The 59434-nt window shown below is 31.2% G+C and overlaps 2 protein-coding genes and 1 non-coding gene across 4 annotated transcripts; 2 read left to right on the forward strand and 1 right to left on the reverse strand.

Moving 5' to 3' along the window:
• The first annotated feature begins 1313 nt into the window (after window positions 1-1313).
• Window positions 1314-43088, forward strand: LOC134687415 (DIS3-like exonuclease 1). Of its 2 annotated transcripts, none has more exons than XM_063547701.1 (23): window positions 1314-1408; window positions 6021-6224; window positions 7028-7161; window positions 8188-8339; window positions 9147-9228; window positions 9860-10004; window positions 10483-10612; window positions 11442-11599; window positions 12204-12331; window positions 12605-12862; window positions 13182-13330; window positions 13698-13889; window positions 16548-16650; window positions 17011-17105; window positions 24113-24269; window positions 25168-25263; window positions 25622-25774; window positions 26364-26513; window positions 27104-27208; window positions 30156-30298; window positions 35433-35604; window positions 41912-42043; window positions 42907-43088. In XM_063547701.1, the coding sequence occupies exons 1-23, from the start codon at window positions 1378-1380 to the stop codon at window positions 43066-43068; spliced, it is 3231 nt and encodes a 1076-aa protein (XP_063403771.1). In that variant the 5' UTR covers window positions 1314-1377; the 3' UTR covers window positions 43069-43088. The 2 variants fall into 2 exon arrangements, with proteins under 2 accessions (XP_063403771.1, XP_063403781.1); XM_063547711.1 differs by lacking the exon at window positions 1314-1408 and adding an exon at window positions 3186-3283.
• Window positions 23476-23610, forward strand: LOC134702926 (U8 small nucleolar RNA). Its single transcript, XR_010104610.1, has one exon. It is a non-coding gene; the product is annotated as a U8 small nucleolar RNA (small nucleolar RNA).
• Window positions 43089-48425: 5337 nt separating the features above from the next.
• Window positions 48426-57699, reverse strand: LOC134687429 (transmembrane protein 59-like). The gene is made up of 6 exons (XM_063547723.1): window positions 57510-57699; window positions 52116-52221; window positions 51162-51259; window positions 50639-50840; window positions 49257-49549; window positions 48426-48969 (listed from the first exon to the last, which is right to left on the reverse strand). The coding sequence occupies exons 1-6, from the start codon at window positions 57657-57659 to the stop codon at window positions 48838-48840; spliced, it is 981 nt and encodes a 326-aa protein (XP_063403793.1). The 5' UTR covers window positions 57660-57699; the 3' UTR covers window positions 48426-48837.
• Window positions 57700-59434: the final 1735 nt, after the last annotated feature.

The raw sequence follows: 59434 nt of genomic DNA on the forward strand, positions 1-59434 counted from the left end.
TTAAATCAAGTGTGGGATTGTGGCTATCACATTACAAACAGGTATGTGGACTCTATTTCACATATATTTCATAACGGGCCAGTTGTAATTTTGCTTCGGTTTTCATTTATGTGTGTATTTGTAAAGCAGTCTGTGTATTTTCTAAAGCTTAAAGTCGTGTCTGTCTTTTTCTTAAACATTGTTTTCAAACTTATATATTTAGTGGTATGAGTAAGAGCATTTACATGCAAAGATGATATACTATAAACACAATAATAAGCGATTTGTTTGTATATATTTAATAGTAACATTTCTAAATGAAACAATTTATAAATGACAAAAAATTAAAATAAAAAAGTCTCTTTAAAAACTTAATGAACACATATTGGCTTAGAACGAGGTTACACTTGAAACAGAACGAGCTTACGACAGACACTATAAGATATTGTTCCTTTTCAAATATCGCATGCTGTCTTGTGTGGCTCACATGTTTTGTACACATACCATGCGTACACATACACACACTGTTGTAATAAATGCTTATTGTCTATAGGGTAGTTTTCCATTTACCGACCATAACGATTCCCGTTCATTTCTTTTAGTATGGCTTGAAGAATTAAAGATCCATGTGGTAGTTTGCCTCGGTCTATTTTACCCAGTGAAGTCTGCACATCTGTATGAACATTTCTTTTCTCTGTATAAAAGATTTTACGATGTTCAACGTTCTCTAGAAATGTATTATGCTCGATATTCAGTAAATTATTTTCTGCGATAATGTTTGCTTCACTGTAAACACACGCCATTATTCTTTTTCGTTCGCTCAAAGATCAAGTTATTCGCCAATTTAAACAAATGCCGCAGTACTGTACTTTCAATTATTCTCTACAGTTTTGGAATGTGATCCTTCTTGATGAGGTCTCAACAGTTTTGAAATGGTGCTCTTTAGTAAAGTCTCTACAGTTTTGGAATATGATCCTTCTTGATTATGTCTCAACAGTTTTGAAATGGTGCTCTTTAGTGAATTAAGTCTCAACACTTATGAAACGGTCTTCCTTGATGAAGTCCCAACAGTTTTGAAATGGTACAGTTTAGTGAGGTCTCAATAGTTTATAGAATGTGTTCCTTGGTGATCTAACTTTCTAATGTAGTAGACACTTGTTAGGTGTTTCGTATTTATACATAGAGATCGGAATGTAAACAATTATGGTGGGATAAACAAAATAAGGTTATTGACGCATTTATATTAATTATGACTTCTGTTTTAACGTATATATAAACTTTATTGACCTCACACTGTCGAGTCAATAATTTGTAGTTCAAATAAGATTTAGAGTTTTTGTGATCTTTGGTATTAATAAAACTTTAATTTACTACAAGATAAACATTGAACGAGTAGGTATGAGGAGCATTACATCAAGTACTGGGTTTGGTATGTTTAAATTTCAACTTTACAGTGTATGCGTGTTTAATTGAAAACAATGTTTGAACATCTTATACAAGTGGGAATAAAACTGACGATTGTAGTTTGTTGATTAATGAAATGCATTTAGATTAAATCATTATAGATAACTGTTCAAAGAATATTGTGTTTCATGATTGCAGTCTAATTAATTTTTACCCTACATTTCTGTTTATGTCACGATGTCACGGATGTTTTCTGTAAAGTTAACATGTCGAGCATTCACATTATGCGGCGAGCATTATAATCATTTTCACAACAGCGTGGACAACCGCAATACAAATGTAAACTTGCTATAATTCCCTTTCTATTATTTCTCTCTTACTAATTTATATGTTTACTGATAAGTGCCAGCCTACTGATTGTCCTTGGAGATTTTGTATTCATGCATTACTTACATTTTGTATTTGCCTTAAGGTGGTATGGGAGTCTAAAATAAAAATGATAGAATTTGTTCATACTTTGCCACAACGTAGTATCTAATGATATATGTTCAAAAATATAATAAAAATGATATGTCACACCACATTTTCTCAAGTTACAGGCTGTGACAAAATGACATATTTTGTATGGATTATGTAGGAAAAAAACACCATTTTGTGATTAGAAACTAAACAAAATGATAATATTATCAAATAAATTGGGAAAAGATAGCTTTCAGGCAATGCTTTAATAATATCAACAGAAAAGATATGGTCACCGTACTTTTTTCCGGCTAAAATACAAAATAGGAAAATTCCTAGTAGATTCAAACAGAACATGCACTGTTTTAGAGTTACCTCCCCTTAAAATGTCAATTTAAAAACATTTTAAAACAACCAAAATTAATCTACACCTTTCAAAATATTAATATTTATAAGTTATATTCTTATAAATGATTTCTTTTAAATGAAAATTCACATTAAATATCTGCATTCCTGCATCAAATTTTGCTAACTTGATGGAAAATCGGGACCTTAGTTTCTCTGTTTTTTACAATCCAAGATGGCGGAAGACACCCATACCACCTAAATTCATTTAGCATTATTGTATAATTGAAATAATTACATGCATACTTAATAAACTGTGGTTAGTTTTCCCAAACCTGTCTTTGTTTAAATATATAACCAACACTGCCTTATGTTCTATTTGGCCGCTGAATCCTTCCGTTGTATCCTAACTTGATTTGGGACGTTATACATGATAAGTCATACCATATCAAGCGTTGGCAGAGAGGCTGAGAAGAGGCAGTGTTTAGCACCATTGGCAAAGAGGGGACGGGTGGGTCCCTGTTTTCATAACATAGATTAATGTGGATACAAGGCTAAACGTATTTATATATAAACAGAAAGCAAAGCAGGCACAACATAAATACTGTTATCACAGTAAATAATAAATGAATCAAAGCATATTAAAGCAAACATGAAATGGAAACTGGTAATGTTGGCATATTTAAAGACCCGGCTTATCCAGCCACAGACACTGACTTAGTCTGTGTATCGGCAAGCTGATAATTTTCTGCTATAAAGTTTCAATTTATCTATTATATATTTATATCTATCACAGTTTTCAAGATAATAGACAAAAATTGGAAAACTCGTTTTAAAGGGCAATAATTAAAATAAGAAATTGACAAGCAATATGGGGCATGTTGACTTATCTGCAGATTTAGTCTGACTGATCATCTCGATTAGAGTGCTCCCGCGAAGGAGTTAACACCGCAGCAGCAAATCTTGTATTTACGAAACAAAAGTGACATGTCTCTCCCCTAAGCCAAAAATGTACCCAGTAGTGTAAAAAAGAATAAACCGCCAGTTTAGTGATACATTGTAGTAATAACAAGACATAGGGGTGAAAACAACTGAGGTGAACTAATTGATTGAATTATAATACTTCTTTGGTTTCAGGTTCATGGCACTAAAACCACAGGCTCTTGTTTCATGTGATGTTAAAGACCCTCTTTCCTTTTAGGCCTGAAACAACTATCCACCAGAGTCCAAATGAAATGTAAACTACTTTTATATGTATGCAACTCCATATCACCATACAACCACCAATTTTGAGAAATACTCTTAGCATAGTATCATAGATGAGGTTAAACAAATGCTCAAGAAGACAGACAAGATAACAATAAAAAAAAAAACAGATGCATCAGGGCTGAGAAGTCTCACACAATTTCATACTTACAATGTATTTGGCAGCATTTTCCTTTGATCTATTGTTTTTACTCTTTGATATTTACAGTTTTGTCCTAATCTCACAGATTTACTTAAACTCTGACAATAGATAGTTTCCATTATAAAACTTATGTACATATGTACATAATACATGTACATGTATGTATTTATTTCATTCACTAACACTATGTTCACAGTTTTAATCGTGTTTTGACAATTTTTTCTTCATAAAATATTCAAATTTTCAAATTTTCAGAATTATCTAGCATGTCTAGGTGAAATTCTCAAAATTCTGCTCTTTCACCCCAAATCGTAATTTTTTAACCTAAAACATCAAAATTTTGAAAATTTTTATGAGGCTGTACAAATTCCTCTCACTGATCCATGTCCATTCCAAGTGTTTTGTACAAAAAACGACATTTTATTTCTAAAAGGATACTAGTTTGGCTTCAATTCTTCCATATTCTTCCAAAAAAAATGTTCCTCTTAAATTTCGTAAATTTCCTCTGATTTTGACACAGTTTCAACAAACGGAAGCGCCATGTTTACACTTTCATCGGGGTTATTCATCAAAGAAAGATAACTCATGTTTGCACTGATTGAGCAGGAAATGTAAAAGAGGTATTCCGATCCCGGTAAAACGGGACTCATTGTCAGCTGTCCGAAGCGTGAATCCCGGTAAACCAGGACTAATCGGCGAAAGGGTTAAAATAAACTTTTATCTGATTGTACATGTTGAACACATGCTCAATATCAATGCTCTTTTGTTGATTGTTGACAAACTGGTGACAATCGTTAAACTTAGGCTTCAAAACAGAAACTTTATTTACCTGCCTATTTTCACAACAACACTGACCAATTGAAGAAGAAAAAATAACGATTATGCAATTATCTGAAAAATTTATGCGAAAAAAATGATAAATCTTGCACAGAAGACTATGTTTATGATGTTTGTAAGCATTGGTTCAAGAATTGGGATAACATTATTTTTCACCAGTCACTCGTTTCTTATGACTTTAATTGGCAGAACTGATACATGATAACCGACAGCAACCAACCAGAACCAGTGAATTACAGGCTTTATGATTAATTAATACAATGTTCATACATTTTTATCTCACCTGGCCCAAACTTGGCCACAATCATCATTGGGGTATCTAGTTAAAAAAGTTGTGTATGGTGACCCGGTCAACAATTCAAGATGGCCGCCATGGCTAAAAATAGAACATAGGGGTAAAATGCAGTTTTTGGCTTAAAACTCAAAAACCAAAGCATTTAGAGCAAATCTGACATGGGGTTAGATTGTTTATCAGGTCAAGATCTATCTGCCCTGCAAATTTCAGATGAATCGAACAACCTGTTGTTGGGTTGCTGCCCCTGATTGGTAATTTGAAGGAAATTTTGCTGTTTTTTGTTATTTTCTTGAATAATGTTATAGATAAAGATAAACTGTAAACAGCATTAATGTTCAGCAAAATAAGATCTACAAATAAGTCAACAGGACCGAAATGGTCAGTTGACCCTTTTAGGAGTTATTGCCCTTTATAGTAAATTTTTAACCATTTTTCGTAAATCTTAGTAATCTTTTACAATTTTTTTTCTCTGAAACTACTGGGCCAAATTAAACCATACGTGGCCACAATCATCATTGGGGTATCTAGTTTACAAACTGTGTCCGGTTACTTGGTCAACTATTCAAGATGGTCGCCATGGCTAAAAATAGGACATTTGGGTAAAATGCAGGTTTTGGCTTAAAACTTAAAAATCAAAGAATTTAGAGCAAATCTGACAGGGAGTTAAATTGTTTATCAGGTCAAGATCTATCTGCCCCATCATTTTCTGATGAATTGGACACCCCGTTGTTGGGTTGCTGCCCCTGAATTTGTAATTTTAAGGAAATTTTGCTGTTTTTGATTATTGTCTTGAATAATATTATAGAAAGAGATAAACGGTAAACAGCAATAATGTTCAGCAAAGTAAGATTAACAAATAATTCAACACGACAAAAATGGTCAGTTGACCCCTTTAGGAGTTATTGCCCTTTATAGTCAATTTTCAACATTTTTCATAAATTTTAGTAGATTTTTCAAAAATATTTTCCACTGTAATTACTGAGCCAAGTTCATTATATATAGAGATAATTGTAGCATCAAGAATTTTCAGTAAAGATAAAGATCTACAAACACATTATCATCATCAAAACACAATTTTGTTATGAATTTATCTGTGTCCATTGTTTAATATGCACATAGACTAAGGTGAGCGACACAGGCTCTTGAGAGCCTCTAGTTATTTGTAATTAGCATACTATTAAATAAGGGATAATCTCAGCTATAATGCATATTCTGAGCAAATGCATTTCATGTCAACAAGAAAGAAACTATCAAAGGTTGTCCATATTTAAAAAATAACTTTTTATTCTTCAGGATATACATGTAGTAAATTTGATAATGTAGACAGCCTAAAGATGGTCATAGAAAATAAAGCAGAGTCTCTAGATAAAGACAATCGTTATTTGAGATTGAAGAACAGCCAAGGAAAGAGTGTCAGTATTGTAAGAGAAGTCTATAGGAGAGAAAATATACCATGTCAGAGTAGTTTATGTCTTGGAGTTTGCAATGTGGGAATAGGTGAGATTTTAAATAAATGTTAAAAAAATGTTGAAGGTATTATTGAAGGAGATAAAAATATCTTACCTCTCTGTAACTCTTGGCATAGACCTTTTTAGCTGAATTGTGACTATAAAACTATTAAAATGAGATTCTGCTTTTCAGAGGCGGATTTAAAGGGAGAATTTGGGGTCCCCCCTTTTGTGGGAAAAATTTGGTTGATTATATACTACATGTATATGGAATTAATTATTGAATCATGACTGGAACTTGCCCCTTCTTATGCAGTCAGTCACTTATGAACATTTCTGTATCCGCCATTGTTTTTGTTTGTTACTTCTTGAGTTGCCAGATTATATTTAGCAATACCACTATCATGACTATTGGGTCCTCCAGCTTGAGTGAAGGGTTGTTTTTTGTCTCTGCTATTTTAATTGAATTGATAATCTTGGATAAAGTTTTGCATGGTACATTACCAAAAATTGATTGATACCTTTGCTATTTCATATTATATTATCTTAAAAGAATATTACTTACTCCATATATAGTTGGTTTACATGGGACATATATATTTATGTTTTAAACACTTTAAAAAATCTCTATACATGAACATATAGATGTTATTTTATTTGGAAATGGCAATGTAGCCTGGTATGGTCTTCCAACAGATTTAAGTTCATGTACCACAAACACTAATAAACACACATAGATATTATATAAATATCAATATTGAGCAGAGATTCCATACTTGATTCATAGCCTATTATCATATTTAGTTTAATATTAATGTTTATATAACCATGATAACTGGGAACTCTTTGCAGATGACTCTGATTTGCTACCTTCCAATGTGACACACTATATAATCCCAGATTGTCAAGTTGCCAGAGAATACCTTGAAGTTTTTGAAGCACCAGAAATTCATGGAATAATTTTTACACAGACAGCTGAACACTGTGTAAGTTTAGAAAATATTTTTTCAGAAGAAATTGAAGTTTGATAATTCCATAATATTTTATGAAACAATGCTCTATGTATAAAAAAAAGCTGTTTAGAAAATATTTTATTGTATACTATTCATATACTATTTTTGTAGTTTTATTGTTTGAATGCATTAGCATATTTTATATACTTGTATTTATTAATTTCATTTTACACTGAAAGATAGTTATAGCATTATTCCAATACATTTACGTTTTCATGATAAATGGTTTAAACCCGGTGCTAACTTGTAGATGATCAGGTTTTTTTCCCCGGTAGAATTCAATGAGTTATTACAAAATGTACTTGTAAACCAACAAATATTTAAAAAAGACAAAACATGTGAATGGTTGTTATGGCATTAAACTACAAAATACATATTTTGATACAATAATAATGGAAAGTTTTAGATATCATATTATTTACATGATAACAAATGTTCAAAACATGAGGATCATAACCAATTTCTTTGGGGTTTTTTCAGTAGAATTTTATGAATTATTACAACATGAACACGTAAATCTAAAAACATTCAAAATGACAAAACCTGTCAAATATTGTAATGGCAGGCATTACCCTGCAAAAGATATATTTTTATATAATTAAAATGGAAATTTTCACAGTTATGAATAGATATCATACCATATTTAGTAAAATGAAATTATGTTGATGGAATTTTATTTATATTATCTAAAGAATTTTTTACAGATTTTAACATCATACATTCTGTGCATTTATGGATCTATTCCACATAATTTAAATGTATTATACTTTGATTGTATCTCTAAAAAAATTTAAAAAAAATCTTCAAATATTTAGATGCAGCGGAAAGACTTCTTAAATGTATATAAAGTTTCATAGATATCAGAAAGACCACCTTTTTAAGTGTACAAAATTTTAGGTGATTACAAATATCTTAAAGTGTCTCTTACTGTTTCACAGACTGATTTGTTTATTGTATCAAAACATCAGTAAATTGCAATAGAATAATTTTATTTTTCAGATACAGTATGAAGGAAGCAAGAATCATCACAATAGATTTAAAAGATTGGTAAAGGATAAGACAAAAGGTGCTGTTATATTTCATAATGAATTCCAGAAGTATGCATACTGTGAACGGGAATCTGGAGAATCAAACTCAGCTTGGCAGTCCAGGTATAAACAAAATGGTGATTTTATTGGGAAAAGATTGCATGAAATGTATCAAAACCCTATGTTACTGACTTGAAGCTTATCTTAAGTTTCCAAGGCTTGTCACTACATTTTTTGATACACAATATATAGTGCATTGATCATAACATTTTATATATCCTATCCATGAACATTTCCAGAAATTTATAAATTAACAAGTGCTCAGATATTCAAGTCACAAAATGATGTTACACCTGTCAAGAAAAATTCTTAACTTTTGCAAGGTGCAAGAATCTAATATCTGGTTTTAAAATATAAATGATGTCTGACATTGTTTAAGTCATCTTTTAAAATTGGATTTATCTCCCGTTGTCCAGAATTGTAGTTGAATGAACTACAACCAATGCTTTATTGACAATGTAATATTTAAATTTTACGTCCTACTGACACTGATAAATTAAGGCAATCTCCACCTATCACTGCTTACAAGCCCTTTGATAATAACCCCTTCTCCAGAAGCGGAGGCTTTATTACAATCACTTATCTTTCTGTTCATCCAATTGACCAAAAAATATTTTTGTCATACTTCTCTCTCAGAAAAAAATAGAATGACTTCATATTTTGCCTGCAGCTTGAAAGAGATCAGTTGTAATGTGTGAGCATATCTCAAATTTGTCTGATATCTGCCCTGCTTCCTGTTGGCTGATACTTTCAATTATAATGATTAAGATATGCTTAGCAAAACATACCATGTTATGCTTTTATGTTTGTAATATTTTTTATCCAGTATGCTATTTAAGTGTTTCTCATTATATTTGAAATATATTGCAGAAGTACATTCAAGGCTGCAGAATGGTTCTTCAATCATCTAGCTGGTCAGTTACCAGTAGTCATGGTGACAAATGATGATAAGGTAAATAGATTTAACAATGAAAGAGCTACTTGGGGAAAAAGTAAAATCTTCAAAAGAAGTTCCGTCTGTTGATGAGACTGATAGTTGAGAAATGGATATAAATAATCAAAAGACCAATAAAATTGAGAATGGAAATGGGGAATGTGTCAAAGAGACAACAACCAACAAGCATAACTATTTTTAGAATATCTGTTAAAATTCTTTATCTTATATTGAATAGTGGTCTCTGGAAATTTGTTAATGTTTACAAGCATGACTAAATGTGAATAGTGATTTTGATTGCTTAAATTTTTGTCCTTTTGGCACATTGGTTTGGTACATTTATTTAGCACTTGACCAATGGTCGTAACAGATACATATTCAAACCAAGTCCATAGTGTAATTCAGACCAATGATTTTAATATGTCTAAGGGTTTATACCTATTAGACTTCCAAAAAATGTTAAACTGAATTATAGGGACCCTAGAAGAAGTGACTGCCAGTGGTAAAATCTAAAAGCAAAAAAAAGGAAGAATTTGTCCAAATCCAAAAAATAGAACCTGGAGAAAAGTGAAAATATCTTTTTACTAAAATTAAAGATATTTACAGATCTGCCTATTGTCATGAATCATGATGGTATTTTTCCTTTCAGATAATAGAAGAGTATGGAAGCAAGATAATCAATGTACATGTGATGAAACTAGGAGAATATTTACAAACTTTCTGGAAGCAGGCTAACACATCTTTAATGGATTTATTTGAATCTCTGACTGCATCTGTCCAGAGTAAAACTAAAAGTAAGCAAAAGTTAAAAGTCAATAAATTATGAAATTAGGTCAACTACATATGTACCTTGTAAATGGCTAAAAAAATGTTTATCTGTTTTTGGTAACATGTTATACCTTTGTCATAAGAATCGTCAGAAGATAGTTGGGTTAACATTATCATGATTATGTGTAATAATCTGCAATTTTCACCTAAGTTGGAAATTTTATTTTTACTAATTTGACCATTAAGATCACATTGAGAAAATAGTATCTCCCTTTCTTCAATAGGAATTATTGCTCATTTGAAACTGTGAATATAAAAACTTCGGAACAGGTTTTGCAATTCAAATTACAAAACATCTTTCAAAAAAAAAGTGTGATCAAGACACTTTTTCATGTTGGTTAGACTTTTGAGAAAAAAACTAAAGATAAATCTTTAAAAGCTCAGATTGTTAGTCATGAAAAAATGTTTTGTTTATTTCATATCTAAATTTGTTATTTTACAAAGAAAAGGGATATAGTGGATACCTTCCCACAGATGTACTTGAAGCAGGACTTAAAACTGGAAGATATATTCAAGGTCATATGAATGTCAACAAAAGTAATGCCTCAGAAGAGGCCTTTGTTAGAAGGAAAAGGTATTCTTATTTTGAAATGGATATTATTGAGTCTATTATGGGGTATAATCTGGTGTATGGTATTGTTATGTTAGGAGGGTGGATGGGAAAAGCAGATACCTATTTGGTTAATAAACTCATCCTACAGTTATAGTCAAGATCCCATAAACTTTACAGAAAGATTGCACATGAGGTTTTGCACCTGAACTTGCACATTTCTTTGGATTTTTTTTCAATTGGGATTTAAGTTTATACTTTACTGAAATATAACCATACACATAGTCATAGTAAAGACGGTAACTTTTTGTGTAAGCTACTACTGATACAAATTTAAATCTTTTCCTTTAAACTTGTTGGATAAGTGCAAACATTTTGTGAAATTGTTTTAAGAAATTTTCCCCATTTTTCCTGACTTGGGGAATTCAGCAATTTTACACATTTGTCACCCTTTTTTTCAGTAAATGTACAAATTGATGTCTACTGAAAAATATATCCTGTGAACCAATACAAATTTTAAATAGTTTAAAAAAAAATGTTCATAACAATGACAAATAATTTTTTTAAAACAAATACCTGCAGACAGGGTTTAAATGTTCAATTAAGAATGAAAAATGTATCTTCTGCATTCTATACACTTTGACATTTTCTTCACACATTGTAAATTTGTTTTTTTCTCTAGCTTTATCAATTTCTCAGAAATCAAATACAGTTCAAGGAGTTCCAAATGTTAAAATCTTTATGAAAATCAGATATACCTCCAAATTTTGTATAATTCATTATTTCTCAAAACAGTTATGTTTAACCATGTTTACAGACAATGTGGTTTTAGTGATTATTTTTATACTTTCAGAGAAGAATCAAAAGAGGATTCAGGATCTGACATTTTAATCCATGGTATGTCCAGCAGAAACAGAGCTGTACATGGGGATGTTGTTGTTGTAGAATTGTTACCAAGGTCAGAATGGAAAGGAAGGTCAAACGTCATCAAAGAAACCACAGAATCAACAAGTAATTTAAAAACTGAGATTACATTACTTTTAAATTAACCAAACTGTTTACAATGCTGCTTTAAAAATGGTAAAAGAAGGAGTAAGTTCACAAAGCTTTCAAATTTGCCCAAAATTTAGAATTTTTCATAATCATGTTATATCCCACACATTTCACATAGAAATAAAAAAGAAATAATGCATGTGTTTCAGCTAACATGCTGAAAAAAAAATTGTAGGTAGGTAGGCAATATCATTTTACTCTACAACATTTTTTTTGTATATTACTACTAGGGAATCAGTCTAACTTTAACTGTGCTTGTTCAATGAAGTTTTACTAGTCCAGCTTTCTCCATTAATATATACTGATTACCACAAAAGCGTTCAATTGTGCTGAAAGTGGTGTTAATCATCAATCAATCAATCAATCCATTGATTACATATAAACAACAGCTGTATAAAATCTCCCTTATGCTGCATTTATATTTTGCAAATTAGTGATTGAATTGAAAAATTATCTAAACATTTGACAAATAATATCTTTACTTTGTATTTATCAATTTCATATCTGAGGTTAGTAAGATTAGAGTATGAAAAATCTGTATTCTATAATTGTTTGTGTTTAGGTGAATCTAAGACGTCAAAAGATGATGAAGAATCAGAAGACAATGGTGATATCATGCCCACTGGTTATGTTGTGGGTATAACACAGAGGAACTGGAGAGAATATGTGGCTGCCTTTGCTCAAGATGAGGTATATTTCAACATCAACTGCAAAAAAGGAAAGACATTTTTGTCTCCCACCATTAGGTAGTAAATTCTGGATTTTGTGGTAATAATAATTTCTGGATTGAAGTCTATATGCTATCTTTATTTTGTTGAACTCAAACAATTACTCACTTTTACCTGAAAAATCTGAGGTATGCATGGCCCCCAATGAATAGTGAAGAATCATAAGTAACTTGATGCAATAGGAATTTTAAAAAGTAAAATGTTTTATGAATTAATTGTGTTATTCTCCTTACAGAAAACAGGGCAGAAAGGAGGAAAAGTGCTTGTTATCCCATGGGATTATAGAATCCCTAAGATAAGAATAAGCACAAGACAGGTTGAGAAGTTAAAGGATGACAGAATCATTGTAAGAATTGACTCATGGGATATAGACTCACAATATCCAAATGGACATTTTATAAGAAGTCTTGGTAAAATTGGAGAACTGGAAACAGAGATATCTGCCATTCTGATAGAAAATAACATTAGTGTCCCACCATTCTCAGATGCTCAGGTAAAGTATGATTACATACAATCTTAGTTCAAAGAAGAAGATATTTTGATTAACCTTGTGTGTGTCTGTTTGTTGACATTTCTGTCATGATTTCAACAGCATCTTTAAGTCATATTTTTTTTTTATATAAGGCACCACTGTTTCCTAATTATTATTGAAATAAGAAATATGTAAACTGCATAACATTTTTTAAAGATTAACACATTTTGTAAGAGTGACAAAAGTCATAAATTAACTTCTTTTCATTTGCTTTGTTCTAAAAGTTTTTAACATCTTAAAAAAAACATTTAATCAAATGAAATTTAATTTCCCTAAACAGATGAAAGAATTACCTGTAGACACACCTGAAAACCCTTGGAAGATAGAAGATGTAGAACTAAAGAAGAGAAGAGATCTCCGTGATAGCCATTTGATTTTCAGTATAGATCCCAAAGGCTGTGAAGATGTCGATGATACATTGTCAGTTCGGTAAATGGCATATTTTTTACCCAAATAAGCCCAGTATTCTTTGGCGACAATAATTATTATTTATAAGGTCAATTATAAATTAGCTGTTTACAAAACTTTTTTTTTCAAAATAAAAGGATTTTCAACAGCATGTATAGACTTAGCTGTATTTGGCAAAACCCTTTAGAATTAAGGTCCTCAATGCTCTACAACTTTAATTAGACTTTTCAACTATTTTTTATTTGAGACTTACTGATGAGCTTTTTAAAAACTTAATTTAACATATGTCTGGCTTACAAAATTTCAATCCTGCTATCTATGATGAGTTTATTATACAATAAAAGAATGCTAACATATGTTCTTTAAAGGAATTTCTTCACTTTTTCAGTCATTTAGAAAACGGTAATATTGAGTTAGGAGTCCACATTGCTGATGTTACCCACTTTGTAAAGCCAGGATCTCTGACTGATCAGGAGGCTAAGAAAAGATCAACAACTGTTTACCTAGCAGATAGAAGATATGATATGTTACCTGGGATACTTAGTGCTAACCTGTGCTCACTAATTAGTGGGGTAGACAGGTAAGTTACCTAAAAAGTGGTATAGTCATTGTGTTTCATTGTTTACCTATTGCATCACTTGGTTTTATAATACATGTACTAGGGATTCATTTATTTTTGTCGGTACCATTTTTCATGGATTGAGGAACAATTGCATCTTCTTGGATATTTAATGTCAAGGTTTTCTCAAAGTCTGTGTACAATTCAATAGCAAATGCATACTTCTTTGAACATTTACATTTGTGTTTCACCTGTATCAACAAAATCCATGAAAATTGGTATCCAAGAAATAATAATGAATCCATAGTAATAAAATATGTTTATTAGACAGGAATGCTCAGTATATACACAGTACTTATTTAAATATTGCAATATAAAGTAATTGTCTTTCATAAGCTCATCCTTCTTCACAGCTGGAAAGATTCTGATGAAACTTTACCAGCACACTACCTAGGAATATTATCTCTTTATGACATGATAAAGAGGAGATAATAAAGATTTATTACTTTTAAAGTATTGCAATTTGTGGACCACAGTGGTATTAGTCTCTTATAAGCTCATCTCCTCAGACAGATATTGATAGACTTTTAAATGTTGTAATTTGCTACCTGAGCAAGGAATATTATCCTTTTACTAAGTGGTAAAGAGGATTCTTTCTTCTAGAAAACTGTAAAATTGTGTTTACTCCATTACCTTTTTGGTAAAGTTATATAGTCTTAGTTATTAAAATTTGAAATATCTTCTAGTATTGCATAGTAGGGGTATTCTTTTGTGAGTTCACTCACAGCACTAGGTTTTATTTTATTTGTTGAATTGACAAGCGATCAGAAGATATCCACTTTTCTCAGTAAATTTCAAATAGGTTCTCTGTAAATTATACCAATATCAGTGTCATAAGTACAGGAACTCCTTGATAAACTACTTATTTATTGTAATAAATGGAATATAGAAGTGAATATTAACAAAACGAAAGTTGTTGTATTCAAAAATGGCTGGCAACCCGTAACTGCAAAATTTTTCTATAACAACGAAGAACTAGAAATTGTCGATTCGTATATATATCTTGGTATGCTGATACAATGTAATGGAAAATTTTTAAAAACACAGAAGAGATTAGCCTTACAAGGTTCACGATCTTTGGCAGCTCTGAATAATTCTACAAATGGTTTATACTTGACGAAGAAAAAGAAATGTGATTTGTTCGATAGTATGGTTGCGTCTGTGATAAATTATGCCTCGGAAATTTGGGGTTTCCATCGTGGAAATGATGTTGAAATTATTCATAACCGTTTTTGTCGATCTATTTTGAAACTGGGTAAAAGTACGCCAAATGTATTTTTATATGGCGAACTAGGGCGTTTGCCAATGTATGTAATAAGAAAACAAAAAGTTTTAAAATACTGGTTAAAAATTGTAATTTATAAACCACTTATTGTGTATGATATCTATATATTGTTACTCAGAGATGCAAATACTGGTAAAACTAATTGGGTTTCTAATGTTCGTGACCTATTGTTTAGTATTGGTTTAAACTTTGTATGGTACCAGCAGTCTGGTATGAATATATCATTAGATGTAATAAAAACTAGATTAAAAGATCAATATATTCAAAGCTGGTCTGCATCTATGCAGGACTGTGAGAAACTTACTATGTACAGAATTTTAAAATTAGATTTTTGTTTTGAAGATTACGTAGATTATAACTATAATTCACATTTTTTCACAAAGCTACGTAGTGGTACTATGAAGTTAAATGTTGAGATAGGCCGTTATACAAATATACTAAGAGAAAACAGATTATGTACTTGCTGTAATATGAAAAGTGTTGAAGATGAGTACCATTTTACTCTAGTGTGTCCTGCGTATAGGCATGAACGACTGCAGTTTTTACCAAATTATTACTGTTCATGGCCAAATGTGACAAAACTTATGTATTTGTATCAAACCAAATCTAGATCTTTAGTTGGAAAATTATGTAATTATTTGAAATCTGCCTGGCAGATTAGATCACATTTAATAAGTTGATCATTTTTCTATTGTACTATCTTATGAAATTGTTCTCTGTTGTTTATTGTGTGTCACAATGTAAATATGTTTGTGTTGCTATAGCATGTAACTACTGCTTTGCAAATAAAGAATTCATTCATTCATTCAAGTAACTATGTAGATGTTCCAATTACAAACCATTACAATGTAACAATACAATTACAATGTAACAATTACAATGTAAGAAAGACAATGTAACAAAGTCAATGTAATAATTACAATGTAATAATTCAGCATAACTTAGTCTTAGTGGAATTTTAAGGGAAAGATAGCATATAAAATGTTGGAATTATGGCATAGTTTACATTTTCTTTTCTTGATAACTTACAAGATGTATGAAAGTGACATGATTGAATTTGTTGAAAAATACTGTGGATTCAGTTTTATACCAATTTTGTGGCTCTTGTTGATACTGGTGATCCACGAGTTCAAATGTTTAACAAATTACAAATTTTCTAAAGGCTTTGTATTATGCAAAGATTGGAGAAACCACAAATCAAATATCCATTAAATTGCAAGTTTCCCTCAATCCATGAAAAGTGATACAGATGAAAATAAATGAATCCACAGTATAGTGAATCAAATCAACATGTTTATGAATGTCCATTTAGAAGTTCACTTTCTTTGTTTTAGGTATGCAGTGAGTGTTATCTGGGAGTTAGATTCAAAATATGAAGTAGTGGATGTATGGTATGGGAAAACAATTATAAGATCACAATATAAACTATTTTATGAGGTAAGTTTAGATATTAAAGTTGTCTTTTTTTACTATCCAGTAAAGGAAGCTTTTGTGCAGTTGGACATTAAAAGCTGATAAAAAATTCACCCTCAGTAAATGATTTAAACTAAATTTTGCATAAAGAACTCTTTTAAAATTGGACCATCTTCTTCTAAGCTGACTTGTCCAAAAAAAAATCAAATTGTCAAAAAAACAGCATAAATTTGCCTTTTACTGACTAGTGGGATTTCATTTCATGCTGGAGAAAGATTTAATGCGATATTAATTTAAAAGTCTTTAAGCTATCAATGTTTTAATAGTCAAACACATGTAAAACACATTTTAGCGTTATAATCTATAATATCTATTTTTATTTAGCTTGCTCAGTTAGTGCATGATGGAGCCTCCAAAGCTGAGATTGTAGACAATGTACCAGAACTTCAGGATTTATCAGGAGAACAGTTAGCAACAAAGTATGTATTGACAGATTTATGAGGACATGATATAATATGTAAATCTCTTATTGAAGCAGGGTGTTCTTGTGTTCTTTTCTAATGCTAGTTTAACTAGGCAGTCTCCTAAAATGATGTTGATATTGATATGAGCATTTTCTGTCTCTGAATTTGATTGGACTTTTGGTAAAAGGATATGACACTCTACCTGAATAGTTTCTGGGTCGTTTTTAACACAAGGAGTAACATTTTGGAAGACTGTCTATGATAGTAGTGGGCATTATTTTTCTGATCTGTGTGTCTGTTCATTTTTCCATCTATCTATCTGTTAGTCTATACTGTATCAGCTTAAAATGTTTGGCTAATTTAGTTTACCATGAAGGTTGGATAATATTAACTTGAAACTAAGTACAACTGTTTATTTGTTTATTATGTGAACTTCATAAATTAATGTTTTGACTCTGATTACATAGTTTACTAAGCATAGAAATGAAATAGTAAGAATTAATACATTCTCATATTGAAATGTATGGTAAAAGTAGTTTACCATAGAGTATTCATAAAATAATTTTGAAATTTAAAATTTGAGTATGGAAATGGGGAATATGTTCAAGAGACAACAACTTGTCCAAAGAACAGACAACAGCTGAAGGCCACCAATAGGTCTTCAATGCAAAAATCACGCACCTGGAGGTGGTCCTCAGTTGTGGCCTAAATAATTACACACAAGACTAATAAAGGCCAGAGGCTCCTGACTTGGGACAGGCGCAAAAATGCAATGGGGTTAAACATGTTTTGTGATATCTCAACCCTCCTCCTATACCTCTAGCAAATGTAGAAAAAAACCACATAGCAATACACACAGTTAATATCAGTTTAAAAAAGGTCAGAGTCGAATGTCAGAAAAGGTAACAAAAGAAACTAAGCAAAATGACGATGATACATATATGAACAAAGGACCACTAGCAGTCACTTACATGCCAGCTCCAGACCTCAATTAAAATGATTGAATGATTAAGTATATGAAAATCAAGTACAATCCCTCCCGCTAGGAGTTCAGTATCTTACCATAAAAAAATATATAAGAAGAACATAACCAGTATCATGCAAAAAACTAGCCTGTATATTGTAAGATGAACTTTTAAAACTATGAGATAAATTACAATTTTGTTCCTGATTTTACTGTACACTGAACAAGGATGTAAAAAAGTGTGAGTGGGACATTAATAATAAGTCCTATGGATGCTTATTGTTCACAAATGAATCTTATTGTTCACAAATGAAGCAATTGTATTTAAGCTGAGCTTTTTTGCAAGTTTCATATCATGGACATGTCAAAATTTTTGAATTGAGCAGCAAACACTAAAAATAATGGCTGGCATTAAGTAATGACATAAGCTAATCTGTTACTTAAAACAAGATAATTTAAAAAGAGTAGATACAAGATGGAGAAAAATCAAATTCTTGATGGAATAGAATTTTAGAATGGAAGGCAAGATGAAAATTTGGAAGATTTGCATGTAGGGATTTAGAGGGAAAAAATACATAGTAAAGATGAAGTTGAAATATTGAAAAAAGTTGTTTTCAAAATATATAAACTTTATCAACCATTGTATGGTCATGTCATGCTTCGGTGATTCTCTATATAATCAACCAAAGGAGTAGGTTCAGTAAGACCCCTTTTTGGCCCAAAATATAGCAGTTTTACAAAATTGTGATAATGTTATCATGAATCTATTTATTTGAAAATAGAATGATTCTGCTACATAAATATGGGCTGTTTTTTATAATACAATGCACATATATCGGGTACTAGCATCATAAAGTCATGCTAAATTACTGAAATCTTCACAAAATTAGCATTTTAGTTAAATTTTAGACGCATTCGTGTTCATTCATAATATTGAAATGCAAGTTGTATTTGACGATAATACATAATATATATAAAGGTTGAGGATGAACACGGATGGGGCCACATTCATTTTTGACAAAAACCATCTGAAAAGTGACGATTTTTGGCAAATTTGATAGATTCTTTTTGAATCTGCTGATGGGAACACTTTGAAAGCATCAACGCCAGACATAGTTGAAGTTTGTATTAATATTTTTAATTGCTGAAAACAATAATGATTAATACAAGTATAAAATGTTCTGTTTGTGGGTAACAATTGCATGAAATGCAACTAAAACCATAATGGTACTGACTTTATATCTAAATCTTCAATGGTTTACTACTACCTTTCTTACATCAAACAAAATTGTGTAGTGAAATGATCATCCTGTATATGTTATCCAATTAAGTTATTATAAATGATAAGTTATATTTAGTTATTTACGTTACAATATGATGTGTATTTGAATTACCAAACTTATCAAGAAGAATATTTTTTTTATTAAAATTTACATGGCATATGAATCTGTTAAAAATAGTTTCAACTATAAGGAGTTATTATATGACCATTGATTTTCTACTTTTAGTCTTTGTTAAATTGGCACTTTTCAAGAAATAAAAAATCATGGTGCTTGTCTGCAAAAATATGCAGAGATAATTACCTAAAACTGTCAAAATCAACACGTTTTTCATATGAAACTGGGTGTGAGGTATTATGACTTGATGGTTTTACCTAAAAATGTACAATCCCAAACAAAGGAAGATAACTCTAACTCATATTTCTAATTTGCCTACCTATATACAAATTTATTTAAAAAAAATGCAATATAAAGTCAATCTTTATCCTTCAGTGATCACAAGCACTTTGATTATTAGTTTAATCTCGCCCTTGTTATTTTATTTTACCTGCCTTGTTCTTATTCTTATTTGTATTTAAATCAGAGTCATTAACTTCGTTAAAGTAGAGTACATACCAAAATGAGAAGGATCAAAATCTGAAAAAACTTTTTAAAGCAGACTTCTGAATAATGTATCTGTCCCAATTCAGGAACCGTGTAATTGGTTGGCCGATGTGATATCTCAAGGTTTCTTCTACTGTGGATTCATTTATTTTCGTGGGTACCAATTTTCATGGTTTGAGGAAAACTTACATATTAGTGGATATCTAATTTCGTGGTTTTGGCAAAATCTATTCTCATTCCTTTAGAAAATTTGTAATTCGTTGAACATTTGAATTTATGGTTCTCCTTTTCCCACGAAATCCATGAAAATTGGTATCCAACGAATATTAATGAATCCACAGTATATGGAGACTTTGGTGTTGATGACTGATCTTTCAATCATTTTTTTCTTGACTCTACCAAGTAGTGGAGTCAAGACTAAGTTTGCTGTTGCAATCAGTGGAAACAAATTGTTAAAGTTAGTGATTAAGTTAGTTTAAGGGGAACTACTAATAATTTTTCAATTTTTGCTATGCTTTTGTATCATCATTGGTACATCTTATTTCCATGAAGGTAATTCTAATCTGCCCCCTGTGTAATTGTCTATTGACTTGAACTATTGCTTACTGATAGTTTAAATATTATATTTTGTGATAAGGTCAGTTTAAGGGGAACATTACTGGTAAGTCAATATTATTTGCTTTGCAGTTAAAAATCAGCATAAGCACATCTTACATCCATGAAGATCATTTTGATCTGCCCTGTCTGTTATGATCTATTGACTTTTGCATAGTATACACAATAAGGTCTTTAATTAGGTCAGTTGTGGATGAACAACTAATGGTCAGTCTAAGATATTTGGTATGAAGTTGTGTAAGCATTTGCACTCATTTCAAAGGAGACAATATGGCCCTGACTGGTTACAATAAAGGTTCATTGATTTGATAACTTTTGCATAGTTTTCATGTTGAAAGTTTGTGGTAATGTCAGATTAACAATGTTTAAGGGGTAGGTCAGATATAAAAAATGTTTGAGGGGAACCACTGATGATAAGCCCATAATATTTGGTGTGCAGTTATATCAGTATTACCATATCTCATATACTAAAAGTTTAAACTATTTAAGTCAAATGCATTTTATATCCAGCTGTATTAACATTTGCACATCTTATTTCCATGGAGATAATTGGGCCTGTTCCTTTAGTCATGGCAGTTTGGCTATGAATGTTTCAATATTTTGCATTTTACTATTATTATATATCATACAGACAAGACAGGGTTCTGTGTCGACATTTCATTTTTCAATTTAGTCATATCCAGAAATCGCCACTTTGCTTATTTGAATATTATACCAAAGAAATCGGATACGGGTCACGGAAATTACATTAAAATGATAGGGAATTTTGAAAAAATGTCTGTTTTAATTTTGATTTAAGTGATTGACAGGTTGCCGGGGCAGAAAATTAATATACACAACAATATACACCATTTAAACGAAACATCATGACTGTTGTTGCAAAAAAACAGGTTCCTGAGCTATTTTAAAAATCGAAGCGAGAGGCTTTTAACATTGTAGTGTAAAATACAGGCTAAAATGGCTGAAACATCAAATTTGCCAACTTCGTGTTGAAAATTGGCTTACAAAGTTATTACAAAAACAGGTTGCTTGGTGAAATTTGAAACTTTAATTTCCAAAGAATAAGTAAGTCCAAACCTTGTATGTGTAGTCGTTGAACTCTAGGTTCCCACGTAAAATTAAAATGTCATTATTTCAAGAAGAATAAACTCACGAAAGCAAGAAAAATTCACTAAATTCGCGTTCATTGTTTTGATTTTGACCGCCTGACAACTTTACGGAAATATCTAAGTGATTGTAAATCAAGACTCTGTAACAGGCAACTTATAATATCCGTGTTTTAAAGATTTTAATGATATCAAGCCTATCAAGCCAGTCCAGTTCAAACTACTATCATTGGTACATTATTCTCATTTACATATTATGAATATTAATTAGCAAAACCACTACTAATTTCTGGCTATGTTACAATTTAGTATACCCAAAAAGATTAAGACTATAAGCTTGACATATTGCATAGACAGCTTTTTTGTTTAAGAAATAATTTCCTTCATGTCATGCTCTATGCTCATTTTAACATGGGTAGGCATTATATTTGTCGATATTTTACACTGAGCGTTAGCGTTGGTCAAATATAATGCCTACTCATGTTAAAATGAGCATAGAGCATGACATGAAGGAATTATTTTGATTCTAATAGGACAAATACATCATTTTTATAGGTAGAAGCGTACGAAAATATCGTAAAAATGTTTGGCTTTTCCCGTTTCCTCCCTAAGGAGTATGTGCATTATATTTGATATTTGATGAGTTTCAAAACTACGAGCAGGGTAAATATATGTTGTTTTATAAAAATATATGATTAAAGTTTATTTTAGCTGCTTAAATGTATATTTTAAAAGGATAACGATGAGAATAACGTTAATATACACAGTAAGTTCATGCGCATGTGTCAAACATATTTTGTGCTCAAAGCGTAATAAGGACGTGATATTAGAATAAAGAACAAATGTTGGCCTATGTAGATGTCTTTTGGTTATTTGGGATGTTGCATGGTTTGTTTCCCATAAATCTCCTTTTATTCCATACATATGATTTATTCAATATTGTATTAGCAATTGCAGAGATAGAATGATGTCTATGGTCTTGAAGAGACAGCTCATTCTCAAACCATGCCTCTTTTGGGGAGATTTTCAGGAAGACTCAAAGTAACGGGAGGGGAAGTACAGAATTTTAGTATCAGTTTATTACTCTAAACCCTTTAAAAGTTTCAAGCATATAAATGTTAAAAAAATATGCTGCACAACCCTGTGTTTGAAACAATTGTAAAAAGTAAAAGAGGTACAGTTTTAGACATAAAAGGATGTCAAATGGTAAATGCAAGTAAGAACTCATCTTCGCTAGCCAAGGGTTACGAAGATGGTAAGAACTGAATTAATATTCTAATATCACGTCCTTAAAATTTTTTTACAAGTAAAAATTGAAATTTAAAATTAATTAAGTAGACTCTATTTAAATTTAATTCAATTGGTTACAAAAAAATTACTATTTATTTTTTATTATCACTTATGTCTTAACTATGCTTGTGATCATTTTTTTTTATTTTTTTTTTTTATCTTTTTGTGCATTGCATAGCACACATTTCTAGCCAGAGTTTCAATGTTTTCATAAACAGTTGCAATCAAATAGCAGTACAATAAACATGTCGAATCCAATGTAAAATTCGTTTTCATTACAAAATTGGATTATTTCCCTTGTATTAGCTTCTATCAAACTATCATCTTTATTTCATTTCTTTTTCAACATATTGTAATAATTTATTTAACAAACTGTACTTAGTAGCAAATTTAATTTAGAAAATAATAAAGATTAACAATTGACAATTACGATGGTGTTTTATTTACAATTCTCAAATCCATATAGGACCAATGTACAGAGAAAGTCTTTAGAAATTCATATACTTAATTTGACCTCATTGCAATTGTCATCAGGTAGAGTTAATTCTTACCTGCGGGGCTTCGGCCCTTCAGACACATGATGATTTTGGGCGATGAGTTACCTGTGACTTACAACCCACAGACCCACTGGGACTTGCAACGCTCAGTGGGCCTAGTCTGATCATCTACCTGGTGACATTTCTATTTTAAAAAACATTAATAAACGTTACTAAAAGCTGTTCTTGCACTAATCATCAAGTCAATCAGTAGTATTAATTTGTGGAAGCCTATGAATGTTTAAATTGGACACTTTTCTTTATTGATATATTCATAAACACTGTCTGTTATTTAGTTTCATGCAACATTTATAAAAACAACAAAAATATTGAAGAAAATTTTTTTAAGACATCACAAATTGATAAATCTGTCTTACTATTAATTGTATGAACCTGCACAAAAAATTTCATTTTGATTCTCTAGTAAAATCATTTGGTACTTAAAGCAACATTAAACATCTTTGATGACATGTAAAAAATTACATGCCTATTAAAATGCAACTAATTTAAAGACAAATTTAACAGGGAACTAATTTATTATATCACAGAAAATAATTATTTCCAAAGCGTCTGTCTGTCTGTCTGTCTGATTTAATTACCATGTCATTGTTGTTTATTGTTGTTTTAGAATAGATGAGTTGGTATTAGCTGTTAATCAATTGATGACCATAGCAAGGCAACTGAAGAGAAAGAGGGTCAGAGGAGGGGCATTAGAACTAGAAAGTGTTGAAGTTCAAGTTCAGTTGTCTGAGACAAAAAGTGTGGAGGATCTTACCCCAAAAGATGTTAGTCATGTTTTATCGAAAAAATCTCTAGAAGTTTATCAATGATATGTGTTATGAACATGAAATCAATTATAAGTTTTTTATACACATTTTTGGTACTTGAATCACTTTGTATACACATTATTGGTATTTGAATAAGTTTTTATACACATATTTGGTATTTGAAGAAGTTTTTATACACATTATTGGTATTTGAATAAGTTTGTATACACATTATTGGTATTTGGATGCCATTGCAGTACATTCCAATATTCCAATAAAACTTTGACTTCATTAAAGATGATGTCTAGCAACACAATGCAACAGCGATTGTTAAAGGTGTCAAAAGATAAGTTCAAAAAGAAAGACAAAAATGATAAGATATGATCTATATTTTCATAAAAAAGTCCTTTACATTTTTTACTTATTGTTTGCTTTACTCTATAAAAGATATGGTTAATGTTTCTAACTGGGATAGTCAATATTACTGGTAGATTTTAATGTTCTTTTCCCTATCTGATTACATGATCCCTTTCAAAATCACTGCCTTATGAAACATTTACTGACAATATATATAACAGTATCGGGTTAAAGGCAGAAAAATATAAACTTTAAAATGAGTAACTGGAGGGAATGTTTTTTTTCAACCCTTTAATTATTTTGTGCCAAATAAAAAAAAATAGCAAATATCATTTGTATACTGATTGTATAATTTTTTAAAAAGGGGGACAAGCTTAGGAACCAAATGTTATTATATTTGTGATATAGCACTGCATGTCTTTCTAAAACTAAGTTAGACATCTTATTTCGAAATAGCCAGTGATAGATTATAAAGTGACATCTCTATAGCACAAAAAAATATTAGCATTTTCCATTACTATAACCTAACAATGATGTACATTTATATTTTTTTCTACAGCATATGGAGATACATGATACTATAGCTGAATGTATGATATTTGCCAACCATTGGGTCGCTAAGAAGATAGCAGAATCATTTTCTCAGTGTGCATTAGTAGGTGGAGAAATCAAATATTTTGTATTCAAAGAAATAAAAAAATAAATTAAAAAATGTTACTTGTTAAGATGTACCACGTTTTGAATATGAATTTATTTAAGTAAACATAATCAACATGCAAATCTTTGAAAGAAGTAAGCAATACTTTATTGCATATTTTAGAAATTGAAATTCACAAATATTTCACAAATATTTTACAAATTGAAAGTAAAGTTATACACAAACTAATGATGCAACCATTGCCATTGACAATGACATGTAAATTTAAAAGAAAAGAAAATGTTAATATTTTTTTTTTAGTACATGTACTGTCTTTTCGTATGTCTTAGGTATTTAAGTGTAAATTTTACTTCAGCTTAGACATCACCCTTTACCAAGAGACAACCAATTTGGAAATTTGAAGAGCTGTGCTGAAGTGAAAGGATTTGCAGTTGACATCAATTCTAATAAAACATTGGCAGAATCATTAGATAAATGTGTAGACCCTGCAGATAGTATTGTTAATAAGGTACAATATCAATTCCAAAATTTCCTCTAAAACCCATGTAGTTTACATGTTCTTATACTAGTTGTAAACTTCAGCAAAGTACAATCTATTATTCATGTGTTTACAAATCAATTTTAATTTCAATGTTATTTGTACAGATTGATTGGAAAATTACGAAAAAATCTATTTTGACCAGGTTGACAATACAAGACAAAGTACAACCTTGAAACAGAAACACATGATGTAACCAGCAATGACAAGTATGACGAGTCCCCTGTCTAATTCAATCAATTCTAAAAAATGTGCCAAACTACTTTATCAGTTAGAATTCTGCACTCATACTGTTTATTGACTTTGATCTTTAAGAATTATTCACCTATTTTCTCGTATTATTTATTCATTCAAAAGCATTCTTTTCACTTCTGTTTGAAGACATTACAATCTGAACCAATTCTGAACTTCCTGACACCTTGCTTCATTAGATGCTGTTTTTATGACAACAAACAAATGTAATGGATCAAAATGAAAAGATCTTCATGTTTTTCATTTTGGACAACTTAAAAGATTATATTAATTAATTTAAATTTGGACAAAAATGTCTATTTTACAGTTATTGAGAACACTGGCGACACAGGCCATGTCCAATGCAGCATATTTCTCAACAGGATCTTTGCCTAATGACCAGTTCTTCCATTATGGTCTTGCTTTAGACCTCTATACTCATTTTACATCACCAATCAGAAGATATGCAGATGTTGTTGTGAGTATAACCTTTGTACTGCTTCATTTTAAAGAAGTTCCCTATTCTTTCCAATAAGTAAGTCAACATTTGCTATTGGCACAGCATTATGATCATATAAAAATATTCACTGTCCCTATCAATGGTTTATGTTTGCTAAGCTTTACTTTTTGATGTGTTATTTTATTTTAAAAGTAAGAAGATGTGGTATGCTTGCCACTGGCATGACTATCTATATACCAAAGGTCTAAAATATTATGGGTAAATTCATTTGTTTACTAGTATTTATATGATACACTCAGTTTTTTAGTGCATATGAATGAAAAAAGATGTTTGATAAACATTACTGAGAAAGCAGTGCAACAAAAGTCTGGTTAAAATTAACTTCTAGAGGTCAACAAACAGTTTTGCATTATGTTTTTTGAAACAACATGACATTTTTTTATAACTTTATTATATGTGTACTTTTGCAGATAAAATGAATTGATAAATAATTAGAAAACTGCTATGATTGATTATGACTTGAAATCTGTGTATGACACTTATATGAGATTTTGTTTGTTCTTTGCATACTTTATTGGAAGAGACTAAAAAAGCATCTGTATTTTCAGGTTCACAGACAATTGATGGCTGCAGTTGAAGCAGCAGATAAGCTAGAGATACCAGGAAACAAAGAGTTGAGTGAATTGAGTGATCATATCAATCAAAAACACAGGGTAAATAAAATAATTTCAGCTTTGATTATTTTCACTTTTGTTATTGTTTAGGAGAGAGATTTTGTTTAACATATTTCAAGCAGTGGTCACCATCATATATGAAATAACCATACACTGTCTTAGAATAAAATAAGAATATTTGTATGAGGCTAATGAACAGGTAAAAGTAGATCCTGGCAATTCATTTGTATCCTGTTTTGTCCCCAACTACAATTCAGTGATGTTAACATTCTGTTTACCTGTAATCCTATCTAGATATAAATTTTCTACACGAACATTTTGATCACATCACAAACAAGGCTTTGTATAGTTAGTGACTGTATATCACAAAATGTGTGTACAGTTTTGAATACAATTTTACTGTACAAAAAGCAGAGTTACAATAACTATATACTGAATGATAAGTTGATGTATTAAAAATTGCAGGCCTAACAGTATGCCCAGAGAGATTCACAAGAACTGTTCCAATGTCTCTATTTTATATTGTAGGCCTCACAGTATGCCCAGAGAGATTCACAAGAACTGTTCCAATGTCTCTATTTTATATTGTAGGCCTCACAGTATGCCAAGAGAGATTCACAAGAACTGTTCCAATGTCTCTATTTTATATTGTAGGCCTCACAGTATGCCCAGAGAGATTCACAAGACCTGTTCCAATGTCTCTATTTTATATTGTAGGCCTCACAGTATGCACAGAGAGATTCACAAGAACTGTTCCAATGTCTCTATTTTATGTTGTAGGCCTCACAGTATGCCCAGAGAGATTCACAAGAACTGTTCCAATGTCTCTATTTTATATTGTAGGCCTCACAGTATGCCCAGAGAGATTCACAAGAACTGTTCCAATGTCTCTATTTCATTCTGTAGGCTCCACATTATGCCCAGAGAGATTCACAAGAACTGTTCCAATGTCTCTATTTTATATTGTAGGCCTCACAGTATGCCCAGAGAGATTCACAAGAACTGTTCCAATGTCTCTATTTTATATTGTAGGCCTCACAGTATGCCCAGAGAGATTCACAAGAACTGTTCCAATGTCTCTATTTTATATTGTAGGCCTCACAGTATGCCCAGAGAGATTCACAAGAACTGTTCCAATGTCTCTATTTTATATTGTAGGCCTCACAGTATGCCCTGAGAGATTCACAAGAACTGTTCCAATGTCTCTATTTTATATTGTAGGCCTCACAGTATGCCCAGAGAGATTCACAAGAACTGTTCCAATGTCTCTATTTTATATTGTAGGCTTCACATTATGCCCAGAGAGATTCACAAGAACTGTTCCAATGTCTCTATTTTATATTGTAGGACTCACATTATGCCCAGAAAGATTCACAAGAACTGTTCCAATGTCTCTATTTTATATTGTAGGCCTCACATTATGCCCAGAGAGATTCACAAGAACTGTTCCAATGTCTCTATTTTATATTGTAGGCCTCACATTATGCCCAGAGAGATTCACAAGAACTGTTCCAATGTCTCTATTTTATATTGTAGGCCTCACAGTATGCCCAGAGAGATTCACAAGAACTGTTCCAATGTCTCTATTTTATATTGTAGGCCTCACAGTATGCCCAGAGAGATTCACAAGAACTGTTCCAATGTCTCTATTTTATATTGTAGGCCTCACAGTATGCCAAGAGAGATTCACAAGAACTGTTCCAATGTCTCTATTTTATATTGTAGGCCTCACAGTATGCCCAGAGAGATTCACAAGAACTGTTCCAATGTCTCTATTTTATATTGTAGGCCTCACAGTATGCCCAGAGAGATTCACAAGAACTGTTCCAATGTCTCTATTTTATATTGTAGGCCTCACAGTATGCCCAGAGAGATTCACAAGAACTATTCCAATGTCTCTTATTTTATATTGTAGGCCTCACAGTATGCCCAGAGAGATTCACAAGAACTGTTCCAATGTCTCTATTTTATATTGTAGGCCTCACAGTATGCCAAGAGAGATTCACAAGAACTGTTCCAATGTCTCTATTTTATATTGTAGGCCTCACAGTATGCCCAGAGAGATTCACAAGAACTGTTCCAATGTCTCTATTTTATATTGTAGGCCTCACAGTATGCCAAGAGAGATTCACAAGAACTGTTCCAATGTCTCTATTTTATATTGTAGACCTCACAGTATGCCCAGAGAGATTCACAAGAACTGTTCCAATGTCTCTATTTTATATTGTAGGCCTCACAGTATGCCCAGAGAGATTCACAAGAACTGTTCCAATGTCTCTATTTTATATTGTAGGCCTCACAGTATGCCCAGAGAGATTAACAAGAACTATTCCAATGTCTCTATTTTAAATTGTAGGCCTCACAGTATGCCCAGAGAGATTCACAAGAACTGTTCCAATGTCTCTATTTTATATTGTAGGCCTCACAGTATGCCCAGAGAGATTCACAAGAACTGTTCCAATGTCTCTATTTTATATTGTAGGCTTCACAGTATGCCCAGAGAGATTCACAAGAACTGTTCCAATGTCTCTATTTTATATTGTAGGCCTCACAGTATGCCCAGAGAGATTCACAAGAACTGTTCCAATGTCTCTATTTTATATTGTAGGCCTCACAGTATGCCCAGAGAGATTCACAAGAACTGTTCCAATGTCTCTATTTTATATTGTAGGCCTCACAGTATGCCCAGAGATATTCACAAGAACTGTTCCAATGTCTCTATTTTACATTGTAGGCCTCATAGTATGCCCAGAGAGATTCACAAGAACTATTCCAATGTCTCTATTTTATATTGTAGGCCTCACAGTATGCCCAGAGAGATTCACAAGAACTGTTCCAATGTCTCTATTTTATATTGTAGGCCTCACAGTATGCCCAGAGAGATTAACAAGAACTGTCCTAATGTCTCTATTTTATATTGTAGGCCTCACAGTATGCCCAGAGAGATTCACAAGAACTGTTCCAATGTCTCTATTTTATATTGTAGGCCTCACAGTATGCCCAGAGAGATTCACAAGAACTATTCCAATGTCTCTATTTTAAAGGCAGAGATTCCAATGATAAATGTTGCATTGTGGATGCAGTCATCTTTCAACTGAGGAATAACGGTGTTTATGTATTTATTCCAAGGTAACATTGATATATGTAAGGTTTAATTCACCAAAGTTCTGGCCACCGTTTCACAAAGCCTTCGTAAGTTTACATGTCATCGTAAGCCCATCGTAAATAAATCGTAGGATTTACAGCCGTTTCACAAAGCCATCGTAAGTTAAGATGATAGTAAATAATGCATAAATCCTATGCGTAACTTACTACAGCTATACCCAGTCGTAACTCCATCGTAGCTTTTCTACGAAAATGAATTAATCCATTTAACATGGCTGCAGCGTTCTTTATTCTTGGTCAAGATGCCTCAAATGTTAGAAGACGAAGAAGAATCGTCAATATTATAGAACTACACTTAATTAAAGTATATTTTCGTTTGATTATTTGTATATACAAGCAACTTACATAATGCAATTTCCAAATCCTAGGTATTTATAATCACTTTTTACTCATCTTATTTCCAAGTCAGGAATATGACAGTTCTTGTCCATTCGTTTTTGATGCGTTTTGTTTTTTGATTTTGACATGTGATTATGGACTTTCCAAATTGATTTTCCTGAGTTCAGTATTTTTGTGATTTTACTTTTTTTCCTACCGGCGTCCGTCTTGACAATTTGATAAATAGGCTTTCTATCACGTCCGCGTTCTGAAATCTATTTATAATTATATCACTACAGACACAGTGGTAATCGATAAAACGTTTATAGAAGGATGTTTTATTCCCATTTTAAAGCTATGTGTACAATATAAATCTGAAATCAGTGTTTCACAGTCAAACCAGATAATAATTATTCTTTGTAATTTCGTCCAAAAAAGAAATGTATTTTTTAAAATAAGAATATCGCAATAAATATCTGACTGTAATTAGTTTCGTGGTTATAGATGGAACTTATTGCAACTATTAAGATATATATTATATATGCCTTTCGAGTGACTATTTTTGGATCGAATTTAATGTAGATCATATATACCAAAACTAATAGAGGGTAAGCTGCAGATCAATAAGATTTTGTGTAGATGCGACATGTCTTCAAAAATTAATACAGTAGAAAAATAATTTGGAAGGGGGAGGGGAAGTTAAAGATTGAAAAGTGAGGCATTTTTTTCTGTTTACTTTATTATTTAATAGATCGAAACAAGTACCTGTGCACATCTCTCCTCGGTCCGTCTTCTTTTAAGCATATATGTTATTTAGGGAAAGAAAGACAATTATTCTATAGACAATAGCCGTTTGGATTTGTAGGTTATACGTTAATAAAACAGCAATCAAATGACAAAGACGAACTAAGAACATCCAGAAGGCAACATAGTATAGTATAGTTTTCAACAATATAGATAGATGTCTATGTTCTAGACCATATGAGTATTTGTACCGTACGCGTACTATTTCAAAATACACGGCATACGTCGGACTGTTCGCGTACGATCTGTCAGATTTTAAGGTCAAGTTTTAATGCAAATAAATATATTACAGATCAACACGACATAAATCTCGAATTGATATAAAAAAATCAATTGTAATTGGAATAAAAACTTATTGTTTTGACTATTTTAATAGGTCGCGTTTATTTAATATGGTAAGCGTCTGTATTTAGCATGAAATTCAATATTGCTCACTGAATTAAAGCCGACAAAATGTGGATGAAAAGTTAAAAAAATATTTAGGATTTTTTTCTAGAAAAAAAAAACAGCTAGTGAGACAACAGGTCAATTTCTAGTTTTAATATAAAAATAAAATTTGATAGAAACGATACAAAAACGATACAAAAAAATAACATTAAATAGCAACTCTCCAAATAATGTAACAATCTAGGAAAAAAAGGAAGAAGTCTAAATGTAAACAAAGTTATAATCATTTAAAATTACCAATTTTTAAATACATAAACGCGTATTCCCCGCTTTACGTAACACTACAAGAAACTTTCCTAGGAGCCATGGATTGCGAAATATCGTCTGTATATTTCTAAAATATTTACGTAAATTGATGGCGTCGTGTGTTAAAACATTTATCGGCCAATCAAATCGGTATATATTACACATGTATTTAATATTCACGGTTGGGAACCCCTCTAACCCGAACTCCTGCGTCGTAAAAATTACATGCTTTGCATATTCTTTAGCTTTTATATACTTAGTAGGCAACCCTTTTCATTGGTTGGTTGTAGCATAATATTCTAATGCACCGACTTTTAAAAGAGACCACCAAAACTCTACTTGTGGATCCTCTTATAGTATTAAGCATTCTATCCCATTAATAGGCGCTTGAATACTAGTACATGTACCAGATATTTATTTGAAATAACCCAAGATATCTGAGTTTGTGAATTAGGTTTACAGCATAGACGATAATACCCCCCCCCCCCCCCCCCCCCCCCAAAAAAAAAAGAGAGAAAAAAGAGAGAGAATATAAAGTAAATTTGACAAAATAACTATACTCTGCGTTTTCTGCATACCAAATTAAATATTGATATACGTATATCATTTGGAATGAAATGTTGGACTATTCCTTATCAGAACTGGTTCACTGATTTTAGCCATGCAAATTATGTTCATTTTAAATAAGCATCAGTATTTTTGTCCACTATTCGAGACTTACATGAAGTTAACCTTACATCCTTCTCCTACATTGTGTCAATAATAATTACAACAATGAAATTTCGTGAAAGAGTTCCGACAAAAATAACCATTGACAACAAAAAGCTCTGTACAGCTGAAAAAAAACCCATACAACAACTAGTCATACAATCAAAGAGCTATAATTCTCGATTTTTGGAACGAAGCATGCAAACAAAGAACAGAAACAGTTGAAGAGCTATCAGACCAAATAGAACCTAATAAATAGCCAAATCGTGCAGACGAAGATCAACTGTGTCTAATGGAGTTGAAACCTTATAAAAAAGAATGTTTGGTATGATTGCGGCAATGAGACAACTACCCACAAAATGACTCGAACATGAACAACTATAGGTCACCGTACGGCTTTCAACAATGAGCAAAGTCCATACCGCATAGTTGGCTATAAAAGGCCCCGATAAGACTGTAAAAGAATTCAAACGAGAAAACTAACGGCCTTATTTATGAACAAAAAACAAATATGTAACACATAAACAAACGACAACCGCTGAATTACAGGCTTCTGACTAGGAACATGCACATTAAATAATGTGATAATGTGATGGGGTTAAACATGTTAGCGGAATCGGCCAACCCCCCCCCCCCCCCTAACCTGGCCCGGACAGTGGTATTACAGTACAACATAACAACGAATTATAAAAATCAGTTGAAAAAGGCTTAACTCATCAGATGGACAAAATACATGTGGACAAGGCCGGGTACTTATACATCCCGACGAAAAAAGTCACAATGAATAGATCTGAGAGTACTTAGATTCTTTATAATTTGAAAATTTATATTCTTTCGCCGGAATGATTCATGCGTCCTAAGTTTGAGAGATCCATTATTCATTCCAATTTTTAAAAAAAATTAAAAAAATATATATTTTATATATTTTATATATAGATCTGGAAGACGAATGCTCGAAGACGGAAGACATTGTTTTTGCTTTTTTGGGGGTTTTACAAATAAAAGTTAAAAAAATTAAAATCGTCCAAACGATTTTGTTGATAAGCCTGTTTTTTCTATATTGGGCTATCAATAATAAATCTAATCTGTTCTGATGATAAAATTTTTACTTTGTCAGATTCCAGATAACTCTTAATGTCGGATAACTAATAATGCTACATATATGTTATAAAACTTTATGCTCAGCGCTAGCTTCTCATTACTTTTTCCTCATATATTACAAACTAGATAAGATCAGATATATTTAATTTCATCTAATCTACTGCTTTTAAAAATTGTTACAAGTAAGCTAAGTTAAAATATTTATATTTTTCTGTGTTTCGTTTCAATTAAACATTTAACAAAATTGATAAATGGTTTCTTTTGTGTAGTGCAAATTCTAAAGGGACACATAATTCAAAGTATAAGCATATTCTTAATGCCGAAAAAGATAAGAATGGCTAAAAGAATTACAGACCAAAGAAACGCGCCCCCCTTTTTCGTTGCCCCTTATCTAGACCCTCACTGTGTCGGATAGTTTCGTTGAATATATTTGACTGTTTTTGTCTCCAAAAAGAATATTGGTACAAAGTGTTGTTAATATATGTATTTAATATGTATTTTAAATTACTGACAAGGTGAACACAAAGAAAAATATTGCTTGACCAACGGCAAAGTTTGCTATGTATTCTAAACAAATTAAAATCGTAAAAAGAATAATTTGTGTTTAACCTATTTAATAATGAAAAAGAACCTCACTAAAAATATGGCCAAATAAACAATTAAACTTCAGACATTTCTGCATCTTATGGTATCTATTTTATAAAAATCACTCATAGACTTTCTTGGTAATATTTTTTTGAAAAATACCGATTTTAGTTCAAATGATCGGACATTTTTTGAGTTGGAATTCACTTTTGTCCTATGACTGTAAGCGTCATTTATCTTGAATTAATATTGAAAACGGACTAAAATCCTTTAGTTGTATTAATGTTGATATACAAATATCGCCATAATTCGCCATCCATAATAATTATTTTTAAAAATGTTTATTTGGCACGCCATACTCGATAAAAGTGTGGACGTGAAAGAAAGCACTCTTTTCGGTCTACGATACACTTACGATGATAAACACGACGTAACTTGCGATCAACTTAGTAGTTCTTTACGATGCCTTTTGAGAAACACACGTAATGGGAACGTAGAACCACACGTAAACCGATCGTAAACTGATACGATCATCGTAAGTTGAGAAGGCTTTGTGAAACGGTGGCCTGGACAAGTTTTTTCGTCTGTTATAGTTGTATTTACAGTTGAAATTGCTACTTGACTTTGTATAATCTTGTGATTCTGCTTAGCTAATTGTCTCCCCTTGTTAAGATACATGTACATATCAATAGCGGATTTGCTCATAGTTTTGCAATTTTTCTTATAAGAAATAAATGCATATAACCTTTGACATTTTAATTAGAAAGTATTCCCATTTTAATGGAAAAAGTTCTGTTGTAAATAGCTTTCACTAATGTATTGAATCTGAATATGCAATCTGTCTGTTGGAGTTCTAAAACTTATATTACCATTTGATTTATGCTTTTAGGTATGGAATTAAAGGACCTGTTTATCTGAGGAGTAAAGATGGACAAGTGATTCATGTACAACCTGGGGTTGAACCAGAGTGGACAGGTGGCACTATACAGAGAACTGACCACTCCATTATTGTCAACAATATGTATGATTCCCAGACTTATACATTACTTGACCATATCACTGTAAGTCTGTGTGGACATTATATATATTATGCAGAATAATGTCCATTTATTAGATCTCCTTGCCAAATGAGCTGGTGTCACTCCTTGGTGTCAATCATTGTTGTAAAAATTTTGCTTATCATCTAAAATAACTCCACAAAGATTGAAATGAATAATGAATGGAAGGATCTTTATTTCAAGATGACTTATAAGACTGAACATATGTTCTAAGAGCAATTTGGTCTATTGTCTTTTATGTCATGTGTCTTGTGCATAAGTGATAAATACCATTCTTTTTTGTTTTGTTTTACTATCTCACAAATAAAAGCCATAACTCCCACACTCGAGGATATTTGTATACATATTTTTGTATTGTTTTACCTTATTTTTCTAAATTGTGTAAAACTGAAAACACTTTGTTACTATTGAGCTGATACTTTTTCTTTTTATGCCCATTAATACACGTATTAAGTCATTAAGTTTTACCCTAGTCCTTCTGTTCTTAAAATTTGTTTCCATTCCCTTACTTGGGTTTGCCTCAACCAAATGTTATCAAACTATACACAAGGCTTATCACCTTGAAATACAGATCAATCAAAATTTTGGTAGCGTCACTCTAACCATTCTAGAGTAATGCCACTTTATAAATGGAAAAATTGCAAAATTTTGAGTGTCTGGTCTCTAACTAAAGTTTGCCTCAACCCAATGTTATGTAACACAATGCTTATTACCTCAAAATACAGATCAGATTTTAATTTTGATAGTGTCGCTCTAACGGTTCCAGATTCAAATGAAAAACTTTCAAAAATTTTAGTTTCCTTTCTCTTACTTAAGTTTGCCTCAACCACATGTGATGAAACTTATATACAATACTTATTTCCACAAAACAAAGATCAACTTTGAGTTTTGGTGGCGTCACTTTAACCGTATTAGAGTAATGCCCCTTTATAAATGTAAAACTGGCAAAAAATTTAGTTTCCATACTCTAACATAAGTTTTCCTCAACTGAATGTTATCAAACTTATACACAATACATTTTTCCACAAAATAAAGATAAAATTTGAATTTTGGTTGGGTCACTTTAACCATTCTCCAGTTATGATGCTTCTTTATAAATGAAAAATACATGCCAAATATTTAGATTCTGTTCTCTAACTTAAGTTGCCTCAACCAAATTTTACAAAACTTATACACAATGCTTATTACCACAGATCAATTTGAATTTGGGTAGTGTTACTTTTTCCGTTTTCAAGTTATGCCCCTTTATTAATCGAAAAAATTGCAAATTTTTAGTTTCCGTTATGTTACTTAAGTTTGCCCAATCCAAACATTATGAAACCGATACACAATTACTTATCACCACAAAACTTAGATCAAGTACTGATTTGGGTAGTGTCACTTTTATTAGGTCTTTCCACCTTTCCGTGGAAAGACCTATTGAATTTGTTCTGATTATTATTATTATTAGGTCTTTCCACTTTTCCGTGGAAAGACCTATTGAATTTGTTCTGATTATTATTATTTTTTTTTTTTTTTTTCTTCCGCCTAATTTTTTTTCTTGCGTAGTATTGATGTTTCAAAAGATGTCGCTTAGATATTTGGAATATGATATCGTATAGTTTATACGCTTTAAAAATTTACAACAACATAACAAAAAACTTTACGTTGTAAGAGTTATCTCCCCAAACACTGTTTTTCTTGTGGCCACTACTCCTTCGTAAACATAAAGGATTACGACAAATTTATTTTACCAAATTGCTGGTTACATCTTCAGGATTAGGGTATTCATTTGGACCGAAGCTCTACGGAGACTCCATATGAGAGTTATTCCCTCTTTTCCATTTATTTAAGTGATATGCATTTCTAAATGGAAAACCATAAGTGATAAAGACATAGGGTCTTTAGATTTGAGGTCCTTGGTCCAAAAAAATAAAAATGAGGTCAAGGTCAAAGGTCAAGGTCATATTCTAAATTTTGATTTTGGCTTATTTTCATTATTTTCAAATACCTTATGACATATCGACAAATAATTTTTCATAAATTGTTAGTTGCGACATGTCCTTACTTGTATATTTTGGTTGAAAGGGTGTGCAGACAATAAATGGGAGTTTTTGCCCATCTTACATTTAGAATTACGCGTAAAGTGATATTACTAATAAACCAAACATATTTAAAACCTAGGGTCTTTTGATTTAAGGTCCTTGGTTTGTGAACTTGAAATTGAGGTCAAGGTCATAGGTTAATATGACTTTCTAGATTTTGACCTTTGCTTTAAATTCATATAAATACATCATAAAACCATAGGAACTAACATTTTAAACTGATTTTTCATATTTCAATATCAAAATAGATCTTTACTAGTGGAAAGACCTACAATTGTTCTCTGAACAATTGATTTTTAATTATTATTAGGTCTTTCCACCTTTCCGTGGAAAGACCTATTGAATTTGTTCTGATTATTATTATTTTTTTTTTTTTTTTTCTTCCGCCTTAATTTTTTTCTTGCGTAGTATTGATGTTTCAAAAGATGTCGCTTGGATATTTGGAATATGATATCGTATAGTTTATACGCTTTAAAAATTCACAACTGCGTAACAAAATACTTTGCGTTGTAAGAGTTATCTCCCCAAACACTGTTTTTCTTGTGGCCACTACTCCTTCGCAACCGTTAAAGATTACGACAAATTTATTTTACCAAATTGCTCGTTACATCTTCAGGATTAGGATATTCATTTGGACCCAAGCTTTACGGAGACTCCATATGAGAGTTATTCCCCCTTTTCCATTTACTTAAGTGATATGCATTTCTAAATGGAAAACCATAAGTGATAAAGACATAGGGTCTTTAGATTTTAGGTCCTTGGTCCAAAAAAATAATTATGAGGTCAAGGTCAAAGGTCAAGGTCATATTCTAAATTTTGATTTTGGCTTATTTTCAATTCTTTTCAAATACCTTATGACATATCGACCAATAATTTTTCATAAATTGTTAGTTGCGACATGTCCTTACTTGTATATTTTGGTTGAAAGGGTGCGCAGACAATAAATGGGAGTTTTTGCCCATCTTACATTTAGAATTACGCGTAAAGTGATATTACTAATAAACCAAACATATTTAAGACCTAGGGTCTTTTGATTTAAGGTCCTTGGTTTGTGAACTTGAAATTGAGGTCAAGGTCATAGGTTAATATGACGTTCTAGATTTTGACCTTTGCTTTAAATTCATATAAATACATCATAAAACCATAGGAACTAACATTTTAAACTGATTTTTCATATTTCAATATCAAAATAGATCTTTACTAGTGGAAAGACCTACAATTGTTCTCTGAACAATTGGTTTTTAATTATTTTTTTTTTTTTTCTTCCGCCTAATTTTTTTTCTTGCGTAGTATTGATGTTTCAAAAGATGTCGCTTAGATATTTGGAATATGGTATCGTATAGTTTATACGCTTTAAAATTTACAACTGCGTAACAAAATACTTTACGTTGTAAGAGTTATCTCCCCAAACACGTTTTTTCTTGTGGCCACTACTCCTTCGCAACCGTTAAAGATAACGACAAATTTAGTTTACCAAATTGCTCGTTACAACTTCAGGATTAGGATATTCATTTGGACCGAAGCTTTACGGAGACTCCATATGAGAGTTATTCCCCCTTTTCCATTTAATTAAGTGATATGCTTTTCTAAATTGTAAACCATAAGTGATAAAGACATAGGGTCTTTAAATTCGAGGTCCTTGGTCCAAAAAATCAAAAAATGAGGTCAAGGTCAAAGGTCAAGGTCATATTCTAAATTTTTTTTTTTTATTTTTTTTGCTTATTTTCATTTATTTTCAAATACCTTATGACATATCGACAAATAATTTTTCCTTAAATTGTTAGTTGCGACATGTCCTTACTTGTATATTTTGGTTGAAAGGGTGCACAGACAATAAATGGGAGTTTTTGCCCATCTGACATTTAGAATTACGCGTAAAGTGATATTACTAAAAAAACAAACATATTGTAGACCTAGGTTCTTTTGATTTAAGGTCCTTGGTTTGTGAACTTGAAATTGCAGTCAAGGTCATAGGTTAATATGACCTTCTAGATTTTGACCTTTGCTTTAAATTCATATAAATACATCATAAAACCATAGGAACTAACATTTTAAACTGATTTTTCATATTTCAATATCAAAATAGATCTTTACTAGTGGAAAGACCTACAATTGTTCTCTGAACAATTGGTTTTTAATTATTATTATTATTAGGTCTTTCCACCTTTCCGTGGAAAGACCTATTGAATTTGTTCTGATTATTAGGTCTTTCCACCTTTCCGTGGAAAGACCTATAGGGTTTGTTCTGATTATTAGGTCTTTCCACTTTTCCGTGGAAAGACCTATTGAATTTGTTCAGATTATTATTATTTTTTTTTTTTTTTTTCTTCCGCCTAAATTTTTTTCTTGCGTAGTATTGATGTTTCAAAAGATGTCGCTTAGATATTTGGAATATGATGTTGTATAGTTTATACGCTTTAAAAATTTACAACTGCGTAACAAAATACTTTACGTTGTAAGAGTTATCTCCCCAAACACTGTTTTTCTTGTGGCCACTACTCCTTCGCAACCGTAAAAGATTACGACAAATTTTTTTTACCAAATTGCTCGTTACTTCTTCAGGATTAGGATATTCATTTGAACCGAAGCTTTCCGGAGACTCCATATGAGAGTTATTTCCCCTTATGCATTTGATATAAATGATATGCTTTTCTAACTGGTAAACCATCAGTGATATAGGCCTAGGGTCTTTGGATTTAAGATATTTGGTCCAAAAAAATGAAAATAAGGTCAAGGTCAAAGGTCAAGGTCATATTCTTAATTTTGATTTTGGCTTATTTTCTCTTATTTTCAACAACCATGAAAGATATTGAAAAATTATTTTTACTAAATTGTGAGTTGCGACATGTTGTAACTCATAAATTTTGGTTGGAAGGGTGCGTAAACAATAAATGAGAGTTTTCGCCCATCTTATATTTAAAATTATGCCTAAAGTGATATAACTCATTAACCATACATATAACAGACCTAGGGTCTTTTTATTTGAGGTCCTTGGTTAGTGACCTTGAAATTGAGGTCAAGGTCAAAGGTTAATAGGACGTTCTAGATTTTGACCTTTGCATTAAATTCATATTTATACATTATAAAGTCATAGGAACTGACATTTTAGATTGATTTTTAATATTTTTATAATAAAATAGAACTTTACTTGTGGAAAGACCTTCAATTGTTCTTTGAACAATTGGTTTTTAATTATTATTTTTTTTTTTCTTCCGCCTAATTTTTTTCTTGCGTAGTATTGATGTTTCCAAAGATGTCGCTTAGATATTTGGAATATGATATCGTATAGTTTATACGCTTTAAAAATTTACAACCTCGTAACAAAATACTTTACGTTATAAGAGTTATCTCCCCAAACACTGTTTTTCTTGTGGCCACTACTCCTTCGCAACCGTTAAAGATTACGACAAATTTATTTCACCAAATTGCTCGTTACATCTTCAGGATTAGGATATTCATTTGGACCGAAGCTATCCAGAGACTCCATATGAGAGTTATTCCCCCTTATGTATTTGATATAGGTGATATGCATTTCTAACTGGTAAACCATAAGTGATAGAGACCTAGGGTCTCTTGATTTGAGATCCTTGGTCCAAAAAAATGAAAATAAGGTCAAGGTCAAAGGTCAAGGTCATATTCTAAAATTTGATTTTGGCTTATTTTCACTTATTTTCAAATACCGTATGACATATCGACAAATATTTTTTCCTAAATTGTTAGTTGCGACATGTCCTTACTTGTATATTTTGGTTGAAAGGGTGCGCATACAATAAATGGGAGTTTTTGTCCATCTTACATTTAGAATTACGTGTAAAGTGGTATTACTCATTAACCAAACATATTAAAGACCTTGGGTCTTATGATTTAAGGTCCTTGGTTTGTGACCTTGAAATTGAGGTCAAGGTCATAGGTTAAAAGGACGTTCTAGATTTTGACCTTTGCTTTAAATTCATATAAATACATCATAAAGCCATAGGAACTAACATTTTAAACTGATTTTTCATATTTCAATATCAAAATAGCTCTTTACTAGTGGAAAGACCTTCAATTGTTCTCTGAACAATTGGTTTTTAATTGTTTTTGAGTTGTGTCCCTTTATGACGTTCTTATGCAAGCTGGGACATCATGTGTATCCATGGGGACTCATTCTCCATTTATTTAATTTCAAGTTAAGTTCATTTGCACAAGAAAACACGCTCATCTATCTTTTATGCTATATTTTGTAGGTGAGAATATCATTAAAAGATTCCAGAGCTCACTCACTTTCTGTCAGACTGGAGTTATTGTATAACACACCACATATATCACTTTCTCAACAGGATGAAATGGCAAAAAAACAAAAAGCAGCAATCATCAAGGTAGGAACAACATGTATATTCTTGGTACTAAACTTACAATAATGTATCTCAATTCCGTTCTTAATTTTATCATACATGAGTGTATACATATTCATTTCAAGTTATGAATAGTTGGTCTCTTATTTGCAGTCTTTTATGGTTAACTTTGTTGGGTCATCTTATGCTGTCAATTTCATGTTAGTTTTATTATTATTGTCAAATGTACAATATAAATAATCCTTCAATATTAACTCTACATCTGCAAAGTATATTAAAATGTGTACTTAAAACTTATTAAAGTATCCTTACTTCTGATGATTGTACTTGATACAGGTGGTCTTTCCAACACATTACATATTACACATTACATATTACACATATTACACATTACATATTTCACATTACATATTACACATATTACACATTACATATTACACATTACATATTACACATATTACACATTACATATTACACATTACATATTACACATTACATATTACACATTACATATTACACATTACATATTACACATTACATATTACACATTACATATTACACATTACATATTACACATATTACACATTACATATTTCACATTACATATTACACATATTACACATTACATATTACACATTACATATTACACATATTACACATTACATATTACACATTACATATTACACATTACATATTACACATTACATATTACACATTACATATTACACATATTACACATTACATATTACACATTACATATTGAATTTTTTTATATTGCCTTCCAGCGCAGTTCAATTTTCTTTGAATTACTCAATTAATTTCTTAAAAGTTTTCCTGCCACTGCATTCCTTTTAGTGTTGTGATAAAATATTTTTCTATTTTAACAGGAAGTATCTGAAGCAGCAGAAGAAAGTCGCTTAGCCATATTGTCAAATGACCTTGGAGCCAATTTTGACAAATTGAAAGAAGAATATGGACAGACGTCTGCCAAGCACAGTTTATATCATATGTTTGAATCTTTTAAGGAAACAGCCTTAAAAACTTCATGACCAATATTAATATATGGAAATAAATAAAAAAAAAATATTAATCAGTGTTACCCTTTCTTATTGAGCAGAGCCAAACTGTTATAAATTTGATGATAGTTTAAAATTACATTTCATTATGTAATCTGTATTTAGTAACAGATATGATTGAACACCTCTCTTTCCTCAACATATACCAATAGTTTACTGTTTCAAGGCACAAATAAATACTGAAGTTAACAGATGACTTTGAGGCTTGATTAACCTTTTCATGAACACCTAAGATATGGAAGCCAAAAACACATTAAACATAACAACATTTATGTATATGGGTTTCAAGATTGTCCACAATTGAAAAAAATAAAACATTTGCTTTAAGGGAGCTTGATTCTTAGTTTCAAAGTAATTAACTTTTCAAAACATTAGTTTATATAGATAAGGAATTAATAAAGGAAGCCAAAAAGCCAAAAAAAAATATATAGGTCACCGTGCTTGATTTCGAGATATGAGCCATTGACATTTTGGCGGGAAAATATTCTCTCTTGACTTTTCATAGCTTTGTCATTGACAAGTTAAAGTTCTCAAAAACGGTTAAAAAGTAATTAAAATTTTATAAGACTTTAACAGATGGCTTATCATTATACATGGTAAAGAATTTCAAAAAGAAAAATGGGGGTCACCAGGCAAATTTTTTCAAGGCATTTAAATGGATAAAACCAGAGAATTCCGAAAATCTGACAAAAACTCAAAACATGACAAGCCAGCTTCCTTAAAACATTTATAGATAATAGGACAACTAAATTTGGTTGATAGAATCATTGTAAGGTCATACATTTCAATGAAAGTGTTTACCTGTTTTTGTTCTAACTAACTAACTTCATTGTTGAGTGATCAATGTTAAAGTATTGTGATCAGTTTCTTTGTCTTAAAGAATGATTTTGTGGTGTATTTATAAAAAAGAATATGGGGTATGATTGCCAATGAGACAACTCTCCACAAGAGACCAAAATGACACAGAAATTAACAACTATAGGTCACTGTACGGCCTTCAACAATGAGCAAAGTCAGCTTAAAAAGGCCCCTAAATGACAATGTAAAACAATTCAAATGAGAAAACTAACGACCTTATTTATATAAAAAAAAATAACGAATAACAAATGTGTTACACATAATCCAACCACAACTACTGAAATACAAGCACCTGACTTGGGACAGGCACATACATACTTATCCATTTGATTGATTTTATATTACATTGACCCGACCTCATTTGCATGGTTCGTTAAAAAATATTAAGTTTGTCAGATTACATCACTCTATAGCTACCAGTACTAAGACCAACAGGTCATAAATATTATTTCAGCAGCTCAAAAGTGATTAGTTGTAAAAAGAGATGTACTAACCTAGTAACTTATAATCCACCTACATCCCGTTTTCTGTTACTTTAAATTACAATTGGGGTATACTTAACATGACAAAACATGCACTCTTTTTGGTATAAAGGATTATTACAAGTTGTATCAGTACTTGTCCTCCAAACATAATTCTCAATACCTGACATTACCCGGCCACGTCCACTTGTATTTTTTGTTTATCTAATGAGTTAAGCCTTTTTCAACTGATTTTTATAGTTCGTTCTTATGTTGTACTGTTATACCACTGTCCCAGGTTTGGAGGAGGGTTGGGATCCCGCTAACATGTTTAACCCTGCCACATTATTATGTATGTGCCTGTCCCAAGTCAGGAGCCTGTAATTCAGTGGTTGTCGTTTGTTTATGTGTTACATATTTGTTTTTCATTCATTTATTTTTAAATAAATAAGGCCGTTAGTTTTCTCCTTTGAATTGTTTTACATTGTCTTATCGGGGCTTATTATTGCTGACTATATGCAGTATGGGCTTTGCTCATTGTTGAAGGCTGTACAGTGACCTATAATTGTTAATATTTGTGTCATTTTGGTCTTTTGTGGATAGTGGATAGTTGTCTCATTGGCAATCATACCACATCTTCTTTTTTATATTGGTGGAATTCATGATTCATTGGTCAAGATTAAGTTCTTGTGATTAGATTACTACTTGTAATAAGTCAGCTATATTTTATTTGTAGAATTATTGTAAGCTTGTTACATGTTGAGATTTTGTGAGAATATTATATTCTCAGTTATCATAAGCCAACAAGTTGCACATCTGACATCATGAATGATATTTGACCTTTCACCTCAATTTTTAATTATTATTTTTTTTAGCTTGACAGTCTGGGCCAGAATTTATGGGTTTCTCTCATGAACTTATATTTGGCATGTCAATGTATATCTGTAAGGTGATGTCTCATTGGTCATCTTGACCAACAAAAAACTGACTGAATACAGCACTGGATATTAATAAAAACACAAAATCACCATTTGTATACATTTATTCTTAATATCCCACACATGTATACATAAGCAGGTTTTCTACAAAGAATTTCAAAGATTTGTATGAATTTTAACATATTTTTGTATCAATGGACATATTATTTTCATAATATCATTGAATAAGTTTTGTATTATGACGCCAAATGCAGAAATAAATATCTTATATGGTATTAAAAGCTGAGATTTCTACTCCTGAACCAAATGCAGGAGTCTTGTATTGTATTATATACTAGTTTATACAAAAATGCCAGTTATGAAAATATAGCAGTACAAAATTGACATTGGAGGCATAATTAGTTGGACTATCACAAATAAAATATAGTATTGCTCTGGACATGAGATTTTTCAAATCATTCACTTCAAGGAGTCCAGACCTCATAAATTCTTCCCATAAAACCATCACAAATTATACAGTATAGTTACAAAATATTATCGCAGAATATATTTCACAGCAATTATACCATCTCAATTGATTGAGAAAAATAACATTTTATAAAGCATTATAATATATCAGAAAAGGAGACTATCTGAACTAGCAGATCCAGTCATTGCATTCACACATGTTTACCCTCAATACTCCGCACATATATACATTAACATTGAATATTAATATCATTCACTCTACATAATGTTTTGTTTGGTAAATTGTCCTTTTCAGTTGTCAGACAACTTAAACAGAAAGTTCAATAATCACAAATTTCCTCATAAAAAATCCTGTATAACAATTTTTTTATGGTCATTTTTGTCTCCCAGTTCTGAAGTCTGGTTGAAATTTACCACATTATCAACATGATGAAATAAGTTTGCAATATTAAAATATATTTCTCTTTCTTTTCTTTTTTTCTTTTTTCGGTTGTTCTATCCTTTGAAATTGAAAAGTAAGAAAAATTAAATTAAATTGAAGAGGACATTTTACCAAACTCATTTAAATTTATACACAATAGATATTACAAATGATCTCTATGTGATACAAAATACTGATGTAATTTTCACCATGTTTTTATCCCGTTTTTCACCACTCGTGGTAGAACTTGTGAGTGTTTTTACTCCTTAAAACACAATTATCTTTCTTACAACAATATCAAAGGCAAAAGAAAATTCACATCTAGGATGTACAAAGGGTTCTCTTGAATACAAAAAGCAAACACTTTATAATTTCCATAAAAACTTAATATAATGCAATATCCAAATATGGTCATTTCTTTTTTTACTATTTCAATTTTTAACATCGAAACACTGTTCTCCACTTATTTAAAATGCCACAGAAATACTGGCTTTTACATGGGATCAGCAAAAAATATTTGACTGAATTTCATTAAAATCAAATAATTTCAATACCTTTCATGATAAGTATAATTTTCCATTCTTTTCAACTTGGGATTTTCTTATTTTTTATACCAAAGTAGTTCAACTACAGCAATTACTAGTCTGTCAACACTGAGGTTGTAAGTTGACTTCAATCTTTATTGACTAGGATTGCAAGTTTCCCTGCTGAAAATCTGTGGTTCTTGTTGGGCAATAAAAACTTGCTGACAGGATATAGCTACTAGGGGTGTTAAATACCAATCATAAATCAAAATGGCATGCAATATACCGGTATTATCCCATTTGAAATGATATAGACTTTCCAATGAATGTCCAAAGAAAGTTATGCCTAATATTTCTGTGCTTTTAGTTGTAAAAATACCATCATGATATGTGTTATACATGTATGTTGTATAAGTGTAAGTCTTTATCCATGAAAACCCTATACAACTGGTTCATAATCAGGGACTTCTCAACCCTTGTCTAATTATATTGTAATTTGATTACACAGTAAAAATCATTTTCCATTGAGAAAAAAAATATACATACTATATTGATACACAATAATTATAACATTCAATATCCAAGCAAACAAAACATTCTACTATATTTTCATTCATAACTATTTTAAATAATTTGTGTGTTTTAAAACAATTGCTGAAAATCATTGCTCAAAGAAAATATATGTTTTCTTAGTAAATCATTGTAGAAACTATGTATAGGCAGGCATAAATTATATAAATATATAATGGAATTTAATGGTATGGAAGTTAATAATAATAAATTTTATAGGTTTAAGATAAGATTTTGCATATTACTATGACAAAAAAGAGGGGCAAAAGGTACCACAGAGGGACAGACCTATATTTACAATTTTCAATGAATTTCATTTATGAGTTTGTCAATTTAATATTGGAGAAAAGAAATATATGCATTACAAACTTCCCATTAAAATATCTGTTAATTCACCCAAATCAATTAATATATTACCAAATTCACCAAATCCTAAACGCTATTATTAGCTGTAATTTAACTTAAAAACATATAATGATATGAATATTGCTGATACTAAAGTCATAAAACTTACATTTAATATTGATTTTTTTACCATAAACACTATCAAAGTTAAATACAACATGGTATAATAACATAACAAACGTAAACAAATTATCACATGCAAACAAAAAATGGAATTCTATAAGAAAAATTAGAAAAACAATTCATATTATATCTACATGTAAATGAAAAACAGCACATTCTATTGTACGTTAATTATATATAATTGCAAGAAACATGAATCTAAAGGTTAAGTCAAGCATCTGGTGATCAATACATGAAAACTATTGAAACCATCTTCACATCACAATTTCCAATGAGGTTTTTGCACCCAAATGACCCCTGATCAATCAGGACAATTCATTTAGATCTAATAGGAATTACATATATTTTCTGGGAGATTATACATGTACATGTAAACATGAATTATATTTACTCTAACTTGACCTTAAGAGAGACTTGCAATTCTCTTTTCTTTTAAATAAGGATGTAAAATATGAGTTGTAACTGTATACAACAATGTTGTCAAGCATTTTAATATCAATAAATGGGCTCAAAACTAAGCATATTATTTTTTTGTGTTTTTTTTTGTTTTGTTGAAAAAAAAGTTTATCAAATTTTTCCCAGTAGTGTTAAGCAAAACATCAATATCTATATCTGGGGGAACAAATCACCATTAAGTTTTACAATAAATAATAAATAGACTTGAGAGTTTGTATGACAAATGTCACAAATTCAACCTTTAAAATATATTTATTTTAAGAAAGCACTGATGTACACAAAAAAAACTGAAATGCCCATGTAGTGGTTAATGAAACAACAACAACAAATAAATATGATGAGTACATTAAGTTCAAATATGGTATGTAGAGTACATCAAGGTCAAATATGTTTATCATACATGACAAAAGCTAGAAATCCCACATGAAAAGTGTTCTCCCTTTCAAAAATACAACTGAATATCTTATTGCATCTCAAATGCACATTTTAATTCATAATACTATCTGATTGGGACTGAATTATAATCTCTGAACTTTGACCTTTACAGGAAGTGGTCCAGCATCATCTGAGATCACCTGAGGATATGACATCTCCATTCCTAATGCCTTCATTTGTTTGATATGTTCAAGATCACCATTTATACTTAGTCTCTGAAATTAAAGAACAAAATCAAATAGAATGAAAAGAAAATTTATATTTCGTGTGCAACTCCAAAAAATATATGCTGAAACTTGAAACTGCTGTTAACCTATATTTCAATCATCTTCTCAATCAAAAAATTCCCTAAGTCATGCAGATTTAATCAACAGCTATAATAAGATATTTTAAAAAGAAACATCGCTTCATTTTCAAAAGGATCTCAGCACACTCTTTTGTCAGATATATGCATGTATCCAAAACAAATGACTGTTATGACAACTTTCATTATAAAACATACCTGATTATTTGCATGTACTCTCTGGTCAGGGGCAGTAACCATTGCAGTAAGACATAACCAAATCATCATCATGGCGGACATGAACAATAGCATGCTCAGAAAAACTCGAGATAAACCAGTCTTCTTTGATACACATGACAGCCAGTCATTAGAAGCAGTGTTGTCACCATTGACATTGTATGCATACTGGGTACCGTCCTCTCTTGGCATTATCTGGGATCGTTTGATGACAGGTGTGGCAGATCTGTCAACTTCCTCTAAGTTAGTCTCCAAATAATGAGCTGTGTTGTAATCTGTTATATAAAACACAAAGATTGTAGATAATTGAGTTTTCACATTTTTTTTGGGTTCTAATATAAAGTAGAAAACACCCAATTTTATAAGGAACCATCTCTTCGCATTATCTAAACTTTTTCTAAAATTTGCTTGTCATGTTTTGGAATTTTGGTCCAATTTTTCAAAATCCTCTGGTTTTATCCATTTGAATGCCTTAAAAAATTTTGCCCATGGACACCCAATTTTTATTTTTATAAATCTTTCACATGTTTATCTATAAGCCATTTGTAAAAGTCTTATAAAATCTTATTTATTTTTAAAAGTTTTTCAGAACTTTAACTGGTCAATGATTAAGCTATGAAAAATCAAGAGAGAACATTTTCCCGCCAAAATTATGATGGCTTATATATCAAAACAAGCACATGGACCCCTATATTTTTTTTGCTCTTTATATTCCTCAATTCATCTTCTATCAATATACACTAGTGTTATGGAAAGTTATTTATTTTGAAACTGAGCAGCAAACTTCCTTAACTTGTTTTTATAGATATATGTCTTTCCTAACAATTAACATTATTTAATGGTCAGTGTGATATGTGTTTTTCTCTAATGAAACTTTAATACATCAGTATACAAATATTAACAGTTTCAAACAAAGTTTGACATTGGCAATTTTTCATAAACAGACCCAATAAAAAAGTGTAAAATGGTGAATCTAATAAGAAAATGTAACTGTATGTATTAATGCTACCACATTCATTTATGTTTTGCTGTCTATAAAATTTGTCACAAAAAAGACTCTATGGAGTCTGAATCCTCTGCTGGAAATATGGTTTCACACAAGAATTAATTGAAAATCTGTCATACCTCAGCCAACAATAATGCCTCTAAATCATATTAGAAATTGGGAATCTGAAGTCTCTTTTCACATGTAAAGTTGGAAAAGATGTACATTTGTAATTTCAAAGAAGAAAACAGATTTAAAATTGTCCTATGAAAGTATGCCACTCCATCAACATGAATTATAGATTATCCATAATGGCTTATAAAACAAGAGGGAGCTTATCATATGATGGGGAAAGTGAGATCAAATTACTTCAACATACCATCATCAGTTTCAATAGAATCAAATTCTGGTGTAAACTGTGGTTCTGACTTGACTACAATAACTGACCCATCACCTGACCTCATGTAGAATGACCACCTGACAGAAAGACCATTCCAAACTTTGTCTACCATATTACTGTACATGTTATGTACATACATGAATGGATTAATAAACTGGATGTTCATCATATCCATTGGATCCTGAAAAAAGATTTGAATAAATTAAATAGAATTTCGTAATATAACAAATATTTAAAGTTTTTCTTTCATATATAACAAAATAGTGTCGTAATAAAAACAAATAAAACACAAATATCTCTGTGTAAGATGGACATTTTTCATTGCAGACATATCATTTTATGTATGTATGAAAAAAAGGACACTTAGATCATAATTTACAAAATATAGAATGCTTTTCTCCAATTTTCATTATAAACTTGATCTTCACAAAAATATTGTGGAAAAAGCCAATTTAACATCATCTACACAAAATGAAAGCGAGTAACAAGTCATGAAATTAACCTCATCAAAATTAAATTTCTTCAACTGAGGAACTTGATTTTTACATCCAAATATACAGGTACTCTCTTCATCAGTTGTGTTATAGGCTTCTTCACATGCTGAAACAGTCAAACAAAATATAAAGTTAGTTTTGAAAAACATTGAACGGAATCTGAATCCAGAGGAGGAACTATGCTCAGTGACAATCATAATCATAGACTGATTCTATTTCAGATTGAAATTCAATGTGACTTTCTTTTTTATAATATTTATCATGCTGTGTTACCAAACTAACAAGTGATGTTTTAATTGTTGCTATGTTTTTGTTGAATTTTATACCAATATAATGTTTTTTTCTGGATTTATTTTGAAGTTCTCAGAATCCAGATATTGTAAACCTTGTGAGTGGTTGTTGTTGTAACTTGGTGTGTCTGCCAATTACAGTTTTTTTTTTTTTATGGCAGGAGATACTTTTTGGTCTATGTTGTATTTATTCACAAAGTGATTAGACTTGAGGTGGATTTTGGCTTCATATGTAGGGTGAACATTCATCTAAATCGGAAGACATAACCTTCACCCTTAGATGTCCATTAAATTTTTGTGTTGTTGGCTTGCTGTATCATTGATGTCTACTTGTCATCTCTTTCAATTCATAATAAATAGATGTAATAACTTACACATTTTTAGTACATTTTTTGTAATTCAAGATTCTCAATGTTTCTAGTATCTTGATATGAATTGAAACTTTCTACCAACGGAGATAAAAGACATACAATTTATACGGTATAAAATATATGTAAAGATGTGTGCATTTTTTATTTGAAAATATTAAACAACAAAACAGAAGTGGTCATTTCTGATATTGACTCAGAAGCAGCATACATGTCATATTGCTAAACTATTGATTACATATGTTACTAAATATACAGTCTACATTGTTATTTATATAGAACAACATATTTACAGTTCACTTACATGATGTGCAACCTTTCATGGTCATATTAAGATTATCATGGTTATAAATAAATTCCATAATGGTAAAAAATCTACATCCTCTTTTACATACATCTACTAAATAGCTCTGAAATAGAAAAAAATACATATATTTAGACACTTTTCTTTACAGAAATCATAGGATATTCAAACAATAACATGAATGATTTTTCACTGGTTTAGCCATTTAGATAATAAGGTGTACTTTTTATATTTTATCATTTGAGTAAAGAATATATGTCTCAACAATCATTGACCTTTTTTGTCGACAGGACTATAAGTATAAAATCAGGTCATGGTTTTTCTCTTCAGTTGAATTATTTCACATTTTGGTCAGTCCAGTAAATGTACCGTTCATAGCTAAGTAAGCTAACTGTACAATTAAGGTTTTGCTCATTGTTGAAAGCTGTATAAACTATAAAGGTGACCTGTAGATGTTCCTATCCTTGACCTTTTGTCTTGAGAGGATAGATTTCTCAATGGCAATTATAAAACTATGAGTACTTTGTATGAAAAATACAAATCTTAATAAATATATTGTTCTGTTAAGTGGGTTATATATATTTTTTCTATAAACTTGACCATGATACTGTGGAAATGATTAGGCAATGCAATTTGAATATCAAATGTACAAATGTATGTTTCACTTTGTATGTTTGTTTTCACTAATGAATCGTAATGTCACATCTGCTTTTATTGCTATATTTATACATTTTTTTTTACCTTAGATGTGGAAAAAATCTTCACTGTAAGTGTTGTTTGATTAATCAATACAATATTATGTTAACAAATACGGATTGTTTTTACACTAGCAAATTTTATTATTTTTAGATATTAATCTGAGGAGGTATTTTGGGGTGGTGGGAAAGCGTGAATGGAGAGGGCACCCTCTTAGCCAGTCAGAGAACTCATAAACATTTTTGAAATTTTTTTTCTTCTCATTTTTCAAAAACGTTTTTAACTTTCAACATTTTCCTTTATACTTATGATGTTTTATCATTATGGAGTTTATCTTTTAGATAATCCTCTTTTATTGGGCTAATAATCCTTCATTTACAGCTTATGACAATGCATTAAAAAAACAGACAGAAGAGGATTAGTCTTTGATATAAGGAAGTGACTTGTTTACAGATTTTCAAATTGTTTACCCTGAAGTTTAAAACACAATAAGTTTTCACATGTCAAAAAATTGCTCCAAGTAGTCTGACCTAATCTGTAATTACTCTTAAAAAAGATATATCTTAAGGTTAAACATGCTTAACAATTACATGTACATGTTGTGAATAAATAGTTTTTTAAATAACTTTGATAACAAGTTTATAAATATTGTCAATATTTAATCGACATTAATCATACTCATATAATAACACACCCTGAAGCCTTTGCAATTGATTACAAGTCAATGGTTTCATATTAAACCAGTTTTTTTTATAGTTTTTTTAGTTTTTTAAAAGTATCAATTTTATTAATTTCACCAAGGACTTTTATATACGTCCCTGATTTCACTTAAAACACCTTACCTGCCTCGTGACAGCTGCAGAAAGTCTTGACTTGTTCAAGAGACTACTGCAAGCACATTAAATTTCAAGTCCCATGTTCTTATTTGCACCATGTATAAACATGATAACTGTTATGTACATTTGTACAGCACAAAATATTTCCTTTTTATTAAAATTATATTTTTGAACTTGTTAAGTTTGCAAGTGCACACCAAACAGTGACAGGACATTCAGGATAGTCAACCAAATAAGGGGTAGAAAAAGAAGTACAATGTTACTTTTGTACATGCATGACCTGGAAATTGGGGAAGCAGGACAAGTCGCCCCACTGGCAAGTCGCCCCACACCTAATCGCCCCACTTTTTCACCAACTCGCCCCACTTGAAAAAAAAACGCCCCAACCTGGATCACCAACTCGCCCCATTTTTTTAAAAATCGCCCCACATATGAAATTGGTTAAATCGTGTTTAATATTACTCCTGCCAACTCGCCCCACTTAATGGAAACGGTAATATTTAGATTAATATAAAATTAAAAATTAAAACTCGCCCCACTTAAATGAAAACTAATCTACACAGAATACAAACAAACCAAAAATTTATTTAATTACTATTATTTATATAATTCTAAAAATAATTTTCGTATTGAAGAATAACTGTATTTTTTAAAGATTAGTTATTTGCATAACAATTAAAAAGAAACCTGTTAATTGTATCATAATGCAATATATCATAATAATTAACGGATTTCAATTAACAGCAATTTGTTATCTTAGCAATTACCAAATTGATTACTTTTGTCTCTGAATTAAGAATAATTCAACACTAACGAACAATCAGAGAAAGGCAAATGTTTCTTTCAAGTAAATATCAAAGAGAATGTCTATTCATTCATTTACCATGAGCGTGTGTCGTCACAGTGTTTTTGTTAGTAAAAGTAGTCAAAACAGGTTTTGTTGTTGTTGACAAATTGATTGGTAAGTTTTGTATATGGTTTGAAATCAAACAAAAACCAGATGCTCCGCAGGGCGTAGCTTTATACGACCGCAGAGGTTGAACCCTGAACGGTTGGGGCAAGTATGGACACAACATTCAAGCTGGATTCCGCTCTAAATTTGGATTGTGATTAAATAGTTGACACAGCATAGGTTTCTGACACAGAATGAATGTATTCAAATAAACTTAAAATTTTTGTTTTCTCTTAGAGCAATTCACTATGCTGTTGAATATTAATCCTCTCAAAAAAATGTTTGAAGAAATTTTCTTTTATTTATGAAATTTCAAATGAGAAAAATTGAACCCAATTTTTTAATCACATCCCCCTTTCCCTTATTCCAAAACTAATTTCAATTAAAATATTATAATGGAGTTTGCAACAATTACTACTCATTTAAATACATCATAAAATATTAAGATGTAAAAAAACTGCTTGTTATCACTGAATGGTAAAGATTATTTAAATTTATCAGTTGGTAGTAAAAAGTGAATATACATTGTATATTGTATATAACAAAGATTTAAGTTGATTCTGGACAAAGAAAGATAACTCCAATTAAAAAAAATTCTTGCAGATATTTCTTGCTTACTATATTGGACAAAGAAAGATAACTCTTAATTAAAAAAAAAATTGCTATTTCACAATATTGTGAAATTAGATATTTCTTGCCATTGCACAATACTGTGCAATTGAAAAGACTTGCTATTGCACAATACTTAATATAATAATTTTAGATCCTGATTTGGACCAACTTGAAAACTGGGCCCATAATCAAAAATATAAGTACATGTTTAGATTCAGCATATCAAAGAGGCCCAAGAATTTAATTTTTGTTAAAATCAAACTTAGTTTAATTTTGGACCCTTTGCACTTTAATTTAGACCAATTTTAAAACTGGACCAAAAATTAAGAATCTACATACACAGTTAGATTTGGCATATCAAAGAACCCCAATTATTCAATTTTTGATGAAATCAAACAATGTTTAATTTTGGACCTCGATTTGGGCCAACTTGAAAACTGGGCCAATAATCAAAAATCTAAGTACATTTTTAGATTCAGCATATCAAAGAACCCCAAGGTTTCAATTTTTGTTAAAATCAAACTAAGTTTAATTTTGGACCCTTTGGACCTTAATGTAGACCAATTTGAAAACGGGACCAAAAATTAAGAACCTACATACACAGTTAGATTCGGCATATTAAAGAACCCCAATTATTCAATTTTGATGAAATCAAACAAAGTTTAATTTTGGACCCTTTGGGCCCCTTTTTCCTTAACTGTTGGGACCAAAACTCCCAAAATCAATACCAACCTTCCTTTTGTGGCCATAAACATTGTGTTTAAATTTCATTGATTTCTATTTACTTTAACTAAAGTTATTGTGCGAAAACCAAGAATAATGCTTATTTGGGCCCTTTTTTGGCCCCTAATTCCTAAACTGTTGAAACCAAAACTCCCAAAATCAATCCCAACCTTTCTTTTGTGGTCATAAACCTTGTGTCAAAATTTCATAGATTTCTATTAACTTAAACTAAAGTTATAGTGCGAAAACCAAGAAATTGCTTATTTGGGCCCTTTTTGGCCCCTAATTCCTAAAATGTTGGGACCAAAACTCCCAAAATCAATACCAGCCTTCCTTTTATGGTCATAAACCTTGTGTTAAAATTTCATAGATTTCTATTCACTTTTACTAAAGTAAGAGTGCGAAAACTAAAAGTATTCGGACGACGACGACGACGACGATGACGACGACGACGACAACGTGATAGCAATATACGACGAAAATTTTTTCAAAATTTGCGGTCGTATAATGAGACATTTATGGCTTGGTATCAAAATTCGTAAGTGGGGCTAGTTGGTAGCCTTTAACTCTATTCATACTTGTACTATTCATAAGTTGGCTAGTTGACATTCACGTTACCGAAATATTAATACTCACTTCTTACTGCTATATTAAAAAAAAAGGAATAATATAAGAAGTTTCTATAAGGTTTTCAATGGGATAGCATCTTTTTTCATAAGTGGGGCGAGTTGGCAGGAGTAATATTCACGGAATTTAACTTATATACAATGGCAGGAGTAATATTCACGGAATAACATCTTTTTCCATAAGTGGGGCGAGCTGGCATTACTACATTCATCCTGGTTGATAATATATTAATCTAGATATTATCGTTTTCCATTAGTGGGGCGAGTTGACAGGAGTAATATTCACGGAATTTAAGTTATATACAACGGGATAACATCCTTTTCCATGAGTGGGGCGAGTTGGCTTTACTAAATATAACACATTTCACAAGTGGGGCGATTTGGTTATCCAGGTTGCTGCGGTTTTTTTAAAGTGGGGCGAGTTGGTAAAAAAGTGGGGCGATTAGGTGTGGGGCGATTAGGTGTGGGGCGACTTGCCAGTTGGGCCACTTGTCATGGATTCGAAATTGGTAATACAAAAAAGAAAGCAACATTTAGATAGAAAAGATGAGGCGACAGAGTACAGTATAAATTAACTAAGTGGAGCAGTTGCTCGACCAATTTATAATGAACAAGGGAAAGAGATTTGCTTCTATTATTATGATCTACTATTAATTAAAAAAAACATCCGAAAGATATTTGTTTATGTTATACATGTAATTATTGGGTCATCATACACAAACTGGTACCAACCGGTCATTGCATGTTATTTTTCTCATCAAAATATGATTGATCCATGTCAACAACAGATACAACTGTTTTAATAAGATGATTGTATTTCACAGCTTTTATAACATGCATATTAACTTTACTTTCTCTTCTTTCAGTGTTTGTGATGAATACCACAAATCAACAAACCATGATACCTCCATTGTTCAACGGTTTATCAACATTTAACTTATGTATCTACCTTTTCAAAAGTATGTGGCGTGTATGTGTTTGAGCATTTGTCTGAACAAGTAGTTATATCATCTAGGACCCTATCAAATATTCCTGTCGCAGAGGTAAACGACAAGAATGTGAAAATAAACAAAAGTTCGTGTATCCTGATAGCCGCCATCTTGAACAGCTGGTTTATTTTGATCACGTGACAAAATAACAATCGATCGAGCACTCCGCGGTGATCAAATTCCGATGATCCGTGACGAGTTTTATAACGATAATAAGTTAACTTTGTACTGCCTAAGAAGAACTGAATGAAAAAACCTAATTTTCTTTTTTCTTTCTTTTTTAATATCATTTCGGTTAAGGCTTTGTAATAAAGTATTCAAATCCTTGAATAAACTACAGTCAGAAACACAATCTTTCAGTGAGCTTTTCAAATTGACTGAATCAAACTTGAAAACATGTATATTTACACATATAATACATACCTAGTCATTTTTTTTTATTCAAACAGTGTATGGTTAGATAATAAAGATGTTAATTTTTTTTTAATATTCTCTGGCAGAATCTGATACTGAGAACCTTAAACCTAGAACAAATATTAGGAAATTTATGTTAAAAATCAACGGTACCACATACCTTTTTCATTTCTAAAAAATATTTGTTTTGATATATTTTATTTACGGACTGTTTATTGTGAAATATAAAATGATTTTGGTACAGCCATGACGGTGTTGTCAGTTTGTTTTAGATTTATGAGTGTGACTGTCCCTTTGGCATCTTTCGTCCCTCTTTTGGGTACTGATTTCAACCTTCTTAGAGGCATAACATCACCAGAAAAAAATCACGATTCAATTTATCATAATATTGCGGTTTTAGAGTGGTAGGTGCCCGGTCCAACTTTTGTTGAAAACGAAAGTTGGTTATTTATGGAATCACTGAAGCATGACTATAGCGGACCCCTTTTTAGGTAGTCAGTTGCCCCATCCCCTTTTATCATGAAAATTTCTTGATCCCGCCACTGAATTGCACATCTTTTTTTAATATCAATCCAACAAGTAACTTAGTTTTCACTGAATGATAGATACAATATTTACTTAATTTTCCAAAATATGTGCACATATAAAAAAAATCTCATATTATACTCAAACCATCTCAGTAATATTATCTTTTATGGTTTATTTTATGATATCAAAAGAGCCAGTCTGTCCCTGACGGTGTATTGCATATAATTTAATTATCTCTCCTCTCAATCCAGAGATGACGAATATGATGAAGTGAAATCCCGACAATTCATTTATCAAAATAATGACATTTTTGTTCTTGATACTTGCTGACAGTAAGAACACAAGTAAACCCGCTATAGTTTGTGTTGGAGAGTTGGTACGCCGCGCGAATACTACATGACTCAGACTGTGTTATTCTCTGGCACCAAAGGCTTAAGCTTGTATACATGTCCTTGGAAAACTGAGGGATGGCTTGGCGCAGTTATAACTCGTGTTTAAACCCGCCACTTTCGGTATGTGCATATGTACTAATAGGTCACAGTCAGGATCAGTGGTTACCGTGTTTTGCGCATGCTGTATATCATATATTTGTTCTCTGATTTTGTCAGGCCAGGGGTTTTCTCGTTTGATTTTTTGTTTTTTTTTACATTTGTCACTTCGGGTCCTTTTACAACTTGCTATGTGGTATGCATATGGTCGGTAGTCGAGAGTTGTCGCGTATTGGCAATCATACCACATCTTCTTATTTATATATAAAGATCGAACTAATCACAAAATTATCTTTGGACTTAAATTCATTAGATATATAGACAGCTGCAATTTTAGTGAGAAGACGACATCGAAGAAACAATTCCTGTTTAATCGGTATACGTAGTATTTGTCACGGCGATTAAAAGGAGATAGAGTAAACGTTGCCTAATGTCCAATGGCATATATTTCATTC

The sequence above is a fragment of the Mytilus trossulus genome, chromosome 1 (assembly GCF_036588685.1).
Source record: "Mytilus trossulus isolate FHL-02 chromosome 1, PNRI_Mtr1.1.1.hap1, whole genome shotgun sequence".
Lineage (NCBI taxonomy): Eukaryota > Metazoa > Mollusca > Bivalvia > Mytilida > Mytilidae > Mytilus > Mytilus trossulus.

Excerpts from the sequence above, each read along its gene's own strand:
- LOC134687415 (XM_063547701.1), top strand. The coding sequence starts at position 1,378 with ATGAGGAGCATTACATCAAGTACTGGGTTTG. Across the intron at positions 10,613-11,441 it reads GCCTTTGTTAGAAGGAAAAG|AGAAGAATCAAAAGAGGATT; the intron begins GTATTCTTATTT and ends TTATACTTTCAG. Across the intron at positions 30,299-35,432 it reads GTTTATGTATTTATTCCAAG|GTATGGAATTAAAGGACCTG; the intron begins GTAACATTGATA and ends TTATGCTTTTAG.
- LOC134687429 (XM_063547723.1), bottom strand. The coding sequence starts at position 57,659 with ATGGCGGCTATCAGGATACACGAACTTTTGTTTATTTTCACATTCTTG. Across the intron at positions 50,841-51,161 it reads AGAAATTTAATTTTGATGAG|GATCCAATGGATATGATGAA; the intron begins GTTAATTTCATG and ends ATCTTTTTTCAG. Across the intron at positions 49,550-50,638 it reads TTCTATTGAAACTGATGATG|ATTACAACACAGCTCATTAT; the intron begins GTATGTTGAAGT and ends TTTATATAACAG.